General features: G+C 45.1%; 1 protein-coding gene across 1 annotated transcript; it reads left to right on the plus strand.

Moving 5' to 3' along the window:
* Positions 1 to 5,669: 5,669 nt before the first annotated feature.
* Positions 5,670 to 18,504, plus strand: LOC146862785 (keratin, type I cytoskeletal 19-like). Its single transcript, XM_085642088.1, has 8 exons — positions 5,670 to 6,257; positions 9,099 to 9,181; positions 10,040 to 10,196; positions 11,113 to 11,274; positions 12,693 to 12,818; positions 13,469 to 13,689; positions 16,653 to 16,738; positions 17,499 to 18,504. Exons 1-8 carry the CDS (start codon positions 5,712 to 5,714, stop codon positions 17,663 to 17,665), a joined length of 1,548 nt encoding a protein of 515 aa, XP_085498214.1. The 5' UTR covers positions 5,670 to 5,711; the 3' UTR covers positions 17,666 to 18,504.
* The last annotated feature ends 53,585 nt before the right edge of the window (positions 18,505 to 72,089 follow it).

The following is a 72,089-nucleotide window of genomic DNA, read 5'->3' on the forward strand; positions in this document are numbered from 1 at the left end:
CGGCGGTGGCGGTACCTCTGCCATCTGGCTCCTATTTCCCCCCGCCACATTAGGATGGCAGGGGAATCGCTTAGTGACGGCTGCGGTCACAAAGACCGCCCTCCACGCTTCCTCCACGGCAATCGTCACGATTGCCTGGCAGAGTGGTCAGCATGTGTGAAATGGCGGCGGTGCCTAGCAGGCACCGCCCGCCAGATTACAATGCTGGCGTCAGCCAGCCTTTCCATGGCATGGAACTGCCATGGAAAGGCTGGGTTCTGGGGTCCGTTGTGGACCCACTCTGTGTGGGGGGAGGGTCTATGTGCACTGGGGAGTACCCATGGTACCACTCTACATTTCCATGCACAAGGTGGCAGGCACCGCGTGGTGCCTGCCACGCTGTGCATGGAAATGTACTACGTGGCATTTGTGCATTGTAAACGGTGCTGCAGCCAGCAGCACCGTCCGCAATGATCAGGGGCCTGGATGCGCCCGCCATATTGGCGGGCACATCCTAATACACTCAGCGGGACCGCCGCTTTACCGACGGGCGGTCCCAGCTCCGCAGCGATGAGTGTGTGCATGTAGAACAAATATGCAAAAAATTACGAAAAGATAACACGCAAATTAATGAAAATGAAAAAGAATAGAAAAGCGATATGTACACTTAAGGTGGTTTAGGGGAACGTAAATTACATTTCTTGGTTGCTTACTATCAGTTTCACAACCTAACGGGTAAGTTTAATCAACATGTTTCAACCATTTTTCAACCATCCTTAGCTGGTCTTGTAGGATAGATTAATCATTCAGAGAGAGTCCTTCACTCATCACTGTTTATTATCTAAAATATGTGACATTCAAAACTGAGACAATAGCTCTAAAGGTTAAGTGTTAAAGAGCCCGCTAGAAACAGCTTTGTGGAACATACAGATAGCAGGTGTGAATCTTTGCATATAGTTGTATCCATTTCTTTTGATATGATTCATCATGGAATCCTTTGACGCAGTTACTCATAGCACTTGGCCCTTGTAAGTTGTACTGGGCAAAGAAGTGGACATATAGATGAATCCCTCCTGTTTTGAAGAAAGAGTGACCATTTCCAGAATTTACCATGACACTGATTGACCATTTCCAGAATTTACCATGACACTTTAATATAACTCGTTTTCTCTATTCCAGCTTACTAAGGTTGGATGAATATATTTAGCCTTAAAGTGGATGGAAATAGATAGCAATGGGGTGACTAGAGAGGGTAAGGGTGCAAAGCTTATACTAGCAAAATCATGAGTAGCCAGATTGGAATATCACTAAGGAAAGGAAGGATTGGATCTAGGAACCTAAAACGATTGGATCGCACTCTGCTTCTGCCTTATTCTCCTTTACATCTTATTTTCTTCTTTTTGCTCTTTGGGTATATTATCAATTACAGTTAACCATGATCACACTCCAGAAATGTCACCTAGGAAATTTCTTCGACAATAGGACATTACCTCCCTGCACTCTTGACAGAAAATTAGTGCAAACCTGCATTTTTGAAGAGCTCAGACTCTCCTCCTTACAACTCCACTCTCTTATTTGGGAGTCTTAATTCCAAAACATTTCTTGTTTATGGAACTATCACAGTGGGTTCGGTGTTTGAAATCTATCCCACCATTTTAAAAAACACTGTCAGAAATGAAATATAAATCTTTTGTTTTTTGTTAGTTATTTGTTTGTTATAGAAAATATAATACATCAATGAAAGCGCATTGAAAATATTTTGAGAGTTTTTTTATTTTGATTTTTTTGTTAAAACGTTTTGCTTAGTACAAACATATTTAATGAAATTCCTCAGGCTTTCTTGAAATGAAATGTCTTACCTTACTTGACTGTAATTATAATTTTGTCCAACCTTTTTCGAAAAAGCATGTCTTCTTACAGATTGTCTTGGGATTATCCAAAGCTGTACTCTAAAGAAGGTTAATAACCATAAAGTGTCCTGGAGAAGAATAAATAATAAAAATGTAATGCAAAACACAAAATTACTCATGTTCACCTAATAATCAAACACCTTTATGAATGATCAAACTTTAAATCTTCCCTGTAGAAGAAAATGTGTTGAACAGTGGTATTGTGTCATATGTGGTCAGTGCTTTATTGAAACCATGGATATTTATTTACAATAGACACATTATTTATTTCTTAGTAAACATTTTTATACATGCAACTGGAAAAATGTTGTAACCCTTTACCACTTGTGATTATTGCATTATATGCATCTGATTCTATAAATTGATAAAGATTTGAAAACGCACATATATCAAATCATAATTAAAGATTGATTTGCTCCTAATTTTACATGACCGCTCAAAATTTTATAAATGGGTGTTTCTGAGAAGCAACTATATCCTAATTTTGAATATTGTTATTCCTCAATATTTTTGTCACAGAAAATATTTTATGAGCTATATATTTCTTTTATGCTTAGGAGTATGCCTTAGTTGTGTCAATGTGTTTCGGTCAGCATAATTATGATGGGATCTTCCTCAGAACTGATTGGACCACGGTGTATACGTTTAACAGTAAAAGACAATTCCAGTTGTGTCAGGCTGGGACTTTTATGTCTTTTTAGTTACTTTGACTCCTTTATCTATGTATGGATTTGTGTAGTACATAACTAGATAAAAGGCAGCCGACTGTTGTGCAGTGTTGACGGCAGGGATAAAGTTAGAGAATGGATCTAGGGGTTTCTGAGAGAGGAGGTGGACTATTTTCTGTGTTGTGATTTGAAGCTTAAAGACAAAGCTTCCTTGGGCAGTACAGTATTGTACTATACTGAGGCTATAATTTGCATTAGCACCTCAGTTTATTACAATTGTTGATCTGGCTTCTCCTGCTTTGGATAACAAATTCCTGATAATGTATGGTGATATGTGGCTTTAAAAATACATTTGTGGATTTTGGAAAGGGCTGTGTTTTTTTAATTTGAAAAGGTATTAAATCTCTTTTACCATCTTCTCTCTTTTAGATGTGTATCATTCGAAAGGCCTTGAAGCTGTGGCCTATCAGCAGTATTTTGAACAGTGGGATTTTTTCTGAATATATATAATGTAGACCCATGACGCAGAAATGCATTGTTGTCTATTGATAGCAACAACAGGAGTTGTGGAAGTGACAAAACACACCATTTGACCAACAATGACATCACAAGATTGACCCCTAGTTGTAGATTAGCCTTCAAGTGCCTTGTATTGGCTGCTTAGCAGTAGTGAAGACAGAAGACTGGAAGACGGAGCTGCCTACAAAAGTGCACTTGCGAGTTATCACACCCTTATAAGGAAATTTAGGAGATGCTACATCTCTAGCAAAATCGGGAATGCTGAAAACTCATCTGAATCGCTCTACAAAATGCTCAATGACTTCACCAAGTCACGTGCCTGTTCCCTGGCTATTCCAAATGCAGACCCAAAAAACGTGTCTAACTACTGCCCCATCTCACTTCTCCCACTATTGGGGAACATTCTGGAAAGCCTAGTCAACAAACAGCTCATGGCATTCCTCTAGGACTTTAAAATTCTAGATCCCTCCCAATGGGGATTCAGAGTGGCCACAGTACTGAGATAGCACTGGTGGTAGTTACGGACACAATCTGCCTATCACCAGATGCTGGTGCTGTTGGACCTGTCAGTGGCCTTTGACTCAGTTTCTCATGAAATACTGCTTTGCAGATTGCCTGATATCTGTGTCGGTGGCAATGTACTACTTTGGATTGATTATTTTTTAGATTGCCACACACAGATGATAAGCTGGGTTAATTTAAGTCCTGCTCCATCTTTATCAACAAAGGGGTTCCTCCGGGCTCATCGTTGAGCCCTATGTTGTTTAACATCTACATATCCCCCTTGGCTAGATTGTTAAATCTTGTGGCCTTGTTGTCATAGCATACGCGGATGACACCCTGCTGATCGTCTTGTTTGGTCAGGATTCTGATGGCGTAAAGGACCGATTCATGGATTGTATGAGAAGGATTGTGGCCTGGATGATAGTGAACTATCTTCAACTATACAGTGAAAAACTCATGTTATGCTATTTGGCAAAGCCCAGGACCTCTGTTCTCCTGTCTAGTGGCCTTCAAAACATGGGGAGGCTTCCTCCCCCAGGCCTTCCATGATAAATCTGGTGGTTAAATTAGACCAGGCACTATTCATGAAGGATCATATCTCCACTATCTGCGGGCCTACTTAGACACCATCATCTAATTCCTTATTATTAGACAACCACAGTTGATTTCTTTTCATGTATGGAATTAGTCTCTGTTAAAATCACCTGGAAATAGATGTTATCTGATGAAATGTGGATTTAAGTTAACCCATCTTTCATGCTGTATTGCTTGAAATTTATTGTTCCTTTTGTATCCCCCCCCTTTTTTTGACTTTGACTTATATAAAAAGACTTGTGATTTATTCACAAAAACAAATCCCGTGTGTGTACCTTTTATCTGCAAATAGTTTTTTGACAACATTTATGTTACGTGTACAATTGGTTTAAAGTACACTTCTAAACCTAATTAGAAAGAAATTGAACTAAGTGATCATAAACAAAATCCCTTGTTGGCAACCTTACTTTACCTACTTTGCAACCATGCGGCTTCTGAAGAAAATCTTCCCCTGGTTACCATCGTCTACTAGGAAGACTTGGGTCCAGGCCCTAGACATTAGCTGCCTCGACTATGGCAACACTTTGCTTATGGCTGCCAATGATACCTTGTTGGCCGAACTCCAGGTGGTGCAAAACACTGCTGCATGCCTGGTCTGTAATCTCCCGGCAGTCTCTCCCTCGGTGCCCTCTCTGAGGACCTTACACTGGCTCACAGTCAGAGAGCGCACCGTTTTTAAGATGTGATGCCTCACCCATAAGGCTCTGATGGGTGAAGCCTCCTCTTACATAAAGGACAAACTCTGGCATTACTGCCCTCCAAGAATGCTTAGATCAAGCGATAAGGGCCTTCTGACCGTTCCCCACATTCACACTTCCAGGTTTGGTGGGAGAGCTTTTTTCTTTATTGCCCCATTGGCTCGTTTCATCTCCGCTGCTGTTCTTACTTTGCCTGGTTTAAAAAAACTCTTGAAACATTACTTTTTTAGGCTATTGTGGTTGCTGTGTTGGCATAGAGCCGAGATATATCAAGCATCCTCAGAAACATGTTTGCTATCCTGAGATTGACAATGTGTATTTATTCTCAAGGCAAACATGCTGAAGGCACTCAGACTGGCAGAGAAACAGAGAATGAAAATGCCCATCTCTTCTCATATTTACAAGCAGGGAGATTGTGAGATAGCTTATCATGCTTGGCTGTGATTCTCCCGGGGTATTCCATTTTTCCTCATAGCTATGCAACCTGAAGATTATGATTAAATGCAAGGCGTGGCAGGGTGGAAGCAGGCACCATCGTTTCACTCACTGCTAAAGGAGCAACTCATTTTAAATTACACCTTTCATGACAGTGATAATTAAAATTATAAAAACACACACAACCTAATATTGTGGAGTGTTCTGTAGGCAGTGAAAGTTAAAAAAAACAGTGATGGATCCAAAGTTGGCATAGGCAACTGGGCTGATGACTCCAATAAAAGTATTGCAAGATGGGCCAACCCTTGAGACAAGTATAAATAAGGACGCCTGTGAGTAGGTACACTTGTGCTCAACTTTGAGATCTTCTCATACAAAGTGATTGGAGAGCTACTGCCGTCAGAATGAGTCATTTGTATGGGTCAAGTTCTCAGAAGGGGAAGGGGAGCACAGGCGGTAGCTCATCTTATCGGATGTCCTCCGTCTCTTCCGGTGGTGGGAGCTATGGTGGTAGTTTGAGTGGTGTGCACGGAGGAGGGAAAATGAGTGCTGGCTTTGGTAGTGCTGGTGGATATGGTGGAAGCTGTGGTGGTGGCTCCAGCGGTGGTTTCGGCAGTAGTTCAAGTGCTGGCTGGGGCCATAGCTTTGGTGGTGGATCTGGTAGTGGCTACGGAAGCAGCTTTCTCGGTGCCTCCAGTGGTGGTGGCTTCGGGGGAGGCATGGGCTCCTGGTCTAGCGACAGTGAAGGTGGCATTCTCAATACCAGTGAGAAATTGACCATGCAGAACCTGAACGACCGCCTGGCATCCTACATGAACAAAGTGAGCTCCCTGGAGCAAGCCAACCTTGACTTGGAGGAAAAGATAAAACAGTGGTACCTAACACATGGCCCACGCCCGGCAGAGAACTACAGTAAATACTATGACACCATCCAAGATCTCCAGAAGAAGGTAAGACCACCCTCCACTCTTTACAGTGCAGCCCTTTGTGGCCATGGCATGTGGTAGAAGCATCTCCCTACTCCAGGCTACGTCATTTATCCTTATTCTTGCCATACTGGCAGCATCAGCTGAGTAAGAATGCTCCCTACTAGCAAGATCACCTGTCTGATCAAATTTGTGTTCTGACTTTCTAATATTCCTCTCAGAGGGGGCAAAACGTGTGCATTGCAAGTGCTTCCGAGGATCTTTGCTTGCTCACTGCATGAAGCGCTTAGAACTAGCTTTCAGATCAGGTAGTGTTTTTACCATTTCTTATTTACACAGTTTCTTTCTAAGCCAGTTTCATTGCTTGATTCAATTTCGTTTGATTGTATTGTTCACACATTTTTACTGTTTTAGTGCTTCCCACACAGTGCTGCATGACTGTGGACTGAAGCTACAGGATGCATCTTGGGAAGTAGTGATGTCAGGATGAAAACGTTGCTTTCAGTCTCAAGGAAAGTCACTGCAAGACACTCTTGTTAAATAAATGCCTGCCTCCCTTCACCCCACTCCCCCCCCCCCCCAAAATACAAATATTTGGCTCTAACCACACACATCCCCTTGAGCATTTCCGTATAGAGGGAAAAATATGTGCAAAAAGTTTCTTCCTTCAGTTTTGTTGTTTAACTCTTGGCGTAGGACCAGCATCCTCCAGGCTACCTGTGTTGGTATACAATTGGTGGCCTTCTATTGGTCCTCCACGCAGTTCTCTGATTGGTGTTTACAACTGAGTCATACGGAAAGTCAAGGGGGCAGATTTACAAGCCCCTTGCACCACTTTTGCGACACTTTTCCCATGTTAAAAACGACGCAAAAGTGGCGCAAGGGGCTCGTAAATAAGCCCCAAGGTTTTTAAATCCGGAGCGTTCAGATACCATTGTGCGTTCTATGTCATCTAATCCAATGTATTGTGAGTTCCAGTCCTGGGAGGAAGGCAACAGAACATGGCAGCAGCCAGAGGACCTGCGCTCGTTGCAAAAGGCTTTCTTCCCTCAGCCTTTTAAAACCAAAATAGAGAATAATTTTGTGCCCTTTTGCTTGACATCCTGGAGTGATGCTAGAACCAGCACTTCAAGCATCTGAAGAGAGCTAGAACTCTCTCCGTGTCAATATGAAAGCTCTGTATCTGCCTGCTACTGGCCTATATCAGTATAAAAAATGTATAACTCGCTCCATGGAATTGTGTTCTCATGTGCAACTCTCTTTATAAAAGCGCATTTGAATATAAAAAACTCTACAGTCCACTACATGTACGTGTGCAACCTTATGGACACTCCAAAGTTCTTTCCATGTAAGTGTGTGTAAGTATGAAGACCCCAAAGCTCTTTATATAAAAGTGTCTGCCAGTATGGAAAGTCAACTGTTCAATGCATGTAAGTGTTTCCACATGTAAACTCCATAGCTCTATTCATACAAGTGTATTTCAATATGAAATATTCACAGTTCTTTCCATGTAAATTTGAGTCAATATGAAAACTTCATCGCTCTCTATATAAAAGTGAATGTTAACATGACTATTCGGTCGCTCTCTCCACTTAAGTGTATGTCAGTCTGCCACGCCTTCGCTCTCTCTTTATGTGTATGTCAGTATGAGTACGCCATAGATCTCTACATAGAAATGAATGTCAGTATGAAAACTCCCTAGCTCTCCGCATATTTGTGGTGGTTGCCACTATGAAAATCCCATAGTTCTCTCTATGTAAGTGTGCGTCAACATGAAAACTCCATCGTTCTGCCCAAGTGATGGTTAACATGAAGACTTCATAGCTTTCTTCACGGGAGTGTACATCAATTACAAAACTCAAAGGCCTCTTCAACTAACTTTATATCAATATGAATACTCCAGACACTTATGAACATAAGTGTTTGTCAATTAGAAGCCTTCCTAGCCCTGTGAATGTATGTGTGTCAATAGGATATCTGCACAGGTCTCTCCTAGTGTGTGACTATATGAAAACTCTATCGCCCTCTCATGGTGATTGTATGCCAAAAGGAATACTCCAGGGCTCTCGACTCACGTGTTTGTCAATATGAAGCCTCCCTAGTTCTCCTTATACGCCTATATCAATAGGATACCTCCATAGGTCACACCATCTAAATGTATATCACTATAAAAACTCCAGCGCTCTCTCCATACAAGCATGTGCCTATATGGAACTTCCATAACTCTCTTGATTTGAGTCAGAAAGCAGCAGGAAGAGTCCAAGAAAGCCAGAGTTTATTTGGCGCCAGCGCCTTGAAGGGTCAGGGAGGACGCTGCAAGCTGGGCGCATCCATGGCCTTTCAAAATACTGACATAGTAGCTGATACGTTGATTGTTCTCCTCTTCATTCTATGGGGATTTACAAAGGTTGAAGCTCTCTCCATGTAAGAATTTTTAAATGTAAAAATATCGTCGCTCTCTACCTACAAGCATAGGTCAAGATAAGACAATTGCTCTGTCTCTCAGAGTAAATGTGTGTGAGTGCCGTTTTTGTGGTCTGGTGAGGCTGTGGGTGAGTTGTCTACTACAAGGGGATCTGGGTAAGTAGATGGTGTTAGTTGAGGGTTGTTGAACCCTGTTGTGTGTGTGTGTGTGCAGCAGTGGCGGGAGGTAATAGTCCTCTAATCTGCCCATGATGAGAGAGAAGGGGTCTACATCGCCAGAGCCCTCCTTGCATCCGATTGGCTGATCTCTAATGTACTGCTCATCCTGCCATTGATTCTCAACCAATCTTCGGACTTGGTCTGCTCGAGCCATCACTATCTGAGCTAAATCAGACCTCAGTGCTGTGCTGTTCGTCATTTCCTGTGCCCTCTTTCGCCTAGATCCTCGCAGCTGTTTACGCAAACGCTGGGATTGTCCTGCAGATCGACAATGCCAGGCTGGCAGCAGATGACTTCAAGCTGAAGTGAGTCCATGCTACAATCCATCTGATCTTCTCTGTACACCCTCATTCCATACCTCATTTTCTATGTCTCCGTTTCCTATCTTTCCTTGTGCTGCCACTCTTTCCCCTGTTTTCTAATTTTTCTATCTTCACCGTCTCCTTTTTCCTTTTCTCTTCTGTTCTATCGTCCCTTTGAATCCTTTCCATAATCCCTCATTTTGCATGTTTCTTCCATGGCTTCTGACTCTATTCCCCCTTCTTTACATCCCTATCTTATTCCTAGACTCCTTTCTAAATGCTTTCTTTTTCCATTCCTTCCATCCTTTGTTTTTTACTTCTCCTTTCTAGGTACTCTCCTTTACTCACTTTCTTTATATCTTTTCTGTGTATTCCACTTTTCTTTGTTCCGCCCTTCTTTCTCAATTTCTCTCTCTAATACCTTTGTTCATTCCATTCTGTTTCCTTACTTTCTTCCACCTAAGTCTTCTTGCCTTTCTATTTTTTTAATTTCTCATTTGCCCCATTCAGGTCGTTTCCTTCATGTCAACCTTTCTTTCCCTTTTATCTTTCTAATTTCTTTCAATACCTTCCTGTCTACGCTCCTGTTTTTCCTACTTTCCTCAAATACCTTTTCTTCCTTATTTTCACCACTTCCCTGACTCTTTTATATTCATTCTTTCTTACTCAATGCATCTTTATTCCTCACATCTTTTCTTCCTTCTGTCCCCACTTGCCTCTTCCAATATCTTTCATTTTTCCTTCTAACTTTCCCGATATTCCTTCCTGGTCCTCCCTCTCCTTCTGTTCCATTGTCTGTATTACTGCACCTACTTCTCACTCACCTAGATGCCTAAAGTCCACCTATCTTCTCTGCTGCAGGTATGAGAATGAGTTCGCCATCTGGCAGAACGTTGAGGGAGATATCAATGGCTTGCGCAAGGTCCTGGATGACCTCACTCTGTCCAGGTCTGACTTTGAGATTCAGCTGGAGGCCCTCCAGGAAGAAGTTGCTGCCCTCAAGAAGAACCACGCAGAGGTAAGAGAGACTCCTCCACTCAGGCCAACCAATGGACCACATTCAGAGACATCAAACAAGGTCTTGCCTGGAATATGTAGCCCATCATCACCCAAAACACTCAGACTCAGCCATAAATGACCAATCTTTCCTTCCAAACTGCCAACACTTACCTGCTGTACACTTCTCCACTCTGCACTTCGCCCAGAACACCTATCATACCAGAGGCGTAGCAAGGGCGTCACAGGCCTTAGTGAAAACATGGAAAATTAAACCTCTGACCACTGGGTGGGTAGGAAAACACAGCAATTACCAAGAGCTCTGTGGACTCGGGGCCCCGGTTCCACTGCACCTGCTGCAACATTCATACCTCCTTGCTAGTATCCACCTGACACTTCTTTGCCCTGTCTCTACACCTTGCAGTGATTTTAACACTGCACGCTTGCTACTCACCTCTATCGAGCCCACTCTCCCCTGAAACCGCACTCTAACTATTTAGGGTTCTAACAATACTCCCTCCACAATGCACTAATCCATTTTAGCTTTCGCATTCACTCACCCACGTTTGGCCGGCCCAAAACACCCTTATCCCGCCATCTTTCCATCAGCACCCCACTCAGTACCTATCAGGATACCCCTAGATTAGAGGTGTCAGATGTAAGTCTAAAATAGCAAAATCCAAGCCAGTAATTAGGTTCAGCATTGTCTATGAAACTGTATTCCATTAAAAATCAAGGTGAGTAAAAACTGATCTAAAATTGACCTTCAAGGAAACATGTTGGACCCCCCCAGTCCAGACTGTCTATCGTTTGGGCAATATTACACCTTCAAAGTCACCTCCTCTCTACACTGTTTATCAATCATTAAATACTTCTTGAATTTTGTAGTAAGCTTGGCACATCAATAAAAAGTGACCTAAGCCTTCCTTTCTCTGCAGGAGGTGAACCAACTGAGAGGACAGCTGAACAATACGGTCAACGTAGAAGTGAATGCAGCACCAGGAATCGACCTCCAGAAGGTCCTGAATGAATTGAGAGAAGATTATGAGACACTCATGGAAACAAACAAGAAAGGGCTTGAGACCTGGTTCCAGACACAGGTAAACCTGCTTGGCAAGGAGGCTGCACTGGGAGAAATCAGTAACATGGGCTAGGAGTCTAATTCCAGGGAAAGGAGTCTAGATATGAAGACTTCGGGAATATGGGTGCAAATCTAGAAAATGGGAAACCAGGAACATTGTTAAGGAGCCTGGAGAGGTGAACTCAGGAACATAGACAAGCAGCATTGATGCAGAACAGTTAGGAATTTAGGAACGTAGAGAAAGAGTCTAGCTAAGGAGAATTCAGGAACATGTGTAGTGAGTCCAGGCAGCGAGAACTCAGGAACGTATTCAAGAAGTCTAGACTGCGAGAACTCAGGAACACAATCATGGATTCTGGACCGGTGGCTTTAAAGAGAGTAGAATAGGATTCCAAACATGGGCAATTCAGGAATGCAGCCAAGAAGTCAAGGGAGGGTGAACTCAGGAACATAACATTAGAATCTCGTACTGGAGTTTTTAAGAGAGTAGAATATGAGTTTAGACAGGGAATTTGAGAACATGCTCAGCACTCTGGATTCACAGCATTGTGTGATGTAGGTAAAGTCTAAATAAGCATAAGGGCTAGGAATCTAGACAAAGAGCATTCAGGAATGCGGCTATTGGTTTGAGATAAGGAGAACCGAGGACCATAGGCAGTGCCTGGACCCAGGCCGTGTTATGGAACATAGAAAAGGAGAATTCAGGAACATGAGTAAGGAATTTAGGCTCCTAGAATTCAGGAATGCGGGTAAGTGGTCTAGACATGGAGAACTCAGGAACAGAGTAAAGTTCTCAAAACGTTCAAGCGCATTAGCAATGAGTATAGACAGTAAATTCAGGTAAACTGGTAATGAGTGTAGGCAAGGAGAATTCAATAGTTTGAGCTAGGAATCCGGCCACTGAAAATTCAGGAAACATGTATGGACCCCCAACATTCAGGAACTAAGGCATAGCAACAAGCCTAGGAGAATTTAAGAGGGTGAACAAAGGGTTAAACCAAAAGAAAATATTAAACATAGTATGCAATCCAATATCTTTGTGCATTTCGTGTGATTGGTAAACACCCTCTTTATCAAAGATATATAAACATCTCTATTTTATATGGTACTTATCTACAACGTTTGACTTCTTTCTGGACAATCCTTAATTTCTACATCAGCTGACAGAAAATACACCACATGTGTGAGTCTTTATTTGCTCAGGTTCACACATGTGGCCAAGGGCGTCAGCAGGGACCTGAATTCTAGGTCTTATGGTGCCATGTCTGACCAGGAAACCACTAGACCACACACATTCCCATTCACTTATTCATTCCACTGTATGCATTTTCTGAACTGTTTGTAAAGTATCTGTAGGAAGCTAGCACAATGCAGGAGAGTACTAACGCTGCTAGGAAATATGACCATGTAAAGGCATTATACTATTTTGTGTTTCAGTCTCAGGAAGTGTCCCACCAGGTCACCACCACATCTAAAGAGCTCCAGTCCAGCCAGACGGAGATCATCGAGATAAGACGCACGGTGCAGAGTCTAGAAATCGACCTTCAAGCCCAGCTCAGCATGGTGAGTGAGACCACTCTGCAGCCAGATAAAACATGGCCGCCATCTTGCGCACGAGGCCGACCTATAACCCAGTAAGAGAAAAGTGGGGAAAGATTAAAATCCTCCTGCCTAATTTCTCGCACATTGAAAATAAAATAGGACCTTTAATTTGCATCTGATTAGATCAATTGAAGTGAACCAATATTAAAACTGCCAGAACGGTAACTGACATTAGAACATTGGAATGTGGAGCACTCCATTGAATACAATGGAGTGCTCCGTGCTTCTACTGGCCGGTACAGGCCCGCAAAGCAACATTCCAGTGTTGTTTTCGCAAAGGCCTCTCGGAGCCCGAGGGAATTAAAATCCCCTCCGCTCGGAGAGGCCTTTGTTTTATTTATTAGAACATTCTGCCCTCTAGTGGCAGAATGTTCTAATAGCCTTACAGCCTTTTGTAGCTGGGCTATACCGGCTATTAAAGTCCCGCTCCCTTGTTAAAGGCCCTCCTCTTTGGCTCGGGCTTTTAACGCTGGAGCGGGCCTTTAATAGCCGGTATAGCCCACTACGGCGGGCTATAAGGCTATATTAGAGACACGGTGTCCCTCACATGATCCGTCTGGGTGCACCATAGAGACGCATGACCAAATTGTAATTTTATCTCTTCTCCACAGAAAACGGCATTAGAGACTTCCTTGGCAGAATCCGAGGGGCGCTACTGCGGACAGCTGGCGCAGCTGCAGGCATCCATTGGTAAGGTGGAGGCGGAGCTGTCCAATCTGCGCAGCGAGATGGAGCGCCAGAGCAACGAGTACAAGATCCTGCTGGACATCAAGGTCCGCTTGGAGCAGGAGATCGCCACCTACCGCCGCCTGCTGGACGACGGAAGTGCACAGTAAGTCCCCACTTGGACATTTACAGCCAGGGAAGGGTCTAACTAGGAGCTGACAACCACTGCAGAGTCAGGCAAGCAGAGGACAGACAGAGCTATGTCTAAACCAGTATCGTGCAGATCAATGGCACGATGGCTCAGCGGGTTAAACGCTTAGGGGCATATTATCAAGGGCCGGCGATAAATATCGCAAATCGTGCTTAGTGCTTGCATATTTATCGCCGGCTATCTCTGGAATTTATCGCCCGGTAAGCGCGTTATCAACAACGCACATCACCGAGGCGACAAAAATTCCAGAGATAGTGGGGATATCGCTGTTTTGAGTGGTGGAAAACGGCAATATCCTAGATGATAGGGCCTGTGGTCTTAGCCACACAATCCACCCCCCATGTTAGGTATGCCTTAGTCAGGAATTTAACAGACGTTAAATTCCTGCATTAAGACATAAATTAAATTGATTTTAAATATCGCTAACCCTCGTTGTCAATATGACAAAGCTGAGTTAGCGATATTTTCCCTGGGGAGTCTTGTCAGGCACGCCTCCTTCGCATCTCATTAGCGATGCGATGGGAGGCGTGCTGACAAGGTGCGCTATTGCCAGTAAACTGTCGCTAACAGCTGTTAGCGACAGCTTGCTGATAGGGCGATAAAAATATTGCCGCTAAAGCGGCGATATTGCCCTTGGTGATATGCCCCTTCATCTCTCTCGGTGTACCTTATTTCCTTTAGTGTCTAACAAATTGTTCAATTTCCATGTGTGCTAAATGCTGGTGTTAGTGGCTACCTAACTAAGGGGCATATCATCAAGGGCAATATCGCTGCTTTAGCGGCACTTTTTGCTGCTAAAGCGGCAATATTTTTATCGCCCTGTCAGCAAGCTGTCGCTAACAGCTGTTAGCAACAGTTTACTGGCAATAGCGCCTCTTGTCAGCACGCCTCCCATCGCATCGCTAATGAGATGCAAAGCAGGCATGCCTGACAAGACTCCATTGGGAAAATATCGCTAACTCAGCTTCATCATATTGACAACGAGGGTTAGCGATATTTAAAATCACGTTAAGTATGCCTTAACGCAGGAATTTAACGTCTGTTAAATTCCTGACTAAGGCATATCTAACATGGGGGGTGGATTGTGTGGCTAAGACCACAGGTCCTATCATCTATGATATCGTCGTATTCCACCATGGAAAACGGCGATATCCCCACTATCTTTGGAATTTTTATCGTCTCTGCGATGCGCGTTGTTGATAACGCGCTTACCGGGTGATAAACTCCAGCGATAGCCGGCGATAAATATACAAGCGCTAAGCGCGCTGATTGATATTTATCGCCGGCCCTTGATAATATGCCCCGAAGTAATTTGCACAGGATAAAACAGTTTGTATTTTGGGGAAGCCAGGATAAGGTTCCAGGATTCTTGACTATAATCAATAATTTAGCCACTAAACCACATCTATCAAGCAAAGAAAACATGCTAAAGGTACTGCACCACAACTGATATTCGTAAAAGGTGCAACATGTTTGTCACAGGTCATATACAGTACATTCAACAATCAGTTTTTGAGACAGTTAACAGATGGTGATCTTCTTTATTCTTCCCTCGACTCAACTGGGAGACATATAACAACTTTTCATTTCTGATGACGCCACTAGTAATACTTATGTAGCGCTTGATGCCACAAAGATGAATGAGCAGTGCTGGAATTTTAACTCCTCAGCAGCTGGTCACAAGAGATGTCAGCAGAGAGCACGTACATGACCTCCTTTTGCAATGTAGTTCAGTTCCCCGTATTTACATTTCAAGAAAACATTACTAAAACAAAGGTCACCCCAAACAGAATGAGGGGCTGTGATATTGGAGTTGTATTTGTGTTGGATCAGTTTGTACTGAGATATACATGCCACCTGGGTTGTCACCAAGGGAGGGCACCCAGGGCTCTTTGCCACAGCCTCTGTACTTGGAGGACCTGCGTTCACATTACATAATCTGTTTAAAAAAAAAAGCAGCCTGACTGTTTTCATCGTGAGGCCGCTGATTTGGCAACACCACTCGGTGGCGCCAAACACTGTGCTTCCCATTTTCCCAGTGATCTGTCTCCTTAATCACGAGTTGCCATCGGATGGAAAACCAATAAGAATACAGCAACATTTCTGGCCCTCAGCCTCCCAAACGCTTCTGACATGGCTGCATGCCACTCCACTCCAGCAGAACTTTTGGAAAGGTGCTCAGCAAACAATGAGAGCATTTCTCTAGTTGAATCTCCTCAGGTAAGATGGCTACTGCTGTGTACATCCTAGATAAGGACAAGTCACAAACAACAAGGGCGCCTTTTAGACTAACCATCCATTTCAAATCAGGATTGCAAAATACATGACTTTACAATACTCATTGGATGTGATTGAAATGTGAAACCAAATCATGGCTTAAGGGAGCTGACCCAAACATATGATTGGTTGAAGGAAGCTAACTCAACCTAGCCATTGGTTGATGGGAGTCCATTTTCTATGAGTGTTGATAACGTGTGCTCTTACAGACCGCTAGCGTTGCCTGTGGTAGATAGACCTAAAAATGGCTAGGTGAACTACCCACAAAGGGACAGTTTGGGATTTCTGGGGTAGTGTTAGAAGTTTGAAGAGCAGGTTTGAGACTGTCAGTTGCAGTCCAAGTCTAGGAAGATGCACCAACAAATACCAGCAAACATTAGCAAGGCTGTGCAAAGCATCCAACATGTGCAACACAAAAGCGCTTCAATGCCTCATCAGGGGTAGTAAGCACTATATAAATGCAATTGCAATACAATACAGGCAGACTGTGGTTTAATATGCAGGTGAGACAACAACTCTGCAGCATTTAGTTCAAGGAGACCTATGGGTCACCTCAGTGGCCGTCTTAGTTTTCATTTCTATCTCTTCTTGTTTTCTTTTATTTCTGTTTACTTCATTGGTATTCTTGTCTGTGTTCGCAGCATTCAAGATGGGGGTCAGCAGGGGAGTTCCAGCTCATCCTACTATTCATCCTCGTCGTCCTCCACTGCTCAGGGGGGCAGACAAGGTAAGCGCTGGTCTTCAGTGAGGGAGGGCCTGGCCACTCGTGGGCTAAAGAACTGAGCTGTACATGGTATCTGGCAGCCCACAATGTTTAAGGGGCAAACTCGAGAGCTACAAAAGTCCAAGCAGTGGTTATTTTACAGATTGCATACAAAATATCCAAATTCACTCACAAATTTTGGAATCCCAAATGATACAATTAGTGTCGGTTTAAATTTATCACAGCAAATGATATATAATACAGTGAAAGATTCACAAATGCAGCCGACTTTGCACACCGCCATAAAAACAACACAACTTGCTCATAAAGCAGAATAAAAAGATGGTGCTAAACTAAAGAATTAGAAAATTTTAAAACTGGTATCATTTATTCTGAACATGCCCCCGAGTTTTCTGGCTATGAAAAGAAAACGTGACAGAGACTTAAAAATCTGAATAGAAATATTACCTGTTGCCAACAACAGAGAACGTCATTGAGAGACGTACTGCCCAATATGTAAATAAGGTTTACTGACACCTGGTGCCCCTGAGAAGCTGTTAGACCTCTGGCAGGATCAGCCAGATGCCAAGTGAGCCTGACATGCTACTGAGGCTCTCCGCCCTTTCAGTTTAGCCGAGGCACAGGCCTTTTGGGAACATGGTTGCTGGTTGTCCATCATTGTGGGATGACCCTTAACTGAAGGATCACAGAGCACACCTTTACAGGTGAGACTTAAACAGTTGTGATATATATATTTCAAACACTTTCCTTTCTTGTTCCACAGCCTCCCGTGGTTCCCAGGACTCCTACAGCGCCCAAAGGTCGCAGGGATCCTATGGTTCAGAGAGCGGCTCTTCCCGGGATATCTCCGGGGGCAGCACCATCCGGGACAGCTCCTCCCAGGACAGCGCCTCCAGAGACCAGCATCCAACCTCTCAGACAAGGAAATAAGATGTCTATCGAGACCCCTCCCCCCCCCGTCGGCCTGGAATTCAGTACCTGAGATTGATAAGAACTAAGAGAACACAGTGGTGTGTGGGCTAATCAGCTCCAGGTCAGCGGAATGTGTATCCGTTCCTGGTTTTTCATGCACGTGTTCCAATGTATTCTGGACCATGTAGTGTCATTTGTCTAGATACAAGCAGGATGAGCCTGGCTCAGGGTTCATTGGAATGGAAATCTAAAAACTAGGATTGATGAGAGCTTTTGTTAACCTGGGGTTACTGTCACTGTCGAGTTTCTAAAGGCCTCATTGTATTTTTCATCTATCTTGCTTACTTTTCCTGGTAAAATTGCTCTTGTATGAAGCAATGCTTGAAAAACAATTTGAACGTGGTGGGGATATGCTCCTATAACATGGGCTGTACATTCAGTGATTTTCACTCATGCCTCGTGTTGGGTAGTGTTGGAAGGGCTTTACATCTACCACTCAGTGACCAACTAGAACGCAGAAGCTGCTCTCAAGCAATGCTGAGACACGCACACTCATAGCACACAGGCAATGCTTGGGGAACGGACATACACACCTAGCTGGGGAGTTTAACCATAGAGTGAGACCCACCTGACTGACTGATCTCTGTCTTACACCAGTCTGAGCACCACATATTCTGACCATCAGATGTATCCTTAGGGCCCCTTTGCCTGATCTCCCCTCTCACTGGCATAATGTCTATGTAAAGGAGCATTTAAATTCTTATCTATGTGACTTCATTGTTTCTTGGTTTATGAAGGACATTTTCTCTGCTAGTTTTCCAAATAAACTTTGATGTTGACCTTTTGCAAGCAAACAATGTGTTTCTCCTCTTATTTAGGCTTCTCCAGCTACTTATGTGCAAACAGATGGATGTGATTCTCCCTTGGTGGAAAATGGTATTTTCTACATATATCGTATCAGCATTAATATATGGGAATTTAAGCTTTTCCATATTGGTGAGAGGACTGTATTCGACTGTATACGTGGGGAAATGTTGCTAGTGTCTGTGTGAAAGAGTGATTGGATAGGTGGATGGCGGTATGTGTCTGAAGCATCCTTGAGACAGAATGCTCTATGTAGATCAGTACATTCGGATCTGGTGGTTAGAGAGGCGGGCACTGTGCAATTGTCAAGCCAGACAGGAGGAGACTAGTCCCATCCTTACCTTTAGCAGGTAGTCCCTTGAGGCGGCACAGAGTATCCTGAGAGAAGAACAGCAAGCGGTGACAATTGGAGCAATCAAACTTGTAGGTTGTGCCAGTTACTGTCCAATCCTAGTCAGAAACAGAAACTACATCCGACACATGGTCCTCATCCCACAGAGGGATTGGCAGGCTCTAGGGACCACCATTCCATGGGAGAGGCACCTTCAGAACTTGCTCCTATCTTTACTCGCATGCATTTGTATTCTGACCGAAAGCCTATTTAACAGCACTTCTTGTGTCTACTAGAGCTTAGACACTACAGGCGGCTCACTGACCAATAAGATCCACCGTGAGCCTGAAATTTGATGAAAGAAACACACCCACATAGCATTTACATAAATGTCCAAAAGTAGAAGAAACACTTAGAAAGACTATATTTTTGAATACCCGGGGACATTAGCAGCGAATCGGTCGATCAGAAATCCATAAACTAACGGGTCCCAATTCTTTCATGTGTGGAGTTTACCTCTGGTGTCCTGGTACAGAGCAGTCCATGACTGACCTTAAGGAGGTGTTGTAGACTAGAAACTCAGCAATGCACGGCAATACCACTCAATAAATTAATATCTAGTCTGTGTCTGGATATTGATGATGCCAATCATACTCATGTTGGGGCAGTGTGCTTTAGACAGTTGGATGAGTGTCCAGGGAATAAAGGGCCTTTGGACCTCTCGGAGGGCCTGTCCCTGGGGGTAGTGCCTCATTGGTGGCTGGGTCATAGGGCCCAGCCACTAAGAAGCATAAGTTAGCTGAGGATGCAGCCATCTACAGTCCAAGGGGGGATGGGGGATGTGGGCACACACAAGGCTGTTCCATTCACCAGAGAGGGGTCACTGGGAGGTGCGGGGGCAGGGCCCTGTGGGGCCCACAGCCTGTCCCTGCCAGAAAATGGCAAGAGATGGTTATTGAGGCCCCCATTAGAGAGCAGCGCATGCACATTCAATAGAGGAGTGCTGGGAGCATATGTACAGGGAGAAGGAGGCTGCATTGTGCGCATGTCCTGTGGAAGGGGGGTTTCATGCCTTAGGTGAGAGCATGCAGGGTCAGGAAGATGGGGGGTCAAGGGTCAGGGGGGCTCTGGCTCTGGGTGCCAGAAGGACAGGAACCAGGCACAAGTTTACAAGGAGTGGGTGTGATTTGGGAGCCTGGTGGTGCGAGGGAGCCCCCAGTTTGGTGCAGCCTGGCGGGGGATGGCACTTCATGGCCAGTGGGAGAGGCTGGTAGACAGGTGGGGGTCCTTATTGGAGTGGTTGTAATGCACTGTATTTTATCTGAGTTTGAATCAAATACTATTCAACACTGCTGTAAGTAACAATTGAAATCTTTAAAAACTAACTTCGTGTGCACGCTGTAGACGGGGCTCCACCCAAGCCCTATGCTAATTAAGTGTACATGGCCCAAGGGCTCCCTAGTAAATCAGTGAATCTTAAATTTTATAGCAGTCCACAGGCAATAATTCAATTTGAAACTCAAAGATTAAATCTATTCTTTAATCCAGTTGACTGTGGATATCGATTTCTTTTCACAAATGTTGACTTCACATTCGTGTTGTCCGGAGAGATAGTTCCAATTCACTTCTCAAATTCCATTCAAACAAATCCAAATTTCAGGTGTAATACCCTTGGTCAGGGGTCACTACAATCGAAATACTCATTGGAAGTATGACATTCAGCGCATTGTGCAAGTCCAACAATATTTCTAACTTAGTGAAATGGTGATGAATTAAAATGTGAGACATGGCCACTGCAGGAACTAAGTCATATGATAACAAGTGTATGTATATAATTATTCATCTGTGAAAGAACAGAATCAGAAGCTCCAAGAAGGTGACTGTCATGCTGCGGTGCCCTCTGATAAGAAAGCTAATAAGTGGTAAGGTGATGTTAATTGACTACCAGTCCCAGCATGCAACATTTGCCACTAGTGAAAAAACATTCCTTGAAAAAGTGGTGTCAGTCAGATGTGATTAAGAAAAGTTGTCAATTTTCAGTGCGTCAAATATGATTCCGCTACGTAAAACATCTAACCTCTGAACGGTCTGTTGGGTCCCGAGATTCTACCGGAAAGCCAAAACCGACGTCGTTGGCTCAGAGGCATGTGCTAGGTTTCCCTGTTGAGTCTTGCAATAACATGAACTGTATCGAAAACAAACCAGTTGAACAGGAGAAATAAAAATTATCAAGAGACGTCCATGGGAGTGTTTGAAAATCAGATGCTTTCTCCGGTCCTATTACTCTCACCTGTTAATGTGTACTCGATAATGTAATGGTGGGGATGCCATCAGGGTGAATGACGGACCCTGGACGTTTGCCCGAAGAGATGAGGGTGTCTGCTGCGGCCCCACTATGACACGGGCTCGAGCTCCCAAACCTCGACCGGAGCGGTAGTCTGTGCCCGTAGGTGATTTACTTGCGAGGAAGAGTGGTGGAGCGGTGTGGAGGAATGTGTGTGATGACAGTGTTGATGATGAGGAGTTGGTTGTGGACTATGATGATGGCAGCAATGAGTGAAAGAAGGTGAGCCGCGTGATGATGAGGATGTGGGGATGCCAGAGGAGAAGTCGAAAAGGAGAGAGCAGGCAATGAGTAGCACATTTGGTGTTTATCAAAAGTCAAGTGTGGACAGAGGGAACACCATAGACAAAGTGACACGGAGGGGCAGCGGAAGTCACAGAGAGAAGAGAGACAGAGGCAAAATCCCAGGGGGTAAAGGAGATTGCTGGGTGGTGTGGGACATGAAACACATGGGTCGGGGGTAAGACTTGCAAGACCGTGAGTGTGGGAGAAAGTGTCATTGAGGATGATGGGGTGTAGGCTAAGGGTGCCTCAAAGGGGACAATGACACAGCTGTAAAAGGATCCAGACAGATTACACAGAAGGGCAGGTGGCAGCCATGGGGAGGTATCTACAGAGGAAGATAAAAACAAGAAGAGGTTGCCATACATGGGTTTAGGGATGCCTTTTGGGTCCCACTTTTCTGGTAAGACAAAGAATATGATCTAGAGCCATGAATATGTTGATGTTTTCAAACTCTTACATAGAGATATTCACGCGAAGGAGAGGTCAACATGGAGAATTGGACATTGCCATTTCTGATTTATGGCAGTATTTATTGTTAGAAGCTATAGACAAAGCGATTGCTTTGTTCAAATATATGGACAACATTAGGAAGGCCCAGATGCACTATTGGGGTTATGCGTGGCTTAGGTACGATGAGGAGTTCCTGGCTAGGATAAGCCTTAATCCTGATAAGCCTTGGGGGTGGTGGATTTGGAATTGTGGATGCAGTGGATGTCTTCCACTCAATCCACAGCCTCTAGGCACACCACGATAAGCCTGTCATCACATATCAGCCTTTTCAGCCCTGTTCCACTCCACAAGGAGCGGGTTAGGCACCAAAGCCAACTGGACCCAACGTTGGGGCATGTTGGATCTTCATCAAGGGGTTTTGCTCCCGATACCCATGCAAATTTAAACATACTTGTTCCAAATGCGGGGGTCTACATCCTATCATGCGGTGCTTCATACTGTCTAGCTCCACGGAACAATGGAAGTCCTCTAGAGGCTGTGTACAACAGAGACAGGCTGGACCAAAAGGCTCCTACACCCATTAAGATGGAGGCCATGATACCTTCGCTCTCCATGTACCTGGATGGAGAAACAGCTTTGCAGCTGAAATGTGGTTTCACAGAGGGTTTCGGAGTGGAGTACCAGGATCCCCTGGGGCACAGGTGGGAGACAACTTGAGGTCTGCTGAAGAACTTACTGTGGTGGTGGCAGCGAAATTTGACAAAGAGGTAGCAGAGGGGAGGATAGTGGGCCCATTTTTTGACTGGCCCCTTCCGGATTTGATCATCTCCCTGCTGGGGTTGGGTGTGGTACCTTTAAAAGTAGTGGGAACATTCAGGATGATTCACCACTTGTCTCGGCCAGAGGGAGCTTTGGTGAATAGCTTAATTGCAGAGGATGACAGTAGGGTATTGTATGCATCAGTGGGTGATACCATTTAACTGGTAATACAGTGTGGGCAGGGTGCCGAGCTAGCAAAGTGTGATATCAAATCCATGTTGAACTAGCAAAGTGTGATATCAAATCCATGTTTTACCATTTGCTAATACACCCTGCTGATTTCTCTTTGTTAGGCATGAAATTTGGAGGTGCCATTTATATGGGAAGGTCTTGCTTATGGGTTGTGCCATTTTGTGGGCGTTATCTGAAACCTTTAGCACATTTTGGCAATGAGTTTTCACTAAGTCGAGTGGCCATTAGGAGGTGTATTACTATCTGGATGACTTCTTGTTTGTCCCAGGAAGGTCCCTGGGGTCTGCTGTAGGGTGCTTCAGCCTTTTGAGACTTTGGCTCAGGCCTTTGGGGTACCGTTGCCCCCCGAGAAGAACAAGGGTCCTTGCGAGGTTTTGACATTCCTGGGCATTGAGTTAGACACTGTGCGATGAGTGACGAGGATGCTATGGACAAAGGTGCATGAGATCCAGGGTTTCCTTTCTGAGATGATAAGTGTACGGAGAATTGAGTTGCGGGCAGTGCAGAAGCTGCTCAGGTTTTTGAATTTTGCATGCGGAGTGGTGAGGGCAGGTCGGACTTTTCAGAACGACTCGGTATGGCTATCTCGTAGGAGGTGTTGTCTCATGACAGGGAGGGCGGATCTCTTCGGCTGTCAGGGCTGATCTTTGCATATGCACATGTTCTTGGATGACATTAAAGTAGTGTCTATGAGATTTTTGGATGAGAACACAGTTTGGCAGCTCGGGGATTTGGTTTGCTCTGGAAGGGGAGGTGGTGTGTGGAGGAATGACTGGCACACTGGTTGAGTCAGGGACATGGCATCACCTTTCTTGAGTTCTTCCCATTGTTGGTGACATTGTTGGTGTGGGGCGGTGAATTGACAAACAGGACGGTGGTGTTTAAAGTGGACAACATTACAGTGGTTGACTTGGTGAACAGACAAAAAGCAAGAGACTTGAGAGTGCTGAGATTGCTGTGGAGATTTATGCAGGTTTGTTTGCATTTAAATATTGTTTTCAGGGCTAAGCATGTTCCTGGTGTCAATAATGATATAGCAGACTCATTATCTCAGTCGCAGTGGCATCGCTTTCACAGGCTGGCACCAGCAGCAGAGGTGGTGAAGCCACTGTTGCCTGCAGACATTTGGGCCTCCTGGGAGTGCGAGTAGTGGGTCTGGTCAAGAGTTTATTGGCTGAGTCCACCAGAAGGAGCTACTGGCTGGCTAAAGTGAGTTTGGGGAGCTTGAGGGGCGGTTGCCAAGGGATTCGTTGCAGGATCACAAGGAAGTTGAAGGGAGAGGGTTGCATTTTGTTTTGCATTGACAAAGGTTTACTGCCCACGACTATCATGGGCAAGTTAGCGGGAGTTTCATTTTATGGCAAGCTGTCCTGGGGTTTCAACCCAACAAGGGATGAGATACTGGGCTGAGTTCTGGAAGGGTGGGGCAGAGAGAGGGCTGTGAGGAGCTCTGCGTTGCAGTAGGCAATTACATTTGCGCTTTTGCATGATTTGTTGGCAGTTTTAACTGCTTGATATTATGATCTGTTTGAGGTGGCTGTTATCCTATTGTGCATGATCTCGATGTTTTTGGACGCTTTACTGGTGTCTGAGCTTTTGAGGTTCACTCAGGAGTTGTGGGTGTTGCATGAGGAAGTGAGCCTGGATCATGGGCGAATGGGCATTCGGCTATGATGATCCAAGATGGATCATAGGGGTAGGGGAAAATGGGTATGGCTATGCAAGGGGGGAAGTCTTAAGGTTTGCCCCATGCGGGAATGGCGAAAGATCAAAGAGTGACTTAGTAGGAGGCAGCTGGATGTTTTATGTCATGAAGGGGGTGGTAGGTTTATTGTGTTCCAATTGTTGGAAGTGTTGTGCATGGCTTTGCAGGGGTTGGGTAAGGATCCTGCCGGTTTTTGGGACACATTCATTTAGAATTGGGCCGGCAACTGCAATTGCATGTTTGCGGTAGGCATGGGGTCGGACCCGACATATAGGCATATGGAAGTCAAGGTACTGTGAGCGCTATGTGCGGAAGTGATCAGGTTTCGGGGTGGAGGTTTGGGGATTGTTGCCAGCTCTAATTGCCTTTTTTCTACCGCAGGGTGCATGAGAGGTTCAGATACAAAGATGGTAATCTGGATTGTGGGACATTCCTTTGTGCGCTGGGTGGTGAAGTATGCAGACCAGCAAGTGTATGGATGATAGCTGGGCCTCCAAAGCAGCTGACATGAGGTGCAATGGTTGGGTAAAGGGAGAATGCATTGGAGTAGTTTGATAACATGACTGATGAAGCTGGTTTAGCAGAGGGGTTTCCCTGACATGCTTGTAATCCACCTGGGGGAGAACAATCTGGTTCAGTTATCAGGTTTGATGCTGCTTCAACATATGCAGCGGGATTTCAAATTTTTCAGGGACTTGCTTGGTTTGGACTGAATTTGTGCCAGTCAAAACTTGGAAGGGGGGGTTTTAAGCATGCTGCGATTGATAAAGCTTGGGTAAAGCTCAACAAGGCTATAAGGGTCTTCTGCATGGCAAGGAACATCAAAGTCGTATTGCATGGGGACCTTAAAGAGCAGTGTCTTTTCTGGGATGCTGGTGTGCACCTTACCCAATTGTGGTATGTGTATTCCATGATGGAGTTGAGGGATGTGGTGAGCAAATTGTGGAATGAAAAAATCTGGTGCAGGAGAACATATCGCTGAATTGCTGAACGTGCCTTGTGGTTTGGGGTGCAGTAAAACATCCTCAGGGGCTTTCCTGGTTGGCAGTATTTTAGGGGGTGGTGAGTCACATGTGAGCACATCCACTCCTGGGCAAGGAGGATGTGAGGACAGGTGGCAGAAGAGGGTGCGCGGTATGCACTGATCAAGGCAAAGAGTTTCATTGGAGGATGCTTGCTAGGGCAAGTGACGGAGTGACTGGGCATATCGAAGAAGGTCAGTGAGCGGAAGGGGAAGAATGGAGCAAGGCATGAGAGATTTGGGATAAACTTGGTGTGAGGTGTGAATAGTGTGTGGTGAAATGGGAGTGTCATATATATGAAGTTTGAGGTTATTCCTAAATACTAATAAAGTTAAATAACTGTATGCAACCCTGCCCTAATAAATGGTCTTTTACACTAATTACTGACATGGTGTGAGTTTATTGCACGATAAATTGCTACAGTCACTTCACTGTTATAGTTGGTGTGGAGTGCGCCGATCCGGACTCCAATCAGCGCGGTCCTGGCAGAGCACCAGGGAAACCCAATCACACCGCAGCACTCCAAAATTGCTCCTCACAGGTCAGAGATCTCCTCCCACTGCTGTCACAGGCTCTGTCCTTCTCCAGGACACTCCTTCCCTCAACGTGGGGATCAGGGGTACTGTGCTTGGACTAAGAGTCTCTCAGTGTCTCATGTGGGACGTTCACTTGGGCCATAGGTAGGAGTCTTCCCGGTCACCATATCAAGTCTAAGCTTTTGCCCCAGCCCTGTGGACCTGTTGCCTGTCTGCTATGGCAGGCCCCTCAGCAGGCCTAATCAGCAGTGCCTAATCCTATAGAACATGAAGCGGAAGCAGGATTCCCACTTGGCTGCCATAGCTGACTACCACTGTGACGTTGCCAGAGTCGTGCAAGCCCTGCAGCTCATCCTCTCTGCAGTGATGCCTCATCTGGTGGCACAGATGAATGCTGCTGCACCTACAACATCCACCTATTCTGCCCCTGATGTGTTTGTGTCACCCTGTGCAGCTGCCAATCCACCATTACCCTCACTGGAGGCACCAGACACATCAGAGGAAGAAGAGGTGGAGGGTACATCTTTTCAAAGGAAAACCCTGTGGTAGCATTCATCTGTGACAAATGGCAACTTTCTGTTTAGCAATGTGCTTACCATCATGCCACGGAACATCGCCGTCACTGTCCTCAGATTGACTATGCTACGTTCACTTTGGGCATTTAATGGACTGTCAATGTGGCCATTGATCCACAATGACACTGCAATCATCCTCCTGACTTAAGTTATCTGATTTCTTTACATGCCTCAGGACATGTGCTCACACAATGACTCTGTCAGGCCCTCCACTGTCTATGTACACAATGTTGGGGTTGTTGTCAAAAGAACTGGCACAGTCTGTCAATTTCTATAATGCACCTGTAAATAAAAGCACTAAAATTACAAAGATGTGTGTTGCCTGTGACCATCAAATTTGAGACATGTCAACAATGGCTAAGTAGAGTCACCAGCACAACTAATCCAGACGACCATACCACATATGTGTCCTGCTGAGTCTGTGTCCCTGACAGGCAGTGAGATGACAGGATGTTAGACCTGGCATCATTGGCATGAGTCTCTCCTCCATTTTTTTCTGTTGGCCTCCTCTGTTTACGATGTTTTGCTGGAATATTGCTTTGGGCACTGTGCCGCTGCTGATCAGTGCCACAGTGCAAGTGCTCCCTATGTTAAATTGATACATTGATTGGTGTTACCATGATTGGCTTGGTTGACTTGCTGTTCAGACCCTAGTCTAGTGCACCGCGTGTGCCAAGGGCATGTAAGTTAACTGCTGCTGGTGGGCTTGCAGCACCGGTTGTGCCACCCACAGAAGCAGCTTGTAAAATGTGTCCCAGGCTTGCCATCGCAGATCCTGTGTGCAGTCCCTGACTGCCATGTCGACTTGGCAAGGAAACCTACTTGCCAGTCTCTAAAACCTTCCCTTTGCCACATTTCAGACACCTCTATGGTAGGCCCTAGGGCTGGGTGCATTGTTGGTAAAAGGTAGGTCATGCCCTGATGTGTGTGGCATAACCTAATAGTGAATTACAGCCATTTTCGTTTTCACTATTGAAGGGCTACCTGCCTTCTATAGGCCAGAATGGGCAGACTGAATATTAACTCCATTATAATCTTATCTGACTCAGGGAGCATGGTAGCGGTTCGAGTTTAGTATCCCTGAACTCAGAATTTAATAACACATCCTTTAGGATGGATGGTTTTTAAATTCTGTGTTTGAAAATAGCCCTTTTAGAAATTGGCTATTTTCTTGTCCAACTATCCACTGGTCTCTGCTGGTTAGGTGTGTGTGTCAGGGGCTAGGTGGCTCCAGAGGTCTGAATGAGTCAGTGTGGGGTGAATGAGGCATTTACCTTTAGAGTGGGAGAAGAGTAGTCCCTGGTAGCCTACCCTGCCTGACACAATGCTGGCTCCACCTCCTGCTGGGTGACTGATGGCCCTGCCCCTGCCAGTGACAATACTGGCTCCGCCTCCTGCTGGGCGGCTGATGACCCTGCCCTGCTCAGTGAATAGGCCAGGTGCCTCGGCCTGGCAACACCCACAACACACCTGGGATGGGGGGAATTTCCCTGCTTGGACAAAGGGAACAAAGCAGAAAAGGGGTATAAAAGAAGGACCCCTGAACCAAAGAACTTAGATCACTTCTGACAAGGAAACTTCTACCAAGGACAAGAAGCCTGCTGATCCAAGGACTTGCCTCCCCCTTCTGCCAGTGTGCTGTTTGCTGGGGGGAACCTGAAGCTGCTTCTTTATTTTTGCCAAGGGACAAGGAGAGAGGAACTTAGTGTGTACTCTCAAGCCTGCAAGAAAATCTCCAAGGGCTGGAAGAGTGCCAGCCTCCTGTTGAAGTCACAGGGCTAAAGGACTTCACCCTCTGCTGAATTTCTTGTTGCTGGAACGTGGTGTTTCAAGTGCACAGGGGAAATTTGCAATCTCTACGTTGCCGGACGCTGCCGAATCCAGCTCGACATCGTGAGTACGGCTCCAGTGTTCCGAGCCTTCGACGCAGGCCGCCGGGCCCGATCGACGCCAGTAGCGACGCCAGTGAGTAGTGAGTTCGGCTCCAGCTCCAAGTGACCCCGTCTCGACGCCGCTGCTGATCGCATCAACGCTGCGCCCTTCTCGACGCTGTGAGCGCTGCTCCGGCCCGACACCTCTCGACGCCGCTGCAGATCGCCCCGACTCCGAGGCACGATCGACGCTGACCTCTTGACGCCGACCTCTCGACGCCGTGGATCATCGTGTTGCTTCATTCTAAAGGTACTGTGTTTGTGGGGTCTGTTGCAACTCCATGCTCGACGTAGCGCTCCTCGCGGTCGACGCCGAACCTTGGGAATATCGTAACCTCGACATCGTGTGACTCCTGTGGGGGTCACATTGTTGCCAAGAACTGTGTTCTGAGAAGAATACTTACTTTTGTTGCTAAAGAACTATTTCCTAAGAAGAAACTTTACCTGAACTATTATTTTTCCTTCCAAAGAGTATTTATTAAGATTGTGGTATATTTTTATCGCTATTTGGTCTTGTGCTAAGCCTTCTATAAAAATATTTATTTTTTATAATAACTCCTGTGTTGTGTCCGTTTTTAGTGTATTCACTTTATTACTGTATGTGGTCATAAATGCTTAACACACTGCCTCTGAGATAAGCCTGTCTGCTCTGCCAAGATACCAAGGGGGTGAGCAGGGGTTATCTGAGTGTGTAATCCCCTTGCCCTGACTAGAGGAGGTGGGTCCCTATTTGTCAGAAGTGTATACCTCTGCCAACTAGAGACCGCCGGTTCTAACACAGGACATGTGTGAATTACTCAATGGGTCAAAGCTCCAATCCAACATTGTCACTCAAACGTAATATTTCCCTTCGTTCAGGTGGGAATAGGGACTTGGATCAAATATCAAGTCAGTGTCAAGCCACCTGAAGTGGCTTAACCTTGCCTTGCCAACAATGCATATTTTGACCCTATACTAATTGTCAATGGTGTGGACAATGGTTGTTGTGATGGGTGTAAATCCATGACACATTTATAGATAGCGCCCTCACCACGTTCAACAAAGATGCTGTAGCAATGCTGCTGTAAGAAGAGGAATGGCGTATAAATAATAATTTGTAAAGATGGGGCTGCGTCTACATCTTTTGGTTGTTGTGGTGGAACGCCCACCACAACACCCATTGCCTTACACTTGTACGCTAAGTATAGCATGAATTTGTGCCTAATGTGCAAAGCTGCGTTTCTACATGTTAAGTGGGTAAACACTGATGTATAAATAAGACAAAGGCCATCTTGCCAGCACAAATTTGTGAAAAGTGAAGCTGGGGTAGGGATAGAGGTTAGTAAATATGCCCCTTAGTACCAACCTACATCATGGAACCAGTGCTGTTGGACCTTAATGCCTCCATTGCCTAATGTGTTTTCTATTCTGCAAGTTCCTTTTGAGATGTCAATTTATTCAGCAGACCATCCCTATGCAATGTCAAAAGTTAACTTTGCTGGTCTACATATCATGCACAGGGGCGTAACACAGGCCCCCGCATCCCCCGCAGTGCGGGGGGGCCACCAAGCTTCAGGGGGCCCCCTCATCACTACACTTCGGCCGAGGAGCTCCTGAAAGAGTCCAGAGGGGGCCCCTCCACATACCTTGCAGGGGGTGCCCCTCAATTATCGTTACACCACGGATCATGCATGTTTGTAAATCACAATCAAACAGCAGTATGACAGTAGCCTCTCTTTAGAAGATGACGTCACTCCATTCTTAGGTATTCAATAGGTTTTGGGGGGAATTAATCTGTTGTATCCAAATTCTAACTCACCAGTTCATCTATTCACATTAAACATCAGTGACACCACAAATCACTAACCACTAAAATTGTATTTCATAATAATATACTAACTAACCTAGCCCTAATACTAATAAACTATCCTAACCTACACTGATCTAACCTATGCTAATTAATATGAACACTAAACTCACTACCTTACCTTATACTATATACATAACAACATATTATTAAACATTAACCCCCATTAAGGCACATATGTAGACAGGACCAAGACAACTTAACCTAGACATGAACATACTAAACATATATCCTAAAGAAATATCTATATATATATTTTTTAATTTAAGAAGTCAAAAATACATTAACCCCCCTCCCAAAGGAAAAGGAAACAACCGAAAACACTATGTAACACGCATAGAAAATGTAAAACCATACCTACACCTAACATAAATCTATATCTACTCTAAAACTAAACCTAACACTACCTAACATCCTACAGTAAGAACAATTTGAAAAGTCAGAATCAAGGAATAGGGGGAATGTACAAGGGGGATAGATAAAAACGGTTGGTGCTCAGAAGGGAAGCCTCAGGGCACCCTTAATTTCCCGAAGAGATGAATCTCAGAGATGTCACATTCCACACGAGTGATTCGCACGCTGAGGTCCAAAAGCAGCCTGTGGTTCTCGTTGGTGTAGCCAACAATCTGTTTCTGTGGTGCTGCTGCAGCTGGTTGCGGAGCTGAGGTTGTTGCAGTAGGTTGGGTAGGTGTGGTCAGTTTGGGAGCACCAGACGGGCGCAGATGTGTGGGACTCCTGATGGGCCTGGCATTGCATCATAGTCCTTCTGCTGATTTGAAGAGGCAGACAGGACACCACGCTTTTGTCCACTTTTTTTTATAAATTAGGAATCGACTGCCAGTGTCCGTATGCCCTCTCCTCACGGTACATCATTGCCATTGCATTGTACCTCTTTGCCACTCGACGGATGTGCTTGTATCTGTCCTTCCGTAGATGCAACTGCCTGACTTCCTCAGGTAACATGTTGTCTGTAAAGAAATACACACATGACAAGATGTATGATCCAAGACAAATAACGTCCATCATGTATCCCAAAAACACAAGTGTGCAAACTCTGGGACCCTACATGCTTATCTACTGTTTGCTTCTTCTGACATGACCTGACAAGTTCTATATGAATGAAAACTCTTATCACAACCTGATAGTTATATCGACATGGCAATGTATGGTATGGGACATAGCAAGGGCAGAGTAGAGTAACAACAGTGGTAGTTTGTTGAGTTCAATGATGACGCAGACACAGACGCAGACTGAGTCTACCAGGACTATGACTTTAAGGAGACAATTTTACAGGCTCATTGCAGAGCCAAGCCAGGACATTTACACAAAGACAGAGGGTGCACTGGTTCAAATTGTGGCAGACCACTAAGCACCACAGTGCTACTCATGTAGAACAGTATAACAAATCTATTTTCATAATTTCACCACATAGTTGGATGTGTCTACACAGCTACACATCCATGAGTCATGCTGTATACATCTATCTAAAACATCTGAGTAAATGTATGTCACAACTCCGGTTTTTAAAAGACAACGGGACAAATTTACCAGGAAGTGACGGAGCATGATGCTAGCCTGCTAGGCATCACGCTGTGCTCTGCCAATATAGAAACGCAGTGCTGCACCATATTTACATCATATTGGTGCAGCAGTGCATTTGCCCCTGTGCGGGTGCAAAGCTAATCAGGCTAGCACCAACACAGGGCTCCCTTGCACAATAGTGCAAGGATGTCTGCGTTGAGCAGAAGATTGTTTATGTGCTGGAAGGCTCATCTTCCTGCACATGAACAATCAATGGCCTTTTGCTGTTTTCATGTGTGATGCGCAACACAGGTCACATAGGGACAGCAAATATGATGAGAAAATAAACAGTTCTCATTATTGTGCATGTTTAAGAAAATGTATTCAATGGTCTTACCTATTACGTACTTCGCCATATTTACGCTGCCTTTGTAGATATGGAGCAGCGTACAAAACAATGGGCTTTATGGTGTAACATTGCCCACCCTTTTCACCCTAACTATGGTGTGAAAGGGGGTCTTACGCACAAATTGGCGTTAAGCATTGTTAAGTGGCTTAACGCTGCCTTGTGACTAAGGCTCAGCCACTATCGCCACCTCAAAGTTGTGCAAAGTAACGTTGTTAGGGAGATAGGTGCCTTGAAATATGCCCTAACATGTCAAAGATTCACTACATTTGAAGCAAGACAGAGATTAATGTCTGAAATTGAATTTTTCTATCCTAACTATGTCTTACGGTTGTAGTGGCTCATTCAGACAAGTTGTTGCTCTGTGTTAGGCCACTCATACAATATTGTCACATACTCCAGCACTCATCTTGTGCATGAGGCTATCTCTTTGGAGTAATACTTGTCACTGACAACTGTTGCTCCAATGAACTGTTCATCAGTGAAAGCTACAGATGGCCAGGGTGTAAATGGATTCCATGTCTGGTCATACCCATCACCAACATCCTTCAAATGTGCCCTCTACTGTATGTAAACTGAGAAACCCACCTGCATCGGCTGGAGTAACATACACAGTGAAATTGCTGCAGCAACTTCACAAGATTCATTGACTCAATTAGTCAATACAGAGTAACACAATCATATTTCATGTAGCTGTAGCCAGGCAACATGAACTGAAGCTGTCATGTACACATGACACTATACCAAGAAGGCATATTCACTTTCTGATTTGAACATGATTTTACACCTGATATCACAACACTATACCAATTGCTGGCCCATTGAGTGACAAATTCATACAGTATTGATCTTGCCATAAGCACCCATAGCCACAGCATCCAACGGAAATGAAAAGAAGGGACACAATGGATACCATAGGACTGACCATCAGATAAAAAAGGTTGTCCATGGGCACACTTTGAGAAAAATAGCGTAGGGTGGTGTATTTCAAAATTGGTTGCCAATCTGCTCAAACATTGTGCAAATTCATGGTAGCAACAATTGAGCCATGATAAGGGGCAAACACTATTTTTAAATTACAACAGTGTCCACTTTTTCTGCCTTACACCAAAGAAGGCTCCCTTGCACAATGGTGGCAGAGGGCCTGCAAAGTCGGGCTGCAGCAGAATATGCTCAATGACAGGGCAATGCACTGGAAAAAGCCGTAGAGTGCAGGGATGAGTTTAACAAACTGGGGATGTGCAACGTAATTTCAAGAAGGCTAATGCTATGCAGCCTAAATATGTTTAAAAAATTGACACTCAATGCTCCCTCATCACAATAGAGGTGAGGTCCATGTAATGCACACCCAGACTATGTTCAACAACATACTGGAGCATTCACCTAAAAGTATCTCTCCTCACTAAAAGCAAAATATATGACCTAAGGCACTCAGCAGTGGCATGTGGGTCCACGAAGGCATCAACGTCCACCTGAGTGATCAATGGTCTACCAGCTGTGACACATGTAAAAGAAAAAGTGTATTAGACATGGCTTTTCACATGTGTCATGCTCATTACTGAAGTCATCTACATTCAATTTGATGAACTGTAACAGTTATGTCTCTGTTAATTGTGCCTACATGAGGGATGTGCTTTTCCTGTCTGACACACAACACATGACCATTGCAGCCTTTTGGACTACAAGACAATCCTGCAAGTATACGTGATCATATTATGACTACAACTTGAAGGACACATTCACAAGGCACTATTTGCCTCCTCAGCGTCACTTTTCTAGAGGTTTTGTAGTCAATATTGGCCTGGCATTTTTCACAAGTGTGTGCAGCTCACATAGGCCCTTCAAGCACATTGCAAATCCTCACAGACAAATCACGCTGTCCACTATCTTTATATTCTGCATGCACAGCACACATAAACGTGATACAGCAGTGGTTCCCAAACTTTTGACTCCTTAGGACCCCCATTGAGTCACTACTGGAAGCTGTTGACCCCCATGCAATTTGTACAATTTACATTTTAAACATTAAAACAGTAATTCACAAAAAATACACAAACAAGTGTACACCAAACAAATACTCAAATTACTAAAGATTTTATTATTTTATATTGAAAAAAATTGCAAAAACCTAAAAAGTTTAATGGGAAGGTTGGTGCTGCATCTCGTTGACTAACTTTTCAATGTTTTGTTTTATTTTGTGATACAAGGCTCCTGCTCCTGCCAGGGCTTGGCTGTAAAACCCAAGCACCCTTGGCAAATGTTGTCAGAGCAGTCCCCGTACAGTGCACACCAAGTGCAGCAAGTGACCATGACCACTACAAAAGGGGATTTGGGGGGCTCTTCCCCTCAAGAACTTTTAGGGAAAAATTATGCATTCTACAACACATTTGTCATGATATATTTAATTGTATTAGCTTTTAAAGCATAGTAAATGATGACTTTACTGTGCACCAGGATACAACAGTCTTTGTTGGAGCTCTTCAATGATTCCCTCGCAGTCACCCTCCCACTGTGCATCTCAGACCTCCATAGCCCCTCTGTCACATGTATTTAATTTGTTTTATAGCATCTCTCATACCAGTGTAGGGTTTCGGAGCACTTTACATCACACAAATACAGAGACAATGAATCATACATGTGTAAATCAGTGTATAGGAAATGTTACATAAGGCAAAAGTGAATACAAGGTGTAGGATTCCCATGTCATCCACACTGGTAGGCATATTTGTTTTACTCAAAATCTGGACGATTTGTTATTCAACAACTGGGACATACAGAGTGCGATCTTGGTCCACTGTCTTCTTCCGTGTCAACCGATGGAAAACAATCTCAGAACGTAACAGCATAACATGACACGCAATTACTACAATTTATGTTAGTAATCAGTAACAGTGTATGTATGGAAAGTACAGTGTAGGCTGTACCAGAGTGATAATCTGCCAGCGCCTAGGAATTTAAGAATAGCTGTACATTAGCGTATATGCCAATCTGCTTTCCCTAAACAGAATACAAAGACTCAAGAATCACAAGTGGCAACATTAACGAGGTTGTCCGCCACCCAAATTTCCAATAGTGCCTATGGTGGGCCATGCATGTTGTCGAATATGAAAAGGCTAGATTATGTGTTTTCCAGCACCTGTATAAAAACTAATTTTAATCAAGGTAAGGGTAGGTCAACAGTATGCGGCAGTAAAGGCTAGATAGTGGGTTGTGTCATTCCACATGAGTCTTCGTGTAGCGTACCCTCATCCCCCAATATGCCAGTGGCACGACTGCATACGGAGTAAACAACACTTAGTCAAATATGTTGTAACAAACGCAGCTTCACAGGGCTGAAGCAAGCAAATTCAAGGTGCATCAGGTACTGTACAAGGGGTTGCCATATGCGTTGAAACTGCTTCTCCATTTTTGCTAGGTTATGGGATACCCATTCCATAGCTAGGATATGCCAGACGTGAGGGAACCATAGCGCCGATGAAGGGGGGTCCATCTGTTTCCACTTGAGGGCTATAAACTGACGTGCAGCTAAGAGAAGATGGCTAATAAGCTTCAAATCTGCATGGGTCATAGCTTGTAAATCTGGAGGTCTAGTGCCTAAGACAGCTGTAAGATATGAGGATGGAATAGGGTACCCCACCACCTCTTTAATGTGACCCCGGATTTCTTTCCAGAAGAGCGTGCTTAACTTACAGGACCACCAGATGTGGTGAAAGTCTCCCACTGCTTCCCCGCTGCACCAGCAGTTTCGAGTAGATCCTGGGTAAATGGCTGAGAGTCATGCTGGCGTATAATACCATTGGAACATCAGTTTATAAGCTTTTCCCTCAACGCTATAGTTTGATATTGTTGGACTTGGCCCTTTTTGCAGGGTCATCCCTGAACTTTTTGTCTTCCTCCTGTATTGTTTCTGACCTGTTGTTGGCTGTTTTATGACCCTGGGCACTTTACCACTGCTGATCAGTGCTAAACTGCATATGCTCTCCCTATTGTAAATTGATGTATTAATTAGAGACTCCATGATTGGATTATTTGATTTACTTGTCAGACCCTAGTACAGTGCACTGGGGGTGCCCAGGGCTTGTAAATCAAATGCTGCTGGTGGGCTTGCAGCACTGGTTGTGCCACCCACAGAAGCAGCTTGTAAAGTGTGTCTCAGGCCTGCCATTGCAGAGCCTGTGTGCAGTCTCTGACTCAAAACAAGAAAGAGTATGTAGTTCCTAAAGATAGTCGTGAGCAGGTAAGAGAGCCAAAGTGACTATTACTACGGAAGTAGTCCAACTGATATTACAAGGGGATAGGGGAATTCCCTTATTTGGAACTAGGGCCCTCACACACCCAGCCAGCTAGGTGTCATGCTTCATCATTGGGCCTGCTCCTCGTCGGGTCGGCGCTGCAATACCCGACGGGCACCCAATGCGGGGCTCCTTGGCGGAGATCTTTTGTTCCACGCCGTATGGTGTAGTGGGGGTGAGGGGCCCAAAGTGAGTAAATGTGGTGAGTGCAGTGATTAAAAAAGGTAAGGGAATCCAATAAGAGACCTTTATTCAGATAGGTTCCCTGCCTCATTAAAATGAAGGTCGAGTGGCGTATATATGGCTGTGATAAATAAAATCATTTACGCTCTACTCGTATTTTATCACAGCCATATATACGCCACTCGACCTTCATCGTCTCCCCCGAAGCAAGAAACCAACTCATCTCCAGCGCTGCGAGCCTTTTGCTTATTTTGCGTTACGCATCCAGGTACTTTTGTGAGAACTGTGTCGCATTTACCATCAACTTGCACTAAGTTAATTCTACCATCTTTAAGTCAATTTTGAGTACAGTATTGTGGATTTTTGTCGTTTGTGGTCTTGTGTTAAGTCTATATAAAGAATACATATTTTTATAAAACCTGTGTGGTGTCCATCTGTAGTGTTTTCACTGTATTACTGTATGTGTTCACAAATACTTAACACACTGCTTCTGAGATAAGCCTGTCTGCTCGTGCCGAGCTACCAAGGGGGTGAGCAGGGGTTATCCAGTAGTGTAATCCCCTTTCCCTGACTTAGAAGCAAGGGTCCCTATTTGGTCAAAGGTACCTACCTCTGCCAACTAGAGACCCCCAGTTCTAACAGATATGTTTTAGGGATACCTTGCCACATATTCTCCCATTGTTTTGATGATAATTCTACCTGGGAGGTGTTCTGCCATGTCATCTGATAGGAGAGGGCACGCATTGGGGAGGAGTGTTGTAGCACTCAATATATTTCGGATATTAGACCCTTGGACCCTGTAAAGTTACAGCAATGTGTTTAAAAAAGGGTGTGAGGGCGAGTGGCTGCAGGGAATACAGACTGGTGTAAGGTTCATTGGCGGAGCTGGCAGTATTGAAGCCATGCGGCATCAGGAAGCTGAAATTCCATCTTGCACTGGCTGAAAGTTGTCATCCATATCCCTGTGAATAAATCACTAAGTGTCCGGCATTCCTCCTCGCTCCAGCGCCAAAACGCTAAAGGAGAAAGAGCCGGGGGAAATTCATGGTTGCATGCTATCGGAGTGTTTGGGGAGGGAAAGGTAGAAAGGCCCTTTTTTGGGGCCACCTTGTCCCAAATATCTAGAACTGTCCGGGTGGGTGTTTCAAAATATGCACTTCGGGGGCGGGCGTGCTTGGGCAACTACACCAGATCCCACAGTGAAAGGCACACTACTGCACAGTCCATGTGGAACCAGTGCTTTTCGCTCTCCCACACCACCTCCTCTGAGATATACCATAAGTGGGCAGCCCAATAATATTCCCAAAAATTGGGACATGCTAGGCCTCCCCTATCATACGGTAGCATCAGCAGAGAATTCGCAATCCGAGGGCGCTTACCATTACAGATAAAATTCCAGTCGTCCCGCTGGAGTTGCAAAATATCGTCCTGTGGGCTCGGCGTTGGTAGCGTTTGAAATAGATAAAGAACCCGGGGGAGAATATTCATTTTTACAACTTTTACCTGCCCCAACCAAGAGATATAGAGAGATTTCCATCTCTGCAGATCCATCTTGATGGTCCAGCGTAGTTGGGGCCAGTTTGCGGGGGACCAGAAAGAAAGTGTAGGGGTGATGCGCAGACCCAAGTACTTGATGGCATCCCGGGACCATTGCAATGATGCTAATCTTTGTAGGGCTGGCAGATTATGGGCTGGGATGTTTTAATTAAGCACCGAAGATTTAGACATTTTTATTTTAAAGCCAGATACTGCCTCGTAGGCCTGTAGACAGCTGACAATCCCTGGGAGAGATGTCTCAAGTTGTGTGAGTGTAAGGAGCAAATCATCTGCAAAGAAACTGATTTGATGTTGTCGCCCCCGCAAAAGGAATGCCCTGTACCTCAGCCGTGTTGCGAATCATGATAGGCAGTGGCTCCACCACGAGGGCATAGAGCAAAGGTGACAATGGGCATCCTTGTCGCGTTCCGCGCTGAATGGTGATGGGTTACTTGAGTTGCCCATTCACCCAAACCCACGCCACCGGCGCCCTGTAAGAAGCCATGATCTTAGAGATTAGACCCGGGCCAAGCACTATTTTCTTTAAAACAGCTCGGAGGAATGACCATTTTACCCTGTCAAAGGTCTTCTCCGCATCCAGCGAGAGGAGGCATGCAGAGATACTATGATGTTATGCTTTTTCCACCAAGTGGGCTATACGGCGAACATTGTCCGCACCTTGTCTCTGGCTTATGAAGCCCACTTGGTCGGGGTCGATGAGGCCCGGGAGGAAGGGTTCCAGTCACTGGGCCAGTATTTTTGGTAAATAATTTTGCATCAGTATTAAGCAGTGCCAAGGGCTGGTACGAGGAGCAAAGAGTGGGGTTCTTTTCCTCTGTGTATAAGAGAGATTTTGGCTGAAGCCATGGAAGGTGTCAACCCTGTCTCATCTGTAAAAGAATTCAATAAGCGTACCAGGAATCCCTGCAGTTCCGGGAGGAAGAGACGATAAAAAGAAGCCGGGAGGCCCTCTGGGCCAGGAGTTGTGCCCTAAGGAAAGGGCCTTCACCACTGCCTGAAGCTCCTCAAGAGTGATCGGTTTGTCTAAATCTGAACGTTGGGGGAGCAGTGCTTCCCACTCACAAGCCTCCAAACATAAATCAATCTACCCTTCCCAGGAATATAGGTTTTGGTAGAAGTTGCAGAAACACTGCAGTTTATCTTTGTCCGCTGTCACCCAACCCACATCCTCCAGAGGTATCCCAGTGATGTGTGTTTTAGCCCGTGCTTGGTGAAGCCTGCAAGCTAGGAGTCTGCCCACTTTATCCCTCCTTTGTAGCAACGCTGTTCCAACACTAGAAGTACCCGTTCTGCCTTCCCCGTACTGTGTGCGCAAAGCTGACCCCGCAAGGCACCGAGTTGCCGCTTTACTCAACAAGAGGGTGCCATTTTATCTTGTTGCTCCAGCTGCTCAATGTCTGCTGTAAGAGAAGATATAACAAGTTTGGCTTCCCTCCCCCTGGCGATCACAAAGGAAGTGATTACACCCCGAATAGTGGCCTTAAAGCCATCCCAAATAGAATGCACTGAAAGTTCTGGGCAGGTATTAAGAGAGAAATATTCAATAATTGCTTTCCGAATCTCCTCTATGTCTGCCCAATCACGCAGCAAAGAGAAGGGTAAGCGCCAGGGTGGAGGGGTATTTGCATCATGCCTTCTGCCCTCCCATGACAGTTCTATGTGTGCATGAGCTGACATTGATATGTCCGAGATTTCTATAGAGTGCAAGCGGCGAAGGAGAGACTAGGTGACCAAAGCGTAGTCAATGAGGGGATAGGAGGCACATACATGGGAATAGATTCCCCACATACTATGATGTCGCCTTCCAGCCCCTCCATTTGTTCTTTTAAGACCTGGCTAAGAAATGCATCTTGAGATGTGTTTGGCGAGTATATATTGAGAATGGTAAGCTTGCGTTGCCCTAAGAGAAGATGTAATACAAAGTAGGTGCCTTCCCTGTCTCGCACTACGCTGACTACTGAAGTGTAGAAACCAGCTTTACACAATATGCCCACCCCAAGAGTATTCGTAGTAGTGTACGCCAAGTGACGTTTAGCATACTCGGGTGTACCATGCGTTGACAGTCCTCCCTCAACAGAAGGGTCTCCTGCAGTAGTAAGACATCGGGGTCATAGTGTAGTATATATTGCCATACTTGTTTGCGCTTATTCAGGGAGCTTAGGCCCATACATTCAGAGATAACAATTTAATTCCACCTATCATTAAAGCATGTGTGGACAGGGCTTTGGGTAGGTAGTACTCCCATTAAGGGCCCCACTCCAGTGAGAATTCTACCACCTTAAGAGAAGTGCAAAGTCCCCGTAGATCCCATGCCAGCCCATGTCGCGTGGGCCTCCCAGCAGGCGTAGAAGGGGCAGGGAGCAATAGCGCACGCTTTTTACGTTTACTAGCATTCTTCATGCAGGGGGACACATACCTAGTGCAACAGGGCTCATCTCCACTGCAATTTGACCTGAAAGGGATAAAAAACACAATAAAAGTCAAGAAGGGTTCAACAGGGCCCAACAGTGACCTCCACTCGTCAAGGAAGCCAGCATGCTGTAGTTGAAGCTCCTCAAAGGAGTCATACTCCTGGAGGGGCAGTCGTCGGGGGTAGCCATCCAAGGGGAGGCAGAGGTCACTCAGAATTCAAATGAGGGAAGAAGCCCTCTGGGCCCCACGACCCAGCAGGGTCGATGACACCGCAGTAAGTCAATGGACGGTGGTGATTGTGAGCAGCAGCCTGACCAGACGAGGAAGGCGATATGTTCAAAGGGAGCTCGTTGTCGAGCGGGCCGGGGATGATCTGCCCACAAGACTGCGGAGGTGGTGTATAATGTCCCACTTGGCTTCTTGTGTGGATGATTCCATCTGTCATTTGTCGAGCGTGTAGGCTTGACTGTGGTCCAGGCTGGGCGAATGTTGCACTAGGTGCTATGCATCCAGTACCAGCTCCAGTCTTGTCTGTTACCTCTCCAACTGGGTCCCCTTCGGAGGGGTCATGGTCCTGAGGTCCCTGCAGTCCTAGAGCCCCAGGGCAGCGGTCCAGCGGGGCAGTTGCTGGGCGTGCTGTCCAAAGAGCCCCACGGCGTCAGAAATTGTAGCTGCAGGCTCCCTCAGGGATCCTCCGACCAAAGTCACACCAACCTAAGACCCTCAAGAATACAGTCTCAAGGGTGCTGTGAGGAAGGAGGTGGGCAAGCTGGTGAGGCACTCCTCCCTCCACACACTTGTCACAATATCCCTGCTCCTCCACCGAAAAGGGGTCTCCCGGTAGGCTAGGAAGGCCAAGTCAGTTGTACCAGCTAACGTAAAGGGTACCGGGGAACTCCAAAGCCGCCCAGGCCTGAAGACCAGATGCAGCCCGCCCCTGGGTCCAGCAGCACTGCCGTACTCCCACACAGCTCAGTCCCCCCCGGGGGCCAATCACACCCGCAGAATTTGCCAGCAGAGCAGGAAGCTGTGAGGGGAGAGGTGTGCCCCCCAGCAGCCTATACCTTTTTCCTTTTAGGTGCTTGTAGGGCTGGGGGAGTTTCCCAGGAGACCTGCAGAGGCATTAGGCGGGCCTCACCTGTCGCCAGATCGATTGCCATATCCCCAGGGCCGCCCACAGGGCCACGCCCCCCGAAGCCGCCGGCACCAAGCCTGACCACCCAGCGCATCACACTCAGTTGATAAGGCCAAAGGCGGGCAGGGTCAGCACCAACCCACGCAGCTCAGGTCCGCATCAACTCTCAAGGGACACCTCACCCCCCGGGGCCCGGAGGCACCGCGGGCTGATCCCCCTGCCAAAATCTGGAACCAGACGAGAGCAGGATCTCTCACCTGCCGGTAACAGCACCGGGCCCCGGGATCCTGCAGGTAGGCGCCAGCTCCCCGCTGTAGATCTCAGGGAAACGCCACTTGGCCACAGCTATGGGCCCTCACTCCGTGCACCACCAACTCACCGCAGCCGTATCGGGTGAGTCGTCACCAGTCCGCCGGCAGCTCCACTCTACATGGCCAGCCGCCTCTGACGTCAGTGGCAGGGACAGCGCTCGCCTCGTCTCATGTTAGTGGGCTCTTGGGAGGATTTCTCTTGGTGCCAGCCGGACAGAGACTCCTGACAAGCATACACCTGACTGGAGGGGAGGGGCTGGTTGGCCACACTGGACTGCAACACATGTCATGCATGGTTCCTGGCCATCTTGCCCAACGATGTGTTTTCATGAGTATTTAGTACATTCCTTGAGAGATACAACTGAATGTGACATGCCCCTTTCATTTTAGATGCATGCATGGTCGTCTTTGTGTTCAACTGTGCCTGCAGATGTAGGGATATTTTGACTTGTAAAGTTGTGATTATTCCCTAGATTACACACACCATGCATTTGGCATTTGTAAACTTGCAGTGTCAGTCCAGAGTGAGGTGACACAACTTCATTGTGCGACCATGTTTTTCGTGGTCCGTCTTACACAATACAGTGACCATTACTAATGTAATTGGTTGTATGTCACTTGCATGTTTTGGCTGTACTTATTGGTATCCCTGTTGCACTTCACTCATGTGTATGTCTGTTCTCTGTCTTGGGGATGTCAACACAGAGTAAGTGTGATGGGATGAGGATATTGCCAGTTCTCCACATTTATTGCCATGCCACACTCATGTTGTTGGGCATGTGACATCTACATTTTCTTGCAATTGCATTGCCATTTCTATAGTCCTACATGCACATTGTTGATTGCTGATGCCTTGCCAATTGTCCAATGGCTTACCTATGTGTTATTGTTTGTGCAGATAAAAAATAGCATTGTTAGACCAGTGCAGTGTTGAATGATGAATCATGCAGTGTTAGGGATGAAAGACATTTGCTTATTTGTTATTACAGTGACACATGTGTCAGCTAGGGAGGTAGAGTCCCTTGCTAATGCAGAATGTATGAGTATGATTGGTGGTAAAGCATTCCCTGCACTATATTGCTACATTCACTGTCCTTTGATTCTTCGTCCTCCACACCCGAAAGCTGATCCAGTCCACCATTGCCATGTATCTTTCTGACTTTTGTCACTTGCCTTGTTTTTGCAGTGGCACAGATTACACCAAGATGTTTGGATGGATTTGAGCAGTGTGGTCCCAGCTACGATGATGCATCAGATACACATTGTATGGAGTACTAAGCTCTTGTGTAAAAACTGAACTGATTGTGCTCAGGAGACAACACAACAAGCACTTATTATTCCTCAATGATAAACCATAAGCAGTCAGAAGTTCAGACGCCCAAAACATCTGCCCATTCCCAGTCTCACTTTAGTTGGTGTCATATCCCCTGCTAAGTGATTGATCTGTGTGACACTGTTGCTTTGATAAAGTAGCTTTACATGATTGTTCCCCTTCTGAAGTCACAAACCAAGCATACAAGATATTGGTGAAGTAAAATGTTACTGTGCTACATCATAAGGTGGAACCTTTTTGCTCAAGGCTATGGGTGATACAAAACATTTCAGAGTTGCCATTATGAAAATAAGTTATGGATGATGGCACCCCTCTTTGATGTTGCAGCTGCTGAAGTTGTAGGATGGTTTGCATCACCTTCTTCCTCCTGTCCATGCTCTGGATTGTCCAGCTCATCCTGGTCTTCTGGAAGAGGTATATTAGTCCGAACGCAGATGTTGTGCAATACACAACAGACCAGTATTATTTTGCAGACCAATTCCAGCCTGTACAGGAGTCTTCCACCCAAAATGTCCAGGCAACGAAACCTGGATTTGAGGACTCCAATGGTCTATTCCACAATGGCCCTTGTGTGGCCAAGTGCCACATTATTGTCTCTCTGGGCCTCTGTGTGGGGCACTTTGATGGGGATCATCACCAATGGTGACAGTGAATAACCTTGATCAGCTGAAACAGAAAATGGAGAAAAGGGCAAATTAGTATACTGTCCTGGTGTGTTTGTAGTGTAGAATTTTTGATTTTCTGTCCATTGTGCGGCTTTCTACTTTCTCCTACCACATGGTGTGGTACATACAAATTACCTATATGGAAGCCATTGAGTTGCCTATACTTTAGAGCCTACACATCACTATAATGCAATTGGCCCGGTCCTGTGTAATAACTCCATGTTGTAACTGTCAGGATGTATGGGTACCTCAACACCTTACATTTTTGCACATTACTACAAATGTACATCTGCAATATCCATCATTGTGAGGTATTGTACTAAGGGTAGCTGGCAACAGAAGCACTTGAATGCTTAATGTTGAACTCAATGTGGCTTAGTTACAACCCCCTCGCACCCCAGGTGGGTCACTGTTTTAGACACAGAAGCATTGCTACCTGGTGCACTCTACTTATTAGGACATGTTTAGTTTAGTTTGACAATTTATAGAGCGCGCAAATACCCAGGGGTGTCTCGGCGCTGCGGACTAGAAAGAGTTTTAGGCTGGAGGTGGAAGGTCTATTGATTGAAAAGCCAGGTCTTGATCTGCTTCCTAAACGCTGATAGTGATGGGCTTATTTTGATATGTTGGGGTAGGCTATTCCATAGTTTGGCGGTAGCAACCGTGAATATTTTGTCTCCCCAAGCAACTTTCTTTGTTCGGGGGATATGCAGGAGGTTAGCCGTGGAGGAGCGGAGGGTTCTACTGGGAATGTAGCCACACAGGGCTTTCCTGAGATATGCTGGTCCGCTGTTATGAATGCAAAATAAACTTCAGAGGGTCCCTGTACTACAATAACGGGGTAAGTAAGCAGGGATTTAAACAATTCAAAATACAGAAAAAGAACCCCTATAAATAGAATGACATCTCCATTCCACAGAAGAAAACAGAAAGAATTTTTATATAGCTTTTTCTTGCATTTTTTTATTATAAAAATATAGAATGTAATCAATTTTTAGTTTACACATACATAATTTAAAATATTCTTGGTATTTCAAAATTGATTATTAGGAGCCAGCTATTCGTCAGGCTACAGTGAAAGAGGCAATAAAGTTTACAGAAAAAAACATATAAAATGACAATTGGTACAAAAAATCAAACAAAGTATCATATAATTGTATAAACCATGCAAAAAGTACACAAAAAAGAAGACAAGCAGACAATTTAGCCTATCAACAGGTACGCCGACACGCGTTTCGGAGCATTCCTTCTTCAGGGCCTTGATGGCATTTCAAAAAACAAAAGTATTTTTCTTATATACAACTGATCATAACATATAAACAATCATTGATAATAAACATAAAAAAGTGTGACTTTCTGTGCCTCGAAAGTGAAATTTCAGAATATCAGAAGACCAGACGCGATCAAATAGACCAGGAAATCAGATGGGCAATGGATATTTCGGAACCACGGTAAACCAAAAGATTATCAATATCAGGGTGGTCGGTCAGTTCAACAGTATATGTCCGAGAAGGAACAATATAGAAGTTCAGAGGACAAAGAAAGCCTCAGTTCGTCTGGTCAGATATGGTAGACAAAGATAAGAACCGTCTTGCTCAAATATAAATCGTAGGTAAGCCTTAAAACAGGATAATATAAAACAGAATAATAATTCAGGGACACATTGGAACCTCTGCAGATCAAGTACAGGTGCTGCGGACAGATATAGAAGCCGTCTGACTCTAATGAGAATCAAAAGTCCACTGTAGCTCAGGGTCATTTGGAGTTAATGTAGAAAGAGGAGGATCTTCTGGGACGGATTCACGGGCAGCAACCAGTCGATAACCGCAAAGTCACACTTTTTTATGTTTATTATCAATTATAGGCTAAATTGTCTGCTTGTCTTCTTTTTTGTGTACTTTTTGCATGGTTTATACAATTATATGATACTTTGTTTGATTTTTTGTACCAATTGTCATTTTATATGTTTTTTTCTGTAAACTTTATTGCCTCTTTCACTGTAGCCTGACGAATAGCTGGCTCCTAATAATCAATTTTGAAATACCAAGAATATTTTAAATTATGTATGTGTAAACTAAAAATTTATTAAATTCTATATTTTTATAATAAAAAAATGCAAGAAAAAGCTATATAAAAATTATTTCTGTTTTCTTCTGTGGAATGGAGACGTCATTCTATTTATAGGGGTTCTTTTTCTGTATTTTGAACCGCTGTCATGAATGGCCTTAAAGGCGAGGCAGAGGGCCTTGAACTTGATCCGGCTTGTTATGGGTAACCAATGGAGGCTTCGTACTATTGCTGAGATAGGGTGGTACTTGGGGGTGCCTGTTATCAGTTGTGCGGCTGAGTTCTGCACCATCTGTAGTCTGTTAATGACTTTTTTCTGGGCGTTGATTAGAAGTCCGTTACAATAGTCGATTTTGGAAGTGACTAGGGTATTGATGAGGGTTTTACCTGCGTTAAGTGGAAGGAAGGGTAGAAGTTTTTTGATCATCCTTAGTGTGTAAAAGGAGGATGAGACAATAGAGTTGACGTGTGAGCTGAAGTTCATTTTATTGTCGAAAAGTACACCCAGATTTCTAACTTTAGACACCGGGGAGGGGGGTGGACCTAGTTCAGTGGGCCACCAGACGGGGGACTAGACTGGATAGAGATTACCGAGTATCAGAACCTCAGTTTTGTCGGAGTTCAACTTCAGGCAGTTTTCAGCCATCCAAGAGCTGATGGCGATCATGCCTGTTTGGAATTTTGCTGCGATTTCTCCTCCATTTTTATGGATTGCCAGCACCAGTTGAGTATCATCGGCATAGGAGGTGAGACTCATCCCATGGGTTTTGATGACCCTGGCCAGGTCCGACACATAGATGTCAAAAAGTGTCGGAATCAAGAAGGAGCCTTGTGGCATTCCACATGGGAGAGTAAACTGGGGGGATTTATAGTTACCTAGGCTCACCGTTTCTGTGCGATTGGCAAGGAAGGAGGTCAGTAGTTGTTTGGCCTTGTGTTTGATGCCTATATTCGAGACACGGTCGATCAGGGTGGAATGATCGACCGTGTCGAAGGCTGCGGATAAGTCTAGTAGTACCAATACTGCTGTTCCCCCTTGCTCTAAGATGGATCTGATCTCATCTGATGCTTTGATGAGGGCTGTTTCTGTGCCATGGCCTTTCCTGAAGCCAAATTGAGTGTCGTCCAGGAGGTTATTGTTTTCTATATAATTGGCAAGCTGTGTGTTCATTAGTTTTTCAAATATTTTGGCAGGGAAGGGAAGGCTTGTGATGGGTCTGTAGGGTGCACAATTAGGAAATATGATTTTAAAAATTATTTAAAGACAGTGATTCCACAATATGCAGCGCGCTCATCAACATGCGGCGATATTCATTTAGAAATACAGCTTTTTACAAGACAAACCAAAATAGTTGCCAAGAAGCCCTTTGCCAGGCGCTTCAGTTCGCCAGCAGAGGCACGGTGAACTCAACCTCTAGCGCGTCCGCTGTGCGTTGAGGCGAGCATCCGTTTTATGGGGCCTGAAAATGACTAGAATGCTGACCTGGGAGGTGCGAGATGCTAGGCAGTCACTACCCTTTCGGTCTGCCTCGAGATTTCCCTCCACTCAAACGGAACAATCCGTTGTGGACCGGGGAAAGGCGCTGGGCAATCGGTGGTGAGAGCGGGTGCACAGGTAGGAAATGTGATTTTAAAAATTATTTAAAGACAGTGATTCAATAATATGCAGCGCGCTCATCAACATGCGGCGATATTCATTTAGAAAAACAGCTTTTTACAAGACAAACCAAAATAGTTGGCAAGAAGCCCTTTGCCAGGCGCTTCAGTTTGCCAGCAGAGGCACAGTGACCTCAACCTCTAGCGCGTCCGCTGTGCGTTGAGGCGAGCATCCGTTTTATGGGGCCTGAAAATGACTAGAATGCTGACCTGGGAGGTGCGAGATGCTAGGCAGGTACTACCCTTCCGGTCTGCGCAGAGATTTCCCTCCACTCAAACGGCAAAATCCGTGGTGGACCGGGGAAAGGCGCTGGGCAATCGGTGGTGAGAGCGGGTGCACAGGTAGGAAATGTTATTTTAAAAATTATTTAAAAACAGTGTTTCAATAATATGCAGCGCGCTCATCAACATGCAGCGATATTCATTTAGAAATACAGCTTTTTACAAGACAAACCAAAATAGTTGGCAAGAAGCCCTTTGCCAGGCGCTTCAGTTCGCCAGCAGAGGCACAGTGAACTCAACCTCTAGCGCGTCCCAAGCCAAAGCAAAAGCACATGTCTATTCATTGCTTTGGGCAAATGGCAACTTTAAAGCAGATTGATTGTGTGTTGGGAGCGGGCCATGAGTGTTGACATGGGCATTCCCACACAACGCCCATTTAGTTGGCTACATTTTCGGCTTTGTGAAAAATTGTACACCTGGAAATGCATCAGATTGATAAGCCTCACCAGGGTAGGTGTAGGGATGCGCAACATGGAGATACATTCACATTTCTCTTATTTTTATGCTCTTTCTATGCATGCTGCATTTTGACACAACACATAGGAAGAGAAAATCCACTTTTGTGACTGTTTATGTGCAGTTAGGTGTCCCTTCAGGCAGAAATACTTTCATCCTCATGACGCAGGCACCCTTGCACCAAGGAGAATTGTGGCGGTGGCCAGCCCCCAACAACATGAATCGCCAGCACCTCCCCCCACCGCCCTTTCATACGGTCATAGGACGGCCGAAGGTCTAGCTATGCCACTGCTTCTCAATGGAATTTCATGTGCTTCATGTTGCCTGTGCATCCCTTAAAACAAGTATCTGAGCCTGCAAAATAGAACATTGAAAACAATATTTAGCATGAACAGTAGGGTACAGTCATATCAATAAATTACTCTTTGTACAGCACATCAGAGTGCTGAATGCAGTTTGTTATACTGGGGATGCAAAGCATTTCAAACCACTGTTGAGTCGCTGGGTAGTTTGATACACTACAGACAGCGCTAGGTGGGAGGATGTTGTTTTGTAGTAAACCCTATGCGAGAAGTGGTTTGTGTTGTGCGTGACTAGGGACATCTTACGGATTTTGGGGGTTCCTGTTTAGAACAGCTTTGAATTAATGATTCAGTTTCAGCTCTTTCATGTCCTCTGTGGCAGATCACAGACAGTGCACAGGGACACTGGTCCAAATTCTAAATGTGTTTACATCTAATATTCAAGGGTAGTGACGTGTGTTCAACACATGGCCCCATAAAGATAAGAAACCTTTTAGCAGGCGAGGCCACGGCAGAAAAAGCCAAACGAAAACGTCATGGCGAGCGCTTGTTTTCTAATTGCATTTTACTCACGACTCCAAGACCAGCTCCGCCAGCCCGACCAAGCCCCCGCCAAGAAGAAACGTGTGTACTGTAAGTTGGCACCCAGAAAGCGGGGTTGCGCCGGCCACGGGGGGGGGGGGCAGCACCAGTGGGGAGACCAGCACGAAACTAGCAGCACCAGCAGCGGCGGCAGCTGCAGCAGTGGCCGGACCAGCCCCCTAGTAAGCCCACTGGCCCCCACTACCTACCTGCACCTGGGCCGCTCCCTGGAGGAGATTTGGGAGGTGGCCACCCCGCGCCTGCCGGCCATCTTCCCCCGCTTCCACGTGCGGGACGTGTCGTGTGAGACCAGCCTGGCGGCTGCACGGCGCCGGACACAGCACATCCTTCGGGTCAACCTGGACCCCGTGGTGCGCATCCGCCATTTCCCCGTGGCCTGCCACTAGCGCCGCGAACGGCTGTTTACACACCTGAACAGCACTTTACCGACCGTCCTCATACCCCCTTACCTCATGGCCCCGGCATCCAAAGACAGCCCTCCTGCCGACCGTAAACCCCGACCTCACTGTTCTGTATCGGTAGGGGTGACTTTTGCACTAAATGTACCGCCATCCCAGCACTACCTTTTAGTCCAGTTGATTTGCTGTCTTCCTGGGTTAAGGTGATCCCTCGCCCTGTGCTCGGAGGGTGACGAACTTAAAGCTAGATGTGAATGGCTGAGGTTGAAGCTCGTGGACACTTTTTTTCGTACAGCTGGGCCCATGTGAACTTTTTGTATCTAAGAACAATGTTACTTTTTAGGAGCGGGTGTGGGATGAGTCTGTTAGAACAATGAGGAATCTAACGTAGCATTTTGTCTGGCTTCGGAATTCCAGCTCGATGGAGTGTGTTGTAACGTTTGCGCGTATCCCCGGTATCCTCCCTGGATCTTGGGGACGGGGTCACATTTACACTTTCGATAACGTTGCCCACAACTTTCAGCGGGTACATCATGCAGAAAGGGTTGATAGAGGGGGCGTGGTCTGAACGTCGACCAAGATGGCCACCTGAATACGGAGCTCCGCTGCGCCGAGACGGCCTTTTTTCCGTCACGGAGATTTTTTGCATTTCTCTGTCGTTTTTGTTTGCGGTTCCTCGGAGCGGAGCATGACGCACGACTGGTGAGGCCAAAATGAACATTTACTCTGCCTCCTTTGCATCATTTTAGGCGCGTTATGTAAGCGCCTCAGCGCATCCGCCATTTTGCGCAACCAACGCGTCTGTATGCTGCTCTTCCACTCAGACTCTCCACAAATCTAATGGCTATGTCTTCATTTGCACAGTATGCCCCTGTTTCAGCCTACTTACTGTGCCCCCTCATTTCTCAGCAGAACAGGCACGCACCAATCCGGCCGATAATGCCAGGAAGCAGTTTAAACTTACACTTAGCCCATTAGCGGTTGGCAGCTAACAAGGACCGACATCTTTATTTTGCAATCCCTCAGCAGTAACCCACGATGGATTATTGACCCAATATATTCACCATACAATCAGTCATTGCTACAAAACATTCTCTAAATGTGATAATCGCATTACGCCATTAAGAGATTGAAGATTGGTCAGCATCTGAGTGACGCACTTTGAAGGGGTTTATATGCATATGGACCCAGGTTGGAAGGAAGCGTGGTATCACCATCCCATATCTTCAGTATAAATTAGAAGCTTTTGTGATTGTAGCATTTGGGTATGTTGCTGTGCGTCATTCACTGCATTGGTTGCGACAGTGGCTAATACATCACATTGAGTGGTTTTATGTGAGGTAACTAGAGGCCATTACAGTTGTTAAGAAGCACGGCTTTGACGCTGGGTGGAGCGGCTGCCTGCACCTGGACCTTTGTCGCGTTGAAGTGGACTTTTATTGTTTATGGGGGTTTCTGAGCTGCCTCGTCAACTATTTGTGTGGCTCCTGTGATCGGCTCACGATGTGCACCTGTGTGAGCGCCCTCGCTCTTCTCGCTTTTTGCGCGCTCAAGTATTTATGGGCAAATTACGCAAGCCGAAATTCGTCTTTGTGCCTTCACAGAGCTCTTCTATGTTATCTTCTTCTTCCTCAATGGCAGGCTCTTCTTCTACCATGGATCGAATGGCGGCAGCAGCTCCCAATCGCCCTTCTTTGTCGCAGTCAACTCTGAACAAACCTTCTCCCTCTACTACGTCATCTAAGCGCTTGAAACAGGACTCTCCTCCCCCTGATAAGTCGCCATCTCCTATATCCATGGAGTTATTACTGGAGGAGATTCGCGCTATACGTCCGTTGGTAGAGGAGACCAATAATAAAATGTTGGTTTTTGAGGCACAATGGTCAACTATGGAGAATAGAGTGACTTCCATGGAGCAGCAGGTCACAGAGATCCGAACTAACTCTCACCGTATTTCTTCCTTAGAAAAATCTGTTCTTGCCCTTCAGCAGCATACTGAGGATTTGGAAAATAGAAATAGGAGGAATAACCTACGTATTTATGGCTTGCCGGAATCTTTGGAAGGGGATGATCCTGTCTCGTTTTTCTCCTCCTTCCTCCTGAAGCTTTTGGATATTCCTGCTACCACTTCTCTTGGTATTCAAAGAGCTCACAGGCTTGGTCCCCGTTCTTCATCCTCAACTAAGCCACGAGGAGTCATCATCCTTTTTCTAAAATTCACAGATCTCCTTCTGTCCTTTCTGCAGCTCGGTCTAAACGTCAAGTTTCCTGGATGGGTCAGAGGGTATTTCTCTCTCAAGATGTCTCTAATGCTACCGCTTCAAGAAGGAAAGAATTTTTGAATCTACGTGCTCCTCTACGCTCTCTTGGTGCCAGATACGGTTTATTCCACCCTTGCATCTTCAAAGTCACCTACCAGAATCAAACTTGGACTTTTCAAGACCCTGCTGAACTCAAAAACTTTATTCATATTCAGACTAATTCTGGCATGGACACTTCTTCTTCTGCTTGTGGCTGATTGTTTAACTTTCTTTTTCCTTGCAGGTTCACTCAGATGATGATGTTGCGTTACCAATGCTTATTATTATCTATAACTGTTTGATGAATTGTGTTTCCTTTCTTATGTATCTATTTATATGTTTCTTTCATTCTAATATGTTCTTGTATTTATTCACTTATCTAGATCGACTGGTGTTTTTTCACTCATCTCATTTGGTTCGTCTTCTTCATCTTCCGTCCTGGTGCGGTGTGGTCTCCTGACCTCGGGAGGTCATTCATGTTGAGTCTTTCCATAGCCCCGTCCTCATTCTCTTCATCGTCTTTATGTTCACCTCAGGTATGTTACTTTCAGTCGTCCTTTTTGGATATGTACTGTCTCTTCTTGTTCTTTCCTCTTTTTATCTTTTCCCTCTTTCCTTTTCCCTTTTGATTTTCTGGATGCTTATTTTTGTTTCTTCCATGTGTGCACTATTATCCTTTCTTTTTTCTTACTTGCATTCTCACTTACTTATTCATTTTGACCTTATAATTGCTTGTTGCATTGTATGTTCATGGTTTAATGAATTTATTCTTATTCAGCCAAGTTCAGAGTTATTACATGGAACATTAAGGGATTGAACAATCCTATTAAAAGACAACGAGTTCTATCTCATTTAGCTAGATTAAAAACTGATGTTGCTTTTCTTCAAGAAACCCACCTAACTGATACTGAAGCTTCTAAATTAAAGAAATGTTGGGTGGGTAATGTTTTTTCTTCTCCAGCTTTAGGTAAGAAGAACAGTGTTCTTATTCTTTCCCATAAAAAGTTTAACGTCTCGGTTACTTTTCAAGAAACGGACTCTGAAGGTCGTTGGGTTATTGTCCAATTACTTATTGATAAGATACCGTTAGTTTTCTTTAATATTTATGCTCCAGTTTCTGTTGACAATGCGTTCTGGTTGCAAATCTCTGATAAGTTGCTTTCATTTGATGATGATTATATTGTTTTTGGCGGTGATTGTAATCAAATTTGTGATCCCATTTTGGATAGGAATTCCCCGGTTAAATTTGTGAATAATAAAATGCACTCACAGTTTACTTCTACCATTCATCAAAAATCTTTAGTTGATGTTTGGAGACTGTGTCCTCCTGATCTCCGAGAATACTCTTTTTTCTCCCCCCCACACAAATCACAATCTCGTATTGACTATCTCTTTTTAAGTAAATCCTTGACGCAGCATGTACTCCACTCTGAAATAGGGTCCATTTTAATTTCAGATCATGCCCCGGTTTCTGTTGACTTTGACCTACTCCCTGATAGGCCTCCTGCGGGACGTTGGCGTTTTAATAATTCATTGCTTGCGGATCCTAATTTTTCTAGCCAATTCAGCTCTTTCGCTTCCGAATTCTTTATTATAAACACTACTAATGATTCTTCCCCTGCTATGATTTGGGACTCTTTCAAGGCAGCTGCTAGAGGCTTAATTATCAATTTTGTCTCCCAGAAGAAGAGAAGTTTTGAGAAACGTTCGGCTTAATTGCTTGCCCAAATTAAAAAACTAGAATATGCCTACTATCATTCTTATTCTGAAACTTCTTTGAAAGAACTTAATACTGCTAAGATCACTTTTAATAAATTATCTACGGAAGCGGCTTCTTCCTATCTTCTGAAGAGTAGTGCCCGTTACTATGGAGGCCAGAATAAAATGGGGAAATTGTTGGCTTATTATCTAAAAGTACGTCGAGACAGAATTAGGATAGATTCTCTGACTAATTCTAATGGTGACACTCTTCTTAAAGACGAAGATATTTTAACTGAATTTGTCTCTTTTTATAAAAATCTTTATACTCCTGAGACTCAACCACTTCATATCGATCTCTCTTCTTATTTCCAATCCATTAGTCCTCCCCCTTCTCAACACATTGATTTTGATTCGCTACAGGTGGATATTACATTGGCAGAAATTTCCCATGCTGTATCGGTTTTAAGACGTGGTTAGACCCCTGGTCCTGATGGATTTACCATTGAATTTTATGAGCATTTCTCGAAGCTTCTTCTCCCACAACTTCTTCTTTTATTCACTTCCTTTATTGGGAATGGCTCATCTAGCGGCACCTTTCAAGAGGCTATGATTTGCTTAATTCCTAAAGATGGCAAGGACCCTTCCTTTTGTAAAAATTATTGCCCTATCTCCTTAGTTAATACAGATTACAACATTTTCGCTAAAATTCTTGCATTACGTATTGATCCAGTTTTGCCTGAGCTTCTTGGGTCGGAGCAATAGGGCTTTGCAAAAGGTCGTTATCTTCTGATAATTCTAGAGTCTTTTTCAATATTCTTAGCAAGGCCTCTTCCATAAATTACCCGCTTGCTGCCATTACCTTAGACGCTGAGAAAGCCTTTGATAGGGTTGGCTGGCATTTTATGTTTCATGCTCTTAAATGGATAGGGTTCCCTCCTAAATTGATTTCCTTAATTTCTCTCTTATATTCTGGCCCCAAAGCATCCATTTTTGCTAATGGTAAGGTTTCCGACTATTTTTCTCTTTCTAGAGGTGTACGTCAAGGCTGCCCTCTGTCCCCCCTATTATTTGTAGTCGCATTAGAACCTTTTCTCACTAAAATTAGGCAGGATACTCAAATTACAGGTTTCTATTTGGGTTCCCACCAAGTTAAGATGTCTGTCTATGCAGATGATATTCTTTTATATTGTTCCAACCCAGACACTTCTCTTCCCCCTTTTCTCTCTCAGGTAGATGCGTTTTCAAAAGTATCGGGGTATCGCCTCAATCGAGATAAGTGTGAAGTCCTGCCCCTTAATGTTTTGTGTCTCAAACACTATTTTACTCAAACTGTTTTTTCCTGGCAATCCTCAAAATTGAAATATTTAGGATTATGGTTTTCCCCAACTATTTCGGAAACTTTAAAACAGAATTTTGATTATATTATTAAGAAACTAAATGATTCCATTACTAAATGGCACCCTCTTTTTCTCTCCTGGTGGGGTAGATTAGATTCTATTAAAACGATGCTTGCTCCCGTTATTTTATATTCTCTTTCAATGATTCCTGTACCTATGCCAGGCTATTATTTCAAGAGAATAGATCGTATTTTACTAAAATTTCTTTGGAAGGGCAAACCCTCTCGAATAGCCTTATCTACTCTTAAGAAAAATAAGTCAAGTGGCGGGCTTAAGTTTCCTGACTTTAAATCCTACCACTATGCATTTTCTCTAAAACAAGCTTCTTGCTGGCTTTCTTCTGACTCTCCTACCTACCCTCCGATTTGGTTACGCATTGAGAAGTTCTTCATTTCCCCCTTTGGTTTCCTTGAATCCCTAGCTTTCTCTGCTAATATCTCTTCTTTACGTCATTCTGTTGTTTCTTATACACATAAACTCTTAACTCCTCTTCTGCCATCTTCTTATCCTTCGCTTAGTTCACTTTCTTAACAATCTATCTGGCACAATAAATCGTTGCGTATTAAAAACCGTACTTTCTATTGGAAAACATGGCAATCCAGGGGGCTGGTGTGGATTTCTCAACTCTTGTCTGATAATAAACCCTTATCTTTTTCAGATCTTAAATCTACTTTTGCTCTTCCTAACTCTTCCAAGAAACAATATGATCTTCTTCTCCCTTCTCTACACCAATATCTTTCATTACTTCCTCTTTCTCCTGACCTCCCTACAGCATGTTCTACATTATTTCCATTATTAAATACCTCCCCTTCTGCCTCTTCCCTATATAAATGTTTACTCTCTTCTTCGACTAGGTGCAAAACGAAGACTGAATTGGCTTGGGAAAGAGACCTATTGCAATGCTGGTCTATCTCTATTTGGGATAAATTATGGTCAAAGATCCACAGAACCTCACGGGCGGCCAACACTACTCAAACTCTTTACTTTGTCTATCAACGTTCGTTATATTCGCCTGCCACTTTAGCTTCCTTCTCCTCTAACACCTCATCACAATGCTGGTCCTGCCCATATTTGAGAGCTGATCTAAAACATATGTTATTTGAATTCCCCCATATTGATAAATTTTGGCATTTAATTTGGTCTCAAATTAACAAAATATTTAACACTAAGGTCCCCTTTTCCCTTTCCAACATTTTTCTAGGTTCTTTGTCCCCTTCTTGGCATTAGTCCCCATCACATTGTCAGCTAATTGACCTGTTCATTGCTATAGCCTTACACTTAATCACCTCCAATTGGAAGCATGCGGACAAAGTTACTTACAGAGCCTGGTGGAATGCCCTCTGCTTTCACCACAGACTTGATACTAATTATGTTACCCCTATATCTTTAGCAATTAAAAGAGATTTGCTATGGCTTCCTCTCACTACATACTTATCTGCTTCCGCCTCCTCAATCGCCCCAATTACTGCTGTTGTGAGGTCGTCAGATGATGTCCGTAAACCGCCTTGATTTTGTTTTGTTGTCTTTTTTATGAATAATTTACTGGTTGTTTTACATAGTATACTTTTATGATTATATAATTACATCTTTTTACTGTTTTCATACATGCAATGCTCCGTTTTATTGTTAAATTTTGTCTCGTATTTCTTCCCTATGACATTTATATCACTTCCCATCCCTCCCCTCTTTTTCCCTCTTTTTCTCTTTCTTTATTCTAGGATGCAATGTTTATTGTAACCAGTATATTTTCTTTTTATCCTTTATTATATATATTATGGACACTTATGTTTTCTTAAATGGTTTTTGATTGCATATTGTATTGTTTTATGGTTTCAATAAACTCAAACTTAAAAAAAAGAAAGGGTTGATAGAGACCATACTCCATTGGACCCATCAGGTTCGCTGGAATGTATAGACTTTGGTGCTATGTACTCATGCTGGGCTTTCTACGTGGATTTGTGATACAAGTGCCTTTGAACATTGCTAGTTTTTATTTTATAAGCGCCCCATTACAGCGCCCGTAATGCTTGCATGCCAAGAACACCCCTCCCGCCTCCCAAACAGGATCGAGTCAAACATCAACCAGCAGCGATGCTGTGGCTGGTTTCACTTTCTTTGTTCTCTATTTCCGAGCTCCTCCCTCCCGCAATCAGTCATGGGGCTCCAGCAGAGTAGCGAAGCCAGGGAACGGAGAAGGCGGGTTATGCTGCAGCCTGTCTCGGAGCATGGGACACTGGTCTTTGCCTGCTCCTTGCAGCTGACCCGGCTGTGGGATTATGTGTCTTGGCGATTTAAGTTTTCTTGTGCTGCCACCCTCTGGTGGAGCACAGAGCCGCTCTATGACGAGGCTCATCCACATGGGTTCTCACAACACACAGACGTAGGCACTCACTACCTCCGGCTGGTTCCTCCTCCCACCTCAGCTCCTCCTTCGGCAGTAGCAGGAAGCAGGAACCAGGGGCTGGGCCGGGCTTCTCTGCAGGCTGCAGCGCCTATCCTTCTGTTAGGCTCCGTGGAGCAGACAGGCGCTCTGTGAGTGCCTGACCCGGAGCTGTGAGCACTAACTGCCAAGGAGCCCTTGCACCCCAAGAAATAGACCTACGCATCTGGGCACCAAGGAGCCCCTGTACCCCGAAAGTTACACTTCTGCAAGAAGTCCCTGTAACATACAGACAGGCACGCCGTTGCCAAGAAGAACAGGTAAGGCTCGCCTGAGTAAGGATTTGTGCTTATTTTAAGTCCTAAAAACGCTTACTTTACTGTGTCTTAAACTACAACACCTTTAGCAGGAAGGCAGCTATGTGCCATACAGTGAGGTCATGCTTTGTTGCGCTATATAAATGCACTGATAAAGTAATTAACATCCGGATCATATCTACTTACTTTCTGTAACTGATCTCGGTATACTATCAGCATGTGGTCTCAGAGCTGGAATAGAATGGGGGTGATGCAGGTACACTGGGGCGCTGTATATAATGGAATGGCGGGGTGGGGTAAGTTTGGAAGGAGGTGCATTGGAAAAGCAGCATGTTGTCTCAGAGCTGCAGGTGCACTAGGGGAGCTGTATGTGGTGCAATGGCAGGGGTGGTGGAGTTAGGAAGGAGGTGCCTCAAAAGAGCAGCATGTTGTCTCAGAGCTGCAGGTACACTGGGACAGCTCCATCTGATTGAATGGTGGGGTGGGGTAAGTTTGGAAGAAGGTGCATTGGAGGAGCAGTGTGTGGGGTCCAATTTGCAGGTAGACTGGGGGAGCTGTATGTGATGGAATGGAGGGGCTGGTGTAAGTTAGGAAGGAGGTGCATTGGAGAAGCAGCGTGTGGTCTCAGAGCTGCAGGTAGACGGGGGAGCTGTATTTCATCTAGGTGGAATGGAGGGGGTGGTGTAAGTTAGGAGTGAGGAGCATTGGAAGAGCAGCGTATGGGTTCACAGCTGCAGGTACACTTGGGGAGCTGTATATAATGGAACGGCAGAGGTGTTTTGGAAGGATGTGCATTAGAAGAACAGTGTGTGGTGTCAGAGCTGGAATCAAATGGGGGGCTGCAGTCCAGGACTGAGATGCACTGGGAGAGCTGCGTGTGGTTCTTTGTGGCATGGCAGGGATGGCGCAGATCACGATTCAGTCACGCTGGCAGAGCTGTAAATTAGCCTCACAAGTACAATAGCAAGGCTCAGGATTGAGGGGCACAAGGCAGAGCACACAGTGGGTCTTCAGCACTAGGATAGTACGGTGTTCTTGTTTCATTACTGGAATTGTAGGAGTGTTGCAACAGTGGATTTAGGTGCTCGTTCCAGTACAAGAATAATAGGGTAAGATCGAGGCGCACTGGCGGAGCTCTACGTGTCTCTCCTCTGCAATGGTATTGAGCTAGTAGCATTGTAATATAACAAACCTTTTATCTATGTGTTGGTTTTGAAAACAGATAAATAAAAGGCATTGCCATTTACAATGCTTTTTACAATAGCAATAGCTTAAAACTTTGCAAATGCGAGACTTATTGCTTTGCAAATGCTTGTTTATGTTTAATGTGAATGAACAGATATCATTTCCACGCCTGGCCGCGCACGCAGACTCGCACATGATGGCTGCGTCCCAGGTGCGAGAATATTTCACAGGAGGTGGTGAAGCTTGCTTTTTGCTAACTGCAGTTTAAATTCCCCTGCGTGGAAAAAACAGATCTTGCAATGTTGTCATTAGGACCTGCTAAGCTTTCTTTGGCCATGATGCTCAGATGCCAAGAAATGCATTTCCCCACTTAAGCTCCGTTGGAACGCGCGTACCAGATTTCAGGAGCTCAAATGATTAACAGCACAGCAGAGTGGAGAAATGTTTTCACATCACGGAAAACGTAGCAGTCCAAATAACGTAATTACACAATGTGAGCGCGAGAGTAAAATGTCTAACCGTCCTCAGCCGTGACAGCAAGGTTTCAGTCAGTGCAGTAAACACCGGGTTGGGCATTAAACAAGGAGCGAGGGGCGGTTGGTGATGGGGGGTGACAACACCAGGAAATCGGCCAAGCAACACCAGGGAAAGCAGCCGTGTATATTAAACGTATGCGCGAACCAGGCGCCATGGCAAAAAAAACAACAAAGTAGTCCCCAAATTAATATATACACCCCTGCAGCGTAACTTAACTGTAGTTGGTCGGTGCTGCTTCCTCCAAAAACGGAAGTGACGTATCGCATCCAAATCCAACCATAAGCCTGCTAACAAAAGCAATGCCACAGTTAACCAATGGCAAGCGGCAGGAGAAATTACCCTTGATATTGTATTTACTACAGGTCTTGCGACAGCGCATGCGCTGTCTAGGCTCGACCTAAAAAGTGGGAGTGGGCGGTCCTGCTCAAGGGCAGGGGGAGTGGCTTGCCCACTATTGTGCATACTGACTGTTTGGTCGGCCCCTGGGGCCGACCTAACAGTCAGTATGCACAACAGTGGGCAAGCCACTCCCCCGCTGCCCTCTAGCAGGACCGCCCACCCCCAACCAGGCACTTCTGCTTTCTCGCAGTGCGAGAAGAAGAAACATAAAATGGTAGTTATTACCATTCATGTTTCTGCCTTCTCGCACTGCGAGAAAGCAGTGAGACGGCGCCCAAACGCCCCTATGGAGGAGCCACCACTGCTCAATGTATCCCTTCCTCTCCTCGCCTAACTCCTAAAACAAAGACATTATTCTAACTAACCAGGATGATTCTTCCACCTGAAACAGAAACGTGAGAAAGAACCGAATCCAACGTGCACATGAAACTCAATTATTAATTCTAATGCGAGAACTTCTAGGGAAAATGCATTTCAGGCCTACAGAATTCAGCTAACATAAGAAAGATGGAACATAGACGTTACGAGGTAGCTTATAAAATAAAAACTCTTACTCAACATTACTGCGTTCATCTAAATTAACACGTTACATAAACACATTGAATATATGAATAACTGTCGGCGGTATACACGGTTTTCTGCATGTTAATGATTTCCGCTAGTTACATCTGGTTTCTACGTTGATTTCTTCACATTTACATAGAAATACCCTAAAATACGCCATGATTCACATTATTATAATTCACATTCTAATGTCTCATGTTAATACAATGAAACAATATATGTGGATGTGGACTACTCGTGATTATAACGCACCCCTACAAATGAATAATGGATTTTGCACTACATCAACAATAACAACAAAATGAAACTTAAATCCAAACAGCTTGTTCCGGTACCCAGCTATATATTCCATTGATTCCAGCTACAGTGGTATTACGCCGGTGAATGAATAACCCTATTGATATTAGGGAGGATTGGCAGAATCAGGTGAAGGAATTTCTGCAGGTCTAACTGCCTTTCACTGTAAGTCTTGTCATGGGTTGTGTGATGGAACCACTCATGCCTTTACAATGCAGGCAATACAACGAATGCGTCATTACCACGCGTTCTTCTAGCACGCAAGTCATTGCAATGACTTGCCTTAGGGAAGCGCTGGACTTTAGAATAGTATAATTTACTTTTCCAACTCCAGTCTGTGTAAAAGTAGGGAAGGTGTGGGAATTAAAATCCAACACCAGTACAACAACGTATTCCCTAAACATGTCGTGGTAAAGCCTTGTATGCTAAAGGAACGTGTGGTAATGACACCTTCATTGTAGTGCACACGTTTTAAAGGCACTGCGTGGTTGTGACTGCGTGTTAAAGGGTGTTTCCCTTTACCACAGCATTTCAAATCTCTAGCCAACAACCAGGGGATTGCCCTCTTTACAGGTCCTCTCCATCCTAGCCAAGCCCGACTCCCTCAGCCCCCTTGTTGCCTCCATATGAAGGAGGGTACTCTTGCATTCCACTCATTCAGAAGTTCATTGTTCATTTGTTGATGAGAGGAGCCTCTCTGCTCTTCCAACCCATTGCTATCTGTCTTTTCGCTAAAACAAGGGCCAAGTCAAATAATTTATCAGTGACTTTCTGTTCTTCAGGGTGTGGCAAGGCATCTTGCATACACCTCTCCATCGTTCAGTCTGTGATCCTGTCGGAGGCCCTTTTGATAAGGTTTATAATTTGTTGCAAATAGTATGTTTGGGACAGTCCCATATCATATGATGGAGGTTTGTGGTCATTGATTTGCACCGAGGACAGCTCGCCTGTGCACTAAGGTAAAATGTGTCACTCACACTGGTGTAAAGAAGTCCTACCTAAGTAGGTAGTTAGAGTCTATTAATTTGGACCTAGCGTTCAATGATATTATCAAGCAGTGATATTAATTAATACACGTTCCCACGCTGAATCACCTACCTCTTTGCCAATATCTTCTTCCCATTTACTTACAGGTTGGACTTGGCGGTACAATTTCGGAATGTCTTGTGTTCTTCTAAGTTTTTATGCCAGATTCACAGTTGCACACAAATAAAGAAGAATAATGAACGCAAACATCGTTTAGGTTTTATTTCCATATTTCCAGTGCTTTTTCTCCATGTTTGCCAGCTACCCGAGTGAACCCAATTTGTGCTCCGCTGTGCTGAAAATCACAACTAGCTCAAGAGAGGGAACAACATTCATTTGCACAAGTCTGTGCAATACCATGCGGGTTCTTTTGGACCCCTTAGCTGCTAATATTTTTTTGAGTATTGTTTTATGCAATAGTAATTGTGTTTCTCGTGATGGAACCTCTTCTAGCTTGGAGTTCTTTTACGTTAACATGCATGTTGAATATTATTAATACCGTTTTTGTTTTTTTCTTTTTTAAGCACTATTAGTGCAGATACTAGTGCGTGATGTAGCTAAATACAGTTTTGCATTCCATCGACAAAACAATATACTCTAGCATGCTTGTTAGTAGAGTTCAAAGGTTAGTGAAATGGGTTGTGGGAAGGTCTGTTATTGGGAAGATGTTTTGTCTCTGACTCCCTCGATGAGCCACAGTTGCTCGTAAAGTGGCTGATTCCGGCACGGAAACTGTAAATATTGTCAGTCGGTATCCTTTTTATACAGAATATAATATATAAGGCGCAACCAGTGCGCCAGATAAAAACGGGGACGTTTAATATGAGGTTTTATTTTATAAATGCAGACTACTTTTTGTAGAGTAAAAATAAGTTGCTTTGCAAGAGAGTAAAAAGTAGCATACACCAAACATTTAACAATGTTATAAATACTGATATAATTAGAAGAAAGCTATATTTTTTACCTCGGCAATTAGCTCACTTATGTTGGTTTTTGCAAAATAAGTATACATTTCAAATTACAGTTGTAGCTTGGGGAAGTGCATACTGAAACTGTCTTTAAGAGTGGCCTACTATTCCTGAACTGGTGAAAATTGTCCGTTTTTGTCTGCATCAGGACCACAAGTGATGTAGAAATATCACCCTTTGTATTTCCTGTTAGAGTAATAGCGCATGGATTTACTAGCGAATGTCCTCCTTTTAAAAGGAGATGTTATGTTATGTAGCTTTATGTAGCACACTAATCACCTTTGAGGGATCAAGGCACTTGAGCAGGTATGTAGCCGAGCAGTCCCTGCAGAAATATTTGAAGAGCCAGGCCTTCAGCTTCTTGTGGAACTCGATAAGTGAACAGGAGGTTTTGATGAGTTGTGGGAATTCATTCCTTGTTTTGGGCGTGATGTAGGAGAGTGAGCGACCTCCTGCTCTGCTTTTGTGAATGCAGGTTATTGGTGCAAGTGAGAGTGAGGCTGAGGTAGGTGTCTGGCTGGCTGGTGAACGTGAATGCGACTGTTCAGGTAAACTAGTCCGGTGCTGTGCAAGGTTGTGTATGTGTGCGTGAGGGGTTTGAATTGGCTGTGTCTGTGGATGGAGAGCTAGTGGAACTTTCTGAGTTGCGTGAGATGTGGATGTGACATGGGTGGTTGAGTATGAGTCTTGCAGTGGCATTCTGGATGGTCTGAAGTCTGTGCATGAGCTCCTTGGAAATTCTGGTATAGAGTGCAGTGCCATAGGTGAGTGTGCTTGTGATGAGTGCTTGTGTGAGGGTTCATCTGGTGTTCTATGGCTGCCACTTGAAGATTTTTTGTAGCATACGTGGGATGTGGAAGCAGGCAGCACTCACTGCTTTGACTTGTGCCATCATGTTGAGCTTGTCGACCAGGGTGATCTCCAGATTTCTGGCGTGATCGGTGGGTGTTGGAGCTAGCTCTGCCAGCCACAGTGTGGAAGCTCATGTGGTGATCTTGTTACCCAAGACTAGTTGTTCTGTCTTGTCAGAGTTGAGCTTCAAACAGTTGGTTCTAATCCATTCTGCTATAATAGTCATGCTGTTGGTGGAGTTGGTTCTGGTGGTGGTTGTCATGTCCATCAGGGAGAGGATGAGTTGGTTGTCGCTGGTGTAGGAGATGATCATGATGCCTTGTGATCGGATGATGTTGGCGAGATGTATCATGTAGATATTGAACAAGGTCAGGCTGAGGGACAACCCTTGGGGGACTCCACACATCAGTTTCTTGGTCTTCAATGTGAAGGGTGGCAGTCTGACTCTTTGCGTTCTTCCCATGAGGAAGGAGCAGATCCAGCTAAGTGTGGATCCTAAAATACCAGCCTCGTGGAGTCTTCTGATGAGAATGTTGTGGGAGACTGTGTCTAATTCCGCAGAGAGGTCAAGCAGGATAAGGGTTGCTGTTTCTTCTCTGTCCAGGATGGTTCAGACGTTGTCAGTGGCTGTGATGAGTGCTGTTTCGATGCTGTGGTTTTTTTCTGAAACCTGATTGAGTGTTGTGCGGTAGGTAGTGTAGTTTGAGGTGGCTTGTGAGTTGTTTGTTGATGGCCTTCTCTATCACTTTGGCTGGGTAGGGGAGCAGGGAGATTGGTCGGAAGTTGCTCAGTTGGCTCAAGTCCGCCGACAGCTTCTTGAAGAGCGCATTGACCGCTGCTTGCTTCTGGTCTTCCGGGAATGTGGCTGATGTGATGGAGATGTTGATGATGTGGGTGAGGGCGTTGCTGATTGGTGATGCTCCAAGGTTGTAGACATGGTGGGGGTGGTGGATGGTTTGCATGAAAGTCACTTTATTTTCTCTGGTGAGAGTTTTTCATTTGGTCAGGTGGTCATCTTTGTTGGTGATGGGCAGGTTGGCGTTGAGATCGCTAGGGTATAGCTGGTGTGCGGAGTTACTGTAGATCTTTGTGAATTGCTGTGGAAGAAGTCTGGTAGAACATTGCAGAGGTCTTGGGTGAGGGTGATGCTGTTGACTGAGGCAGAGGGTGTGGTAAATTCCTTGATGATCGAGAGGCCCTCCTTGCAGGAGATGACGCTCCCTTCCATGTGTCCTGCTAGTTCTCTTTTCTTGGTGTCTCTCAGTTGCTGGTCGTAGTGTCTGAGTGCAGCCTTGTAGGTGGTTCTTTTGGTGGTTTAATGTCTGGCTCTCCATTTTCTTTCTAGTTGATTGCAGTGTTGTTTTGAGTCTCGGAGGGACCACTGTGTACCAGCTGGCCTGCTTTTAGGTTCTTCTGTGCTTGTTGGGTTTGATGGGAGCGAGGGAGTCTGCTCGGTTCTTGATCCAGTTGTTAACGTTGGTGATGTCCTCATTGAGGTTGTCCATGGGGTTAGGTTGATCCAAGCTGAAGCTGTTGAGTCGGTCTGCTTCTGAGGTTTTGCCCCAGCTGTGGCTGGGTAGACTAATGCTGGTGGGTGCATTGACTTGCTGTGTGTTGATTTGGAAGTGGATGATGGAGTGGCCGGTCCAAGTGATTTGTTGAAGTGGAGTTGGATTTGACGCTGCTGCTCCTACCTCCTACGCCTCTTCAATTCGTTCTCCAAAACCTCAGGCCTCACCCCCACGATGTCTGGGGCAGAAGTTGTTCTCGTCCCTAAGCCGGTAAAGGATCCCTCTCTCTGCATCATACCAACCCATCGCCCTGCTAAACATAGACGCCAAGATCTATACTAAAATCCTGGTGAATCGCATTGAGCCATACCTCCCCGGTCTGATAGACCCAGATCAGGTTGGATTCATACGCCAGCATCAGGGCGCAGGTAACATCCGCCAAGTAGCGCACCTAGTAGAGAAGGTCCAACCTCGGGACATCCCAGCCTGCCTGGTATCTCTGGATGCTGAGAAAGTTTTCGACCGGGTTGGCTGGGACTTCCTGTGTGCAGTTTTGCAGTTTTGCAAAAAGTCAGCCTTGGCCCGACTATGATCTCTTTGATTATGGCATCTTAAGTTGCCACCACAGCGTGGATTCATGTGAATGGCCACCTCTCCCCACCTACACATATGCAAAGGGGCACCAGGCAAGGCTGCCCCCGTTATTCTTTGCCCTAGTGGTAGAACCCCTGTTGATAACCATACACCAGTCAGCAGATATCACTGGCATCCCCTGTGGGGGCCATCAACACTAAGTCACCTTATTCGCGGATGATCTTTTACTCTCACTAACTACCCATAGCACCTCCTTGCCCGCACTAGTATTCCTCCTCCGCTCCTTTGAAAAAGTCTCTGGATTTAAAATCAATATGGCTGAATCCCAGGTGCTGAATCTCTTGCTTTTTACACAGGAAGTGCTTGACCTGCAATCACTTGTCCTATTCCAGTGGGCCCCTCACTCCATTTGTTACCTAGGTCTAAACCTGACCCCCTTCCCTGTCTTCATGATCTCAGGCCAACTAGCCAGCCTGTAGACGGGCCATTTTGGAGGACCTGCGCATCTGGAAATCGCTTCCTATATCTTGGCTCGGCCGCCTTAAGGTGGTCAAGATGTCTATTCTGCCAAATGTCCTATATTTATTCCAAACGCTACCCACATCCATCCCACAGGGGGATATCCATGCCTTCAACGCATTGTGAATTCCTTTATCTGGGGGAGGGAACGCCCAAGGTTCTCCAACAAGCTACTAATGTTACCAAGGGACCAAGAGGGCTTAGCCAGTCCCAATCTTTTGGAGTAATACTGGGCATCACACCTCTGCTATATATCAGAATTGGTTGTCCAATAAAGTGAAAAACATTGGTTTCACATAGACCGTGCTGTTGCCTGTAGACCTGTCTGGGACCTGGCCTGGCTCTCCAGGCATACCCGGCCCGAAGTGCACACATATCCGTCCCGACGAGGACGTTTCTGGACATCTGGGATAAAATTGCGATTCCAAGTGCCTCACTTATTTTCCTTCTGTCAAAACCCCAGTGGCCCGTAATCCTAACTATCCTCCAGCCTTGCAGCCACAATCATTCTCAGCCTGGGGGGAGGGCGAATGTTGCACGATTCAAGATCTTTTTGAGCAGGGCACGGTCAAGCCTTTTGATCAATGCAAGAGAGCCTTCCACCTCACAGATACACCCAGGCTACAATATTATCAACTTCGACATTGGTTACTTACGCCAACTTCTGTACAGGGGGCAACAAGACCGCTTACCCCCTTTGAGAAGCTGGTGCGCTCCTTCGACGGGACGCGGGGCTTGATTTCCCGGTCATATCAGGTTTTACAGCACTCTATCCCCATTCTCTTCCATACTTACCAAAGGTAATGGCACACATACTCTGCAGAGGAAATCCCCCCGGAACACTGGGAAGAACTATGGCCCAATATCCCTAAGATGCACAGGAGCATCCCCCAACATAAATCTGCTTATAAACTCCTGACACGCTAGTACTGTACACCGACGTGTTTACAGAAAATGTTCCCGGGTGCTTCCTCTCACTGGTGGCGTTGCCAGTCAGCGATGGGTCATTTCATTCATATTTGGTGGTCCTGCCCAATACTTACTATATTCTGGAAAGAAGTTATGAGCCACATCATCAGCACTAGAGGCTTCCCTGTCTCAAGTTCACTCACAGTGATTCTTCTGGGCATCAGTCCCCAACAGCTCGCAGCCATGACTCACTCCTATTGGTGCCTCATCGCACACTTGCTAGGGGCGGCCAAACAAGTCATTGCTCTCCCCTGGAAGAAGCCTTCCAACCCACCTATCTCTTAATGGTTCACAAGCCTCTGTGTCATGGCGATGGGGCTTCTAACATGCTGCATAACAAATACCAAACCCAAATTCATTTATAGCTGGCAACCATTGATTGACCACTTCTCTAAATTAGAGCACTCTTGTTACATCCCTCCCCGGCTTCGTACCCTTCAGCTCTTTGAAGATTCTATCCCGCCACACGCTCCAGGAACCTTATAGCGCACTGGCCAACCCTGCAAGTGAAGTGAGGCGCTACCCTCCCCCAAGGTCCCGCACGAAACCTGCTCGAACCTCTTCCGGGGCATCCCACCCTTCCCTTCCCTTCCCCTCCCCCTCTTCTCTTCATCCCCCTCCTTTGCCCCCTGACCCCTATCGTCATTCTATCTCTTGCCCAGCTTTCCATCTTACTTCTTATCCTCTGGATCTTTGTCCCCCTCTTCCCAGCCCTGAGCAGCCCTGCTGGGCATCCTCCCTGGTACCCCTCCCTCCCCCTCACCTTCCCCTTCCCAGTTATGATGTTACATCAACCATGGTGTTTTGTTTGCACCCACCGTTACGGACATCATTGCTTATATGCTTGTGTATTGAGACTTAGCCCATTCGAGGCTAGGCATTTACAGCACTTGTCAAATGCTCTTACTAATCATTTTGTATGATATGCCTTGTACGGTAAAATTGACAAGAAAAACCTACCTTGACCCCAGCCCTCTGTCACTAAAACTGGCCCCCTTCCTTAAAACCTTCCCCTCTCGGCCCCACCCCAACTTACTTTGCCACGCTCCCGATCTTCGTGCAGGTCCTCCATTCTGGTTCCTCTCACAGCCCGCTTAGTAAGCTAGAACGCTGACTGCCTTAACCACGCATAAGCATGGTTCAGGCATATGTGTGGTTAAGCCAAGCATTGTTTAGCTTGTGGTGAAATGGAGTGCGTGCTTGACGCTGCGTTGTAAAGTCATTTTCCTAAAACAGAGACACGGTAAGAAGAAGAGGAAGCAGGTGAAGAGTGGGTGGAGGTTGGAGGTGGGAAACGGCGTGTGATGGGATGGGGTTCTGAGGGCATTAGTCAGTGGGGGCCTGACACAAGGAGAGTGGAAGTGTGACACAAAAAGGCACACAACAAGTGAAATTAGAAATTAGAAAAAGCTGGCACAAAAGGCACAAAAAGTAGACAGGAGCTGGGAGAAAAGGCACAAATGGGGAAAGAAAGCTAAAGTAGCTTGCAAAAAGGCAAAAACAGGGTGAAGAGCAAAAATAGTTGGCAGAAAAAGGTGCAAAAAGCGGGGCGCTGGCAAAAAAGATGCAAAAGCGGGTGAAAGAGAAAAAAGCTCTAGAAGGAATGAAACAGGGGTGAATAACAAAGAGATTCAAGAGGAGCAAATGGAGGAGAAGAGCTCCAGAAAGAGCGATATGGGGGTGAAAATAAGAAAGAGAGCTGAAGTAAGAGAGGTGAGAGGTGTGAGAGAGAGGGAGAGAGAGCAGCAAGGGGTGAGGGAGGAGCCTCAAATGGGAAAGAGACGGATCCGAAAGGGCTTCAGCTGGTGGAAGGACTGCTCCAGATCTGTAGGGCTGGGCCTAGGATGGAGTACATGCCCGAAGAAAGGCATGTAACTATGGGTTTATATGTAGAAATTGGTGCAATAACCCAATTTTTTGTATCTTCTTTCGCAGTCCGTAGAGACCCAAAGGGAATCATCTTACAATTACATGCACACCCCCCCGCCAAGAGCAGGTATTGTTTGTGCCCTCTAAGAGCACTGGCTCTCACTCCATGAGGTCAGAAACATGTCTGGTGGTGGCAAGCTGGTGAACCAGCCAGAGACCCCACTAGTGTATGGTTAAGTTTCAGTGGACCCTCTAAAAAGGTCTCCTGTGTGAATGTATTAATAAATCCAACACTGGCATCAGTGAGGATTTATTAAGACAAAGTGTTTGGTACCAAACATCTTAGAAATCAGTGAAGCGATCATGGAGCCATCACAGAGCTAGGAAACTTGTGTTGAAAAGTATCCAGCCCATGTACACTAAATGGCTTCCCTGTTTACTTACATCTAAGAATTGACTGGACATTGTAGGGGCATATCTGCTCATGCTAATATGTCTGCACATAGGATATAGTGCACTCTTCCTTCCTTAGGGATAAAGGTCTGCAGTAGGGTTGACTTACCTATATCTTATGCAGTGTATGGTTGGCATGGCACACAGGGCTGTGTGCCATGTCGACTCTTCGGATTTTCCCTTGATGAGGGGTCCCTAGGGTGGCAAAACCAGTGCTGCAGCCCTAGAATACCCTCTTCAGTAGTCATGCCCTAAGTACCAGGGGTACCATTTACTAGGGACTTACATGGGTAGCTGAAGTGGTGCCAATCATGGTACAATCCTTTGGGAAAGAGATCTGGCACTGGGGACCTGGTTATCAGGGAACCAATGCACTCACAGTTCAAAATCACATCAGGCATCAGGCCAGTGGGGGCTAACCATGCAAACAGAGGCCCTTTCCTATAGTGACATACTGAATTTGATTGTATGCCCTATAGTGTATTATTCTATGGCTATGCTGTCAATAAATTTGAATTTGTAAAAACATTTTGTATTGGGCAAGGACAAACGGCAAGATGAAACTGATATCAGTTATGGCAAACCAGAACAAAAGAGACAGTGAAAACAGAGACTTGATAGAGTCTTATAGGCTCTATATATATAGAGAGAGAGTTATTTGGACTCAGTGTTAGCTGAGACATAGGCTTTTGTGGCAAAAGGAGTGCTCAGAAGATGCTAATTCTGCCTGGATATTTGCATTTCCAAACAATCTCACTGTTACACGCTGCACTAATCATATTATACCATTTTGAGATGTTATTTCAAGGTTTGAACACATAAAAGAATCGCTGTATAAACTTTGAGAGAAATGTGATTATTTTCTATGGTGTCCTGGAAAAAATGTAAACGGTCGTAATGTAATGTTTTCAAACTCCATTCGAGGAAGGTAGATTTGGTTCTCCGAGTCTTAAAACATGTTGTACAGCATTCACTTTACATTATGTTAAATTGTTGCTATTATCACCCTAAAGGTCTGCAGTAGGGTTGACTTACCTATATCTTATGCAGTGTACGGTTGGCATGGCACACAGGGCTGTGTGCCATGTTGACTCGTCGGATTTGCCTGCACCAAGACACGGAGCCTGCAATGGCAGAATGTATAGCCTTGATGTTTAGTTTTACTGTTGTGACCCTGAAGTGAGATGCCTATTTGGGTAGACACTTGCGGATCCTGACTCAAGTATTATAGTGACACAGTGCTGGGAGCCCGTCAGAGGGCAGTGTTGGAGGTCTCGAGGTCCGCACGAAGCAGCAGGGCGAAAAGAAGCATAACATCCAACTCACCTCCGAAGACTGGTCAAGAAGTCTCCGCCTCCTTTTAATTCAGTAGTTGATTAATATGAGGAGATATTAAACTCCTCTCATTTTTGTAAAGTCGAGTCCAAGTAATGACAAAAACCTCCATCACAAGGTTCTGCAAGGGAGCTCTGAATATTTGTTTTTTGTGCGTTCAGCAGATATGGAAGGAATCGAGGTTTAAAAAAAATTAGTTTTGTGACAAAGTAAGGGTTTACACCTGGGAATGAAAATGTACTATTGAATGTTTTTCAAAATAAGTAGTAAAAAATGTAAGAATTGAAAAAATGATCATGTGAAGTTGTTAGATAAACCGAATTTCCTCAGTGATTTTTTTTAATGTGTTTTTTTATCTGCAAATAAATACTGTATATATCATATGTTTCTGATGTCTTTATTGTTACACACAACCTTCAAAGGCCTCAATGGGGTTCCTTCTATACACATCAAATGGAGCTGGATCAACAATCATAGTACTTTCATCTCTTAATGTTAATAAGCAACCTCTGTCTCCTTCCCTCCCCTGGCTCGCGGCGGTTATAGCCTAATGTGACAAGGCTGTGCCAGAAAATAAACACAGTAATCAGAGTATGAACTGGTAGCCCTGTAACTCACAAGTCAAACAATTCTAGGGCTCTGGGCCTTGGTGGGCGGGTGTCTTTGGTCATTCCTTTGAAACGGGTGGTCAGCTCATGAGGAAGTCACCTCTGTCCTCGATTAAATGACCCCACAGTCTCTCCATCGCCACAGTATCCCAAAACGTGTTTCCAGAAGCAGGAAGTCAAGG

This window comes from Triturus cristatus, chromosome 2_2 (assembly GCF_964204655.1).
Source record: "Triturus cristatus chromosome 2_2, aTriCri1.1, whole genome shotgun sequence".
In the NCBI taxonomy this organism is placed as follows: Eukaryota; Metazoa; Chordata; class Amphibia; order Caudata; family Salamandridae; genus Triturus; species Triturus cristatus.

Coding starts and splice junctions, on each gene's coding strand:
- LOC146862785 (XM_085642088.1), top strand. CDS start 5,712: ATGAGTCATTTGTATGGGTCAAGTTCTCAGAAGGGGAAGGGGAGCACA. Junction 10,197..11,112: donor TCAAGAAGAACCACGCAGAG/GTAAGAGAGACT, acceptor CTTTCTCTGCAG/GAGGTGAACCAACTGAGAGG. Junction 13,690..16,652: donor CTGGACGACGGAAGTGCACA/GTAAGTCCCCAC, acceptor CTGTGTTCGCAG/CATTCAAGATGGGGGTCAGC.